At 46.2% G+C, this 72,089-nt stretch overlaps 1 protein-coding gene and 1 long non-coding RNA gene across 3 annotated transcripts; one reads left to right on the forward strand and one right to left on the reverse strand.

Moving 5' to 3' along the window:
• Positions 1-27,777: 27,777 nt before the first annotated feature.
• On the reverse strand, positions 27,778-29,680 carry LOC123090404 (uncharacterized). 2 transcript variants are annotated; one of them, XR_006442438.1, is made up of 3 exons: positions 29,300-29,650; positions 28,367-28,555; positions 27,778-28,125 (listed from the first exon to the last, which is right to left on the reverse strand). XR_006442438.1 is itself a non-coding variant. In XM_044511724.1 (2 exons), the coding sequence occupies exons 1-2, from the start codon at positions 29,655-29,657 to the stop codon at positions 28,440-28,442; spliced, it is 474 nt and encodes a 157-aa protein (XP_044367659.1). In that variant the 5' UTR covers positions 29,658-29,680; the 3' UTR covers positions 27,778-28,439. The 2 variants fall into 2 exon arrangements, 1 of the variants encoding a protein (XP_044367659.1); XM_044511724.1 differs by having other exon boundaries at positions 27,778-28,555; positions 29,300-29,680.
• A 2,065-nt stretch (positions 29,681-31,745) lies between these two features.
• On the forward strand, positions 31,746-34,521 carry LOC123120171 (uncharacterized). Its single transcript, XR_006459346.1, has 2 exons — positions 31,746-32,443; positions 32,703-34,521. It is a non-coding gene; the product is annotated as an uncharacterized lncRNA (long non-coding RNA).
• The last annotated feature ends 37,568 nt before the right edge of the window (positions 34,522-72,089 follow it).

Genomic DNA, 72,089 nt, shown 5'->3' on the forward strand with positions numbered 1-72,089 from the left:
ATGTCTGTCATCTTGTCCTTCGTCACGGCCACATAGTCATTTCTTGATGTACTTGGTATTTGTAGGTTCGTATCATCCTCCCTTTCTTGAAACAAAACCGTCCTCGGTTTTGAGCCAACCTTCAAAACCTTCTTTTTTGGAACTTCCATGTTTATAGTGATCACACTGTCCAGCATTGGTTTTAGAACGTGTCGTCTACCATCATGCTTGAATGTATATGTGTTTGATTTACCTGCATGCACTGCATCACGATCAAACTGCCACGGTCTTCCCAATAATAACTGACACGCGTCCATCGGCATGACGTCACAATCCACCTTGTCAACATAATCCCCAACAGCAAATGTCACACGTACCTTATGTGTAATTTTTAATTTCCCAGAGTTATATAACCACTCCACGTGGTGTGGTTGAGGGTGTCGCCACATAGACAAACCCAATTCTTGTACAAGGTCTTTGCTAATGGCATTGGTAAAACTGCCACCATCAATTATCATCTTACATGCACGGTCCTTGATCTTGCATTGTGTCTTGAAAACACTCCATCGTTGGCCTTTTGCATCACCGTCTTGTACCTTATGTACCAAAAGATTCACACCCTTCATCGGTGCATCAACTTCTTCCTCTATTTCTTTTTGCTCTTCTCTCCTTTTCTGCAAACGGCCTATCCAATCTGCCATGAACACATCCACTGGCATAGGAATAAAACAGATTTGTTGGCCCTTCCATGATACAGAGTAAGTATTTTTTTTGGAATTCCGAACAGCCCCAACACGTTTGCACCATGGGTTCCCAAGCAGCAGATGACACGACACCATGGGCACAGGACAAACATGAAAAAATTCCGCACAACAATATTTTCCTAAAGTAAAAATTAGCAAAATCTGATGTGTAATGTGGATTTCACCTTTGAACCACTTCAGTGTGTATGGTCTTTCAAGAGGTGTCATCTTCAGCCCCAATTTTTCCACCACCTCGATGCTAACCATGTTGACTGCAGTAGTCTCATCGATCGTCAGATTGACACGTCGTTCGCTCACAACGCAACGACTGTGAAAAAGAATGACCTCGCCAATGCCTTCCTCCTCCATCAATATGTTCCTGCTCAACATCTTGATGCCTCACCTCCGCGGACGATATTGCAAATTGAATCGCCGTGACTAACCTTAGCTCTGAATACCACTTGATGAAGCACGGACTAGCGAGATGCTAATTCGCGCGCGTAGACGGCCCGATCTTTCACAGCGATGCTTGATCAATAGTTCTTCCCCCTGTTCCTCCTCGCAACTTCCAAGAATAATTTTCACCCGCGTACAAAAATACACGAATAAAAATAATGACCCCCCTGGATCAGCACGTAGGTGTCGATGTGATGATCAACCCTCCGTCGCTAGTAAATTTCCACGATGGGAAAGTCACAGATGATACACAAGATATGATCGCCCGAAACTCGGACGTTTTACTGTGTTGTTCATAACTCACGAATAAACTCTAAAACTAATCTCCCCGTATATGGCCGGAGCTAGCCTATTATATAGGCGACACACAACCCTACGTAACCAACTAAAACTTAAACGGACTCTTCTGCCTTATCTCAACTAATTGAGGATTCTTCTAATTAATGATCCGGCAAGATCTTCTTACCAACTAAACTAAACGCACATGTTTGGACTCCATAAAATATTAGACTCAGTTTACCTACCTAAATCTATCCATATTGGCAAGGACCCAACAAATAATCTACATGGAGGTGTACGAAACGTGGGCGTTATTTCTTCTGGCTTTGGTTCTTCTATGTTTGTACGTGTTAGCTTCTTGCTCCATATTGGTGGCATCTTCGTAGACGGTTGTGTAGGTTGGTCTCTATACAAGATCTTCCTTCTGTTATTTACTTGACAGTAGTTTTGCTTCGGTTCTGGTTGCGGACCACAAAGCACACGTAGCTTGCCATCCTTTCCACAACTAATAAGTTGTCCTTTGGCTATGTCTGTCATCTTGTCCTTCGTCACGGCCACATAGTCATTTCTTGATGTACTTGGTATTTGTAGGTTCGTATCAACATCCAATCTAGACACCATCCCGGAGGGGTTCATCGTCCTCATTGGTGCCTCTCCGATGATGCGTGAGTAGTTCATTGTAGACCTACGGTTCCGCAGTTAGTAGCTAGATGGCTTCCTCTCTCTCTTTTGATTCTCAATACAATGGTATCTTGGAGATCTATTTGATGTAACTCTTTTTGCGGTGTGGTTGTTGGGATCCGATGAAGTTTGAGTTTATGATCAGATCTATGTTTTTATCCATGGAAGTTATTTGAGTCTTCTTTGATCTCTTATATGCATGATTGCTCATAGCCTCGTATTTCTTCTCCGATATTTGGGTTTTGTTTGGCCAACTTGATCTATTTATCTTGCAATGGGAAGAGGTGCTTTGTGATGGGTTCGATCTTACGGTGCTTGATCACAGTGACAGAAGGGGAACCGACACGTATGTATTGTTGCTATTAAGGATAACAAGATGGGGTCTATTTCTACATAAATAGATCTTGTCTACATCATGTCATCATTCTCATTGCATTACTCCATTTCTTCATGAACTTAATACACTAGATGCATGCTGGATAGTGGTCGATGTGTGGAGTAATAGTAGTAGATGCAGGCAGGAGTCGGTCTACTAATCTTGGACGTGATGCCTATATAATGATCATTGCCTGGATATCGTCATGATTATTTGAAGTTTGGTCAATTTCCCAACAGTAATTTGTTTACCTACTGTATGCTATTTTTCTCGAGAGAAGCCACTAGTGAAATCTATATTATATTTGCCTTCACGATCTATTTTTATTTGCTTTTATTTTCAGATTATTAATCCAAAAATCCAAAAATACCTTGTTGCAATTTATTTTTACTTATTTTATCTTGCGTTCCCGCGAGACCTATTTATCCAATCTACTACAATTTTAACTATCTTTTTACCTGTGAGGGATTGACAACCCCTCTCTTACGTCGGGTTGCAAGTATTTGTTCTTTGTGTGCAGGAGCTGTTTACGTGGTGTTGCGTGGTTCTCCTACTGGTTCGATAACCTTGGTCTCATCACTGAGGGAAATACCTACCGTTGTTGTGCTGCATCAACCCTTCCTCTTTGCGGAAATACCGACGTAGTTCAAGCATACATCAAAAGGAATTTCTGGCGCCGTTGCCGGGAAGACATCATCAACATCTACCAGGTTCCTAATCACGAATCTCATCTCCTTGCAATTTACATTATTTGCTATTTTCCTCTCGTTTTCCTCTCCCCACTTCACAAAAATTTGCCGTTTTATTTGCCCTCTTTTTCGTTCGCTGTTTTCTCGTCAGATCTATCTTTTTGCTTGCAATCATGAGTGATTTTGGTATGGTAGAAACAGATGATGGCCTAACTCCTAAAATTGGACGATCTGGCAATCTGGATGCTAAAACTTTTGTTTTGGGGGCAAGGGAACGTTATAGGAAAAGATTGTATCCAAGAATATTTCAATTATTGGAAATTTATGTAACATCCCAAAATTCTAAATTTTGGAATGTTATATTTATTAGATAGATTTGATTGATTATTTGATTGTGGTGTGGTTGCTTGTGTGAAATTGAGTGAAATTCGAAACTTTTTGAAAGTTAAATGAGAGGGAATAAAAGGACTTCCCCCCAAACTTTCATTTTGCATTTGTAATCTCCGTGAATTCAAATTTATTTTATCATAAAACCCTAGAGAGAAGATGACATGACTTCTTCCATTTAATTAAATGAAAAAGGGTTTTCAAAAGATTTGAATTTCATTCAGAAATATTTCCAATTCATAAACTTCATGCAACTCAATGATTTTCATGAGAGAAGATAAAATGACTTCTTCAAAACATATGAAATATGAGTTGGGAGTTTCGAAGAATCAAATTCAAAGTCCCTTTGAAATTATTTTTTCAATTTGGAGTTATTTGGGTTTTATTCGAATTATTTTTCTCCAAAAATAAAATATATTGAAATTAGGGTAAGATGATTCCATACAATGGAAATTTGGAGAGAAATAAATTTGAAATTATTTTGGTATTTTTAAAATGATTTTTTTGGATTTTATTAGAGTAGTAACACTGTTTGGTTTATTTGAATTTTTCTAGATTTTATTTGACGCTAGAAAAATGTTCAGGTTGTGGGAAATCTTTTTCTGAAAATTTTGATATATTATATGCCTATATAATATTTTTATTTATTTTGTTATTATTATTTTATTTGTGTGGAAAAATGTTTTTTTAAAGTAGACCGATCAGACCGGGCCGGCCCAGTCGCCAGGCCGCGGCCCAGCCGTCCCAGTGTCGCGCCCGCTCGTCCTCGCGCCGCATCTCGCCACGCTCCGCTACTGCCGCCGCTCCCCGCTGCCGCTCCACGCCTTGCTGCCGCCGCCCGCGCCTCGCCGTTGCTAGCCGCGCTGCCGCGGGAAGCCGCTGTCGCCGTTGACCCGCCGTGGACCGGTAATAACCGCCCCGGTTCGCCGGTTTTTTTATTTAGGTTTTTTTTGGTTTTCTTTTAAAAAACCAGTTTTTCTTTTAGTTAGGTTATTTAGCGAGTGTTCGCTCGTTAGCTTCTGGTAGCGAACGAGTTCGTTCTGTAGGGTTCTGTAGCGAATGTTCATTCGGTAGAATTTTTCTTTTTCTTTTTAATTTTGGCCAGGGACCTATCCGTGAATATTCTATTTACAGATTAGTCCCTAATCTTCAAACCCTCACTACTTTTTGCTCGTTAGTCGGAATTAGACGAAACCAACGCCCACTTCTTTGTTATGATCCCCTCTATCCAGTAATCCAACTTAAACATGTTTTTGAAAGTTTTAAATTTTGAATTCAAACAGATTTGTATTTGAACTTCGTTTGATCATAACTCGAGTTTTATAACTCCGTTTCAATTGATTCTTTTTGCAAATCGAAGCTCTTGACCTAAACTTTCTGATAAGGCCAAATTCACATAATTTTGGTACTGTTAGAAATTGTTTTATGTTGCAAGGGTTATTTGCTTGGTTTTGATGCTTTCCGAATTGTCTTCTTCGTTCTTTCCGATCTTTTGCTTGATTGCTTATGTGTGGTTACTATTGCTTGCTCATGCTAGATTGATCGGAGTGTGACGAGTAGTACTATCAGGAGTTATGAGTGTGAATTATCTTCATCAACAGTACAAGGCAAGTTCGCACTTTGATCATACTCTTCATACCCGATTTTAATGCATTAGTTTCACCCTCAAACATTGCATGAGTAGGATTGATAACATGTGGGTATTGGGAAGTAGTTGATGAGGTAGGAACCTATTGTCCTGCATTCAAACCTTGGGAGTTACTACTATGTTATGCTTACTGCTATGCTATGCTCGTAGATGTGGTTTGGTTTGAGTGATTCATGACAGATGTGAGAGTTATTATTAATGGTTAACTTAAGGTGGCTGCTTTAATACACATCTGGGTGGAATGGTAGGGGCACCCTGGAGCACCCAGTGGTTTGCCCCGGCACCTGGAGAACCCAGTGCTCTCCCAAGGGGATCCCGGAGGACCCGTGTGATCACCCTATGGAATGCCACCCAGGCTTAAAGGGATCATAAGATTATTCATGCTAGAAACTTCCGTGTGCAGCCACAAGCTATTATGGGCTCTAGCATAGTTGAGTATGTTGCATGACCTCTTTCAGTGGTGGGCTAGCAGATGTAGGTGAAAGTAGGTGTAACTGTCCATCTAGAGTAAAGAGTTAGTGCTTCTGAAAGACTGTGTCTCGGTCATCCGTTTCTCAAACAACATGTAGTGCGAGAAATCCAACGAAGGAGATCGAGTCTTGTGGGGAAAAGTGCGCAAACCTCTGCAGAGTGTACAAACTAATCATGATTAGCCGTGTCCCCGGATATGAACATCTTGAGTATATGGTTCTTGAATTATCATGTTGATCTCATCACGTTACTTAATTAATTTGTTGGGTTGTTAACTTTTAATTGGGGATTGAGTTGGAGGAACCTTCTCAAAACTTTGTAGTTAAACAAAAAATATTCCTTTGCAGTAGGGAAAAATTGGCTTTTCGCAAAAACATGATAACCATAGAGCCTCCACCAGCCAAATATGCATGTAGTGATAGCTATTATTCATCATTGTCCTATGGTGTGAATTTGCCAATACATTCAATGTACTGACCCTTTGTGGCTGCAACGTCTCATGTTGCAGGATTCTTACGAAGAGTAAGTGATATGTTTGGGTTACGATTTCTACACTCAACTTTGCCATTGGTGTTGATGGGAATCCACAACCTTGTTGTTACTTCCGCTATTTGGATTGAGGTAATAGTATTTATGTTACTTTATACATGTGATTTACCGCTGTTATAAATCCTCGAGCACTGTGTGTGTCAGCATACCGATCCAGGGATGACACTTAAGCAGAGAGACTTGACCGTCTGAGGTCGGGTCGCTACAATTTAAGTCTTGATGATGTTCCTATACTTAAGAGGACTAAATTGTATGCGGAAGCTATTTCAGCACTAGTTCTGAAACTTGAGAATAAATTCATCCGTACTCATCCTACCTTGCAAAGATTTTTTTGAGCTACCCATTATAAAGAACCCCAAGGCTAAAAAATTGGCTACTCTTGTTCTTATGAATGAATTTGACTACATAATACGGGAAGCTGGAGAAATCTTTGATTCTTATGGTATGAATCGTGAAAAACCCGTGATAGACGAAATTCTTTATAATAGAGATTATGTGTTAAGACATTTGCTTGGGGATAATCAAATCTTTGATGACAATCTGAAAAAAGAAGTCCCTATTTTAGAAATAATCCAACAAGTTTTCAATGATGTTAATCAACATTATTCTTGGATTATTGCCAGAAACCAAAGAGGTTATGATGATAAGCAACTTGATCGTGCTAAGGTTTCCATGGATAATGTGTTTTATGTTATTTTTACAAAACCTCCTGACAAAAACACCTCTAAGGAAATTAAGGAGAAGGATGACAACACTTAGATCCTTTGCTTTATGCCTAGCCAAGGGCGTAAAACAGCAACGCTTGTTGGGAGGCAACTGAGGGAGTCCTGGATTAGGGGGTATCCGGACAGCCGGACTGTATACATCGTCCGGACTATTGGAGCGTGAAGATACAAGACTCAAGACTTCGGCCCGTGTCCGGATAGGACTCTCCTTTGCGTGGAAGGCAAGCTTGGCGATCCGGATATTGTGTTTCCTTCCTTGTAACCGACTCCATGTAAACCCTAGCCCTCTCCGGTGTCTATATAAACTGGAGGTTGGTCCTTAGAAGGTCGATCACAATTACAATCATACCATCATAGGCTAGCTCTTAGGGTTTAGCCTCTACGATCTCGTGGTAGATCTACTCTTGTACTACCCATATCTTCAATATTAATCAAGCAGGAAGTAGGGCTTTGCCTCCATCGAGAGGGCCCGAACCTGGGTAAACATTGTGTCCCTTGCTTCCTGTTACCATCAGCCTAAGACGCACAGATCGGGACCCCCTACCCAAGATCCGCCGGTTTTGACACCGACATTGGTGCTTTCATTGAGAGTTCCTCTGTGTCGTCGCTGCAGGGCTTGATGGCGCCTTCAATCGTCAACAACGCGGTCCAAGGGGAGACTTTTCTCCCCAGACAGATCTTCGTGTTCGGCGGCTTCGCACTGCAGGCCAATTCGCTTGGCCATCTGGAGAAGATCGATAGCTATGCCCCCGGTCACCAGGTCAGGTTTGGAAACTTGAACTACACGGCGCATATTCGCGGAGACTTGATCTTCGATAGATTTAGGCCTGCGCCAGGAGCACCGAACAGTCACGATGAGCATGGCTTAGACCTGCTGTCGGACGAAGCTCAGGATATCGCCCCCGCAGTGGCCCCGGACCTAAATCCGGAGCGGGCTGCATCACGTGAGGACGGAGGGATGGGCCCCGCCCCACAGGCCGCACACTCATCAGCGATGGAGCCGAACACAGGTCCCGCCTCTGTGGAAACCTGTGACTTCGGATCCTCGGACTCATATCCGGTTGTTGGTTCTAGTCTGCGCACTCTCGAGCCAATCGAGCCAGGTTGGGCTCCAATAATGGAGTTTACCGCTGCAGATATCTTCCAGCACTCGCCCTTTGGCGACATGCTGAACTCGTTAAAGTCCCTCTCTTTGTCAGGAGGCTCTCGGCCGAACTATGTCCAGCTCGAGTGGGGAGCAGATGACGAAGGAATTCGTTGCCCACCCACCACCCACTTCATTGCCACGGTTGATGATTTAACCGACGTGCTTGACTTTGACTCCGAAGGCATGGACGGCATGGACGACGATGCAGGAGAAGATTTAGAATCTCTGGGGCGCTGGACTACTACCTTGGCACACGATATATACATGGTGGACACGCCCAAGGAGGACGACGACGGCAATCCGGAAGATAAAACTCCTGGGCAAAAGCCAAAATGGCGACGCAGACGCCGCTCAAAGTCCAGCAACAGTAGAAATAGGGACAAGAGCGCAAGAAGGATTGACATACCAGTAAACTCCGAAGGCAATAACGACCATGAGGACCCAGCGATGGAGCAGGACGAGCCAGGTCACACCGAACCAAGTTTGGAGCAGATGCCAGATCACAATGATCCAGAGGGACGAGTTCATCAAACCGGCCCAGGACAAGAAGACAGTCCGGAAGATGATGCATTCATCATTCCAGAAGAACGAGTGGAACGAGATAACCTCCACAGAAAACTCATGGCCACAGCGAGAAGTATAAAGAAGCAGAAGCAATGGCTCAAAGCCGCACAGGAAATGCTCAATCGCAGATGGAATAAGGTGCTAGACACTGAAGAAAGATATGGCGACGATCGCCATACAAAGAGCTATCCAAAACGCAAGCTACTGCCAGAATTCGACGACGAGGCCGTTCCACCAAAGGCTAATATGACCAGGAGGCCCAACGTACCGCTCCCTAACCACAATAGAATGGCTACCGACGTCGCGCACGATCTACGTGAGCATCTGGATAAGAAAGCCGACGCGGCCAGGTCTATCTACGGATCTAAAGGATACACCCCGGTGAGGGACTATGGTTACCAAAACGATGATACAAGCCAAATACCAGTTCGGAATAAACACCGGACACAACAACAGCCGACTGCATCCACAACACGTCCAGATACAAAGGGGCTACTCACCCCCTGTGCTTCACCGAAGAAGTACTGGACCATGAATTCCCACAAGGTTTTAAACATGTGAACATAGAGGCATACGACGGAACGACAGACCCAGGGGTCTGGATCGAGGATTTTATCCTACATATTCACATGGCTCGTGGGGATGACCTCCACGCCATCAAATACCTTCCCCTAAAGTTGAAGGGACCAGCTCGACACTGGTTGAAGAGCCTCCCCGAAAATTCAATTGGGAGTTGGGAGGAACTTGAGGACGCTTTCAGGGCCAATTTTCAAGGGACTTATGTACGGCCTCTGGATGCGGACGACTTAAGCCACATAATCCAACAGCCCGGAGAGTCCGCCCGCAAGCTTTGGAACAGATTCCTCACTAAGAAGAATCAAATTGTCGATTGTCCGGACGCCGAAGCCTTAGCGGCATTCAAACACAACATCCGCGACGAGTGGCTCGCCAGACACCTCGGCCAAGAAAAGCCAAGGACAATGGCAGCCCTAACAAGCCTTATGACCCGCTTTTGCGCGGGTGAAGATAGCTGGCTAGCCCATAAAGGCACCAGCGACCCAAGCACATCTGAAATAAGGGATGGCAACGGGAAGCCACGGCATAATAAAAACAAACGCCAAAACAAGGAAGAGAGCCCGGATAACGCAACGGTCAATGCTGGATTCAGGGGCTCTCGACCTGATCAGCAAAAGAAGCCATTTAAAGGCAGTAAAGAGGGACCGTCCGGTCTGAATAGAGTCCTAGACAGACTGTGCCAAATTCATGGCACCCTGACAAACCTGCGAACCACACGCACAGAGAGTGCTGGGTCTTCAAGAAGGCCGGCAAATTAAATGCCGAACACAAGGGAAGGGAAACACCAAGTGAAGACGAGGACGAACATCTCCAGTCGAACACTGGGGGACAGAAAAAATTCCCGCCAGAGGTTAAACAGTGAACATGATCCACGCGACTCACACATCCATGAGAAGGCACGAACACGCGCATAGAGACGCGCTCGATATAGAGCCCAGCGTACCCACACCTAGCTACTGGATGACTAGTCCGATCAATTTCAATTACACGAACCACCTGACTAGTATTCGGCGCGAAGGATCAGAGGCCTTGGTGCTTGACCCAATAATCGACGGATACCATCTCACCCATGTCCTCATGGACGGCGGCATCAGTCTCAATTTAATATATGAGGACACTGTCCGCAGGATGGGGATAGACCCATCCAGAATTAGTCAAAGCAACACCACCTTTGAAGGGGTGATACCAGGCGTTGAAGCCTACAACAGGGGCTCCGTCGTACTGGAGGTAACATTTGGCTCTCCAGGCAATTCCAGAAGCAAAGAACTACTCTTCACCATCGCACCCTTCCAAAGCGGCTATCATGCATTGCTTGGAAGAACGGCCTTCGCCCGCTTCAACGCATTACCGCACTATGGCTACCTTATACTTAAGATGCCTGGTCCACGCGGCATCATCACCGTTAACAGAATCACAGAGCGCTCTTCATGCGCAGAGGAACACGCGATGTCCCTAGCGGCCGGACTATAAGCGGCCTCCAATATTAAAAAACATGACTGGTCATTAAGACCACAGACACGGTTAGACGAGTCCGGTAGCCCGAATAAAATTGAATCAGGGCACCGTATATGTAATCCCATAGCGGACGCCAGGGGCTATAAATATTTAATACAGCCCCACACTTGGCTCAACCTTATTGGCAGGCCAACATCTTACACTTTTATTATCCATCGCATACTTACGTTGTACTCTCTTACGAGTTCTCTTTTTCACAGACAACGTTCACGCGATACCCCTGTGTAAACCTTTTCTATTGCCTCTTGTGGTTTAACCATCCCATGGGTTCCATGCCCACAGAGGATACTGCCATTATTGGCATTTCGCCACGACAGATCAACACACGTACCTGGAAACACAGGGTTTATAATGAATGGGCATTCTTGAGCCCATCGTCTGTTATAAAGTCCGAATACCTTCGGGAGTGTTTGGCGTCACGAGTTTGGCCTTATATGCATCAGCTCCGAATCATGTATTTGGTCAAATGTTGGGTTTGCCCGGCTCCTGGGTTTGCCCGTTATTATCGGCTAAGGTGGCCAAAGGAGAACTACTGCGATTGTGCCCTGGTTATTCCGGACGAGCACCTCAGTAGAGAAAGCCGAAAACTGACTGTCATGATACAGCGAGAGAATGTTCAACCACTCAAAGACTTATCGGAATCTTTAGGATCCCTCCGCATTAACAAAGGTCCATTTCACGGTCATATACACACGCGCCCGTATTCGGGTGCAAGCGAAGGTACCAGGGGCTACATAGTAGCCCCACCATTAGACTCCCATGGCTAAGCGAAAGCGTTACAACTATATAGTCCGGTTGCCTAGTTCGACGTGCGATCACCTCCTTAATGGACCAAGACGTTGGATCAAGTGTGATTATGCATATTTTTCTCGAACACCCCCGCATTATATGCGTGGGGGCTGAAGCCAATGACTGCTAACTTTCAGATTAAATGTATATATATATATATATATATAAAACGGCTGCACAGGGGACACAATAATACTTTCACGCAAAAAGTATAAATATAGCCTTATAACCAAAATAACATTGTTTTACAATGATCTGATTTGTCACTCGAACAAGGCATCCTTCGAGCACTGCGCCTCTATTAGGCGGGCACCTTCTGTTACCTGCGCCAAATAGTGCTCGGTCGGATATTGGCCTCCCTCCGGATCCTGGGTCGCCACAATGGTGGCCTCCATATCTGTCCAAAATGCTTTAACGTGGGCAAGGGTCATCCGTGCACCTTCTATGCACGCCGACCTTCTCATGGCATCAATCTGAGGCACGGCCCCAAGAAACTGTTGCATCAAGCCAAAGTAACTGTCCGGCTTAGGCCCCTTTGGCCAAAGATGGTTTATCACAGACCGCATTGCAAGTCCGGACAACCTGTGAAGTTCCGCCACAGCATCCATCTTCTCACTTAACGGCAGAGGGCGCGCGGGAGCATGAAATTGCGACCAGAAAAGCTTCTCCACTTCTTTATCACCTTGATTCTCGAAAAACTTGGCTGCATCAGCTGTACTCTTCGCCAAGTCCGCATACGCATCTGCAGGACTCCAACGTCCATCCAGGGGAGCATACTTCGGATCCAAAAACTTCGTCCGTAGTAAGTAGGAGCCCCCAGCCGCGATTTTACCGGCCTATTGAAGCTCCTCCTGCACACCCCTGACCTTGGTCCGCATCTCCTTGGTGGCATTAAGTGCCTTGTTCAGGTCGGCCGAATTAGCCTGATTCTCCTTTTCGAGGAGTTCATACCGGTCGGCGACATTTTTTAACTCCACAGCCATTTTGGCTATTTTTTCGTCGCTTCGGCGACGAGCAGCCTGTTCGGCTCTCAAATCTTCGGCCTCTTTTAGGGCAGCCACATTGCTAACCCGAGCTTGCTCCTTGGCCTGGGCAAGTTCCGCCCTTAGGGCCTCCACGACAGCAGCACCATCTGCAGTCCAAACATATTACATTAATATCATGCCGCCTTCATCTTTTCATGTACAAAGGAAGGTAGAGCACATACCTTGTGATTTGTCCAGCCGCTTGTTCACCGGCGTGATATCGGCATCAATTGATCCAATCTGCCTCGTTAGTTTGGCAACTTCAACGAACTGGTCGGCGGCCGGACCCATAGGCACCTGCACGTATTTACAGCACAATCATTGCTTTATGATCCCCCGTTTGCCGCCTAGGGCGGGCAACCAGAGTCTCAGGGGCTACTATCTATATGGAGCACACCTAGCGCGTGCCTCATAGCCAAAAAATAGTGTATTCTTCACTACATACCTCAAAGCCTCTGAGCAGGATTGTAAATGCTTCATATAAACCGCTTGTAGCGGATGAAATCTTCTTGAGCACCGCGCTCATTAATGAGCGGTGTTCCTCCGAGAGTGCAGCTCGCTCCAGTAGGCCCATCAGTACATCCGGCCGGACATTGAACTGTGTCGGACCCTTCCCATCACCCCTCGTGGGAGCCAAACGCTCTGGGCTCAGGGCGGCTGACGCATTGGCTTCCGACTTCGGCAAATCCGGACTCCTCCGTGACGACACCTCGGTGTCGCCCACTTCATGAGGCGGAGAGGTGGGTGGGGTCTCGCTCTCCATCATCTCCGGAGGAAGATCCCCCGAAGACGAACTCTGTTGAGAAGAGCTGCTAGCCGGACTGCAAAAGACGAATCCTGGTTATTGATCTAGGAGAAACACAGTACCATCGAATTAACGATTGACTTACAGCTTGGTGGAGGGCTGGCCCGTTGGCGGGCATGACGCGGTGAGGGTGCCCGTCGGGGCAGGGCCCCCTGGGGATACCTTTTTTCCTGGTTTGAGCATCTCCATCTCCAAGTCTTCGGAGGCAGCCCTCTTCTTCCCGCGCGGGGAGGAGGCCCTAGGCTCCCCTTCCCAACTATCCTCCTTAGGGGAGGTAACAATTCCCCCGGTTCGGATGCGTAGTGTGTGAAGTTCGGTTTCTTCGTTCTTCCCCTTGTCTTTCCATGAGGGCATTCTGCTGAGTACCTGGTCAAGCATCTTGGCCATGGTGGGACCAGGCGAGCCTTCGGGAAGTGGCACCGGACACCTGATTCTCTCCGCCTTGCTGAGCCATTCCTGGCCACGGATGATTTTCAGAATAAACAATTACGACAAATACAAACAAGGTGTCCGGTATCAAGGTTACTTACTTGGGTATCTAGGCGGTTGCAGCTTAGGCCCGCATCGTCGATGGTGTCCGGACACTCTACTTTCGGTCCGAAGAATAATTTGCACATCCCTTCGAGCTTCAAGCCGAAGAAGTGCTTAACAGTCCGCGGACCCTCTAGATTGAACTCCCACATCCGGAGAGGCCGGCGTTGGCACGACAACATCCGTCGGATTAACATCACTTGCATTATGCTGACAAGGTTAATGTCCCTCTCAAGAAGCTCTCGGATGCGGCTCTGTAGTACTGGTACATCGCCAGCGGGCCCCCAATTCCATCCTACGTCGGTCCAAGACGCTAGTTGTGATGGAGGGCCCGAGTGGAACTCGGGGGCGGCCACCCACTTTGTGCCTCTGGGAGCCGTGACATAGAACCACTTCCATTGCCATACATCGGATACTTTTGGGAAAGAACCCTCTAGCCATGAGGCATCGGCGTTCCTGCTTATTACGACACCTCCGCACTCCGCATGTCGCCCCTTGATCATCTTCGGCTTCACATTGAAGGTCTTGAGCCATAAGCTGAAGTGTGGGTGACATGGAGGAAGGCCTCGCACACTATAATGAACGATGAGATATGGAGGATGGCGTCTGGAGCTAGATCATGAAAATCTAATCCATAATAGAACATGAGCCCCCTCATAAAAGGATCGAGGGTGGGGCCCAAGCCATGGAGGAAGTGAGGAACAAACACGACACACTCATTGGGCTCCAGTGTAGGGATGACCTACCCTAGAGCAGGAAGCCTGTGTTGGATGTCGGTGGTCAGATATCTGACCTCCCTAAGCTTCGCAATGTCCTCCTTTTGAGTCGAGGAGGCCACCCACCGGCCTTGAGGGTTGGATCCAGACATACTGGAGGATCTGGGGTGTTAGAGCTTAGGTCTTGGGTGTTGGAGCTCAAGGTGCGAGAAGGTGCAAGGGAGGTGGAAAAGAGGCATATGCCTTGACCCCTTTATAAAGGGGGTGAATATCAAGAGTCCTCAGCGTGACCGCTTGAGACTTATCCAAAAATACACGGAGTCATACCAACGGTCGTCGTGGGGTTACGCACGCCCATATTGATGGAAAATCCCATAATAAGAGGAACACGATCTCTGCTTTGGCAGGATGTGCCAATAAAACCGCCTCGCAACGCGAGTCAAGGTGGGGCAAGAAACGCCGGTTCGTGTTGAACTGGGCCACGATGCGAAGGCACGATGTACGAAGATTGCCAGCGGATCAGATTTATGCTATGTTCCCTACAATGGTGTGTAAGAATCCCTCATGGATCCGGACACGATCTAAGTGTTCGATAATTACTTTGGAGTATTCGGAGAAGGAACCCGCCCTGCAATGCTGAAGACAAGACTGCGCGCCGGACTCATCGTCATTGAAGCCTGGTTCAGGGGCTACTGAGGAAGTCCTGGATTAGGGCGTATCCGGACAGCCAGACTGTATACATCGTCCGGACTATTGGAGCGTAAGATACAAGACTCAAGACTTCGGCCCGTGTCTGGATGGGACTCTCCTTTGCGTGGAAGGCAAGCTTGGCGATCCGGATATTGTATTTCCTTCCTTGTAACCGACTCCATGTAAACCCTAGCCCTCTCCGGTGTCTATATAAACCGGAGAGGTTGGTCCTTAGAAGGTCGATCACAATTACAATCATACCAACATAGTCTAGCTCTTAGGGTTTAGCCTCTACGATCTCGTGGTAGATCTACTCTTGTACTACCCATATCTTCAATATTAATCAAGCAGGAAGTAGGGTTTTACCTCCATCGAGAGGGCCTGAACCTGGGTAAACATTGTGTCCCTTGCTTCCTGTTACCATCAGCCTAAGACGCACAGATCGGGACCCCCTACCCGAGATCCGCCGGTTTTGACACTGACAGAAACCCAACTTGTATCTTTTTGCTTTTTGGTTTTCTTGTCGTTTTCAATAAAATACCCAATTATGCCTCTATTTAGATGTGTTTTTGTGGTTTAAATTAGTGTTTGCACAAAGATATAACTTTTGTCCCATTGTATTTGGTAAACCTTTCTTGAATACAGTTAATGCTAAGATAGACTACTAGAAAGATATTGTTACTGTTGGTTTAGGAGATATGTCTCATGATTTAGTTTTCTCTAAATTTTGTAGACAACCCCATGATAAATAATTGCCTAGTAAGGATGAAATTATTAGTCTTGCTTCTATTGTCGTGCCTCCTACAGATCCCTTAGAACAATATTTGCTAGACCATGAAAATGATATGTTTATGAATGAAAGAAGGAAAATAGATGAAGTATTTTTTAATTAAGGGCCTATTTTGAAACAAAATTTGCCTATTGAAATCCTCGGAGATCCTCCACCACCCAAGGTGATCCCGTGTTTGAGCTTAAGCAATTACCTAATACTCTGAAACGGGGCAGCGTAGGGTGGGGCGGCCGGGGCGGCGCGGCGAGGGGGGTGGCCGGGGAGGGGTGGTGGCTGCTACCTCTTGAGCATGCGTTGGTTTTCCCTTGAAGAGGAAAGGGTGATGCAGCAAAGTAGCATAAGTATTTCCCTCAGTTTTTGAGAACCAAGGTATCAATCCAGTAGGAGACTACACACAAATCGCCTAGTACGTGCACAAACAATCAAGAACCTTGCAACCAACGCGATAAAGGGGTTGTCAATCCCTTCACAGGCACTTGCAAAAGTGAGATCTGATAAAGATAATAAGATAAATATTTTTGGTATTTTTGTTATATAAATTGGAAAATAAAGATTGCAAAATAAATAGTAAACTAGAATTATAGATCGGAAACTTACATGATGTAAAGTAGACCCAGGGGCCATACGTTTCACTAGTGGCTTCTCTCATTATAGCATATATTACGGTGGGTGAACAAATTACTGCCGATCAATTGATAGAAAAGCGCATAGTTATGAGAATATCTAGGCATGATCATGAACATAGGCATCACGTCCGTGTCAAGTAGACCGGAACAATTCTGCATCTACTACTATTACTCCACACATCAACCGCTATCCAGCATGCATCTAGAGTATTAAGTTCATAAGAACAGAGTAACGCATTAAGCAAGATGACATGATATAGAGGGATAAACTCAAGCAATATGATACAAACCCCATCTTTTTATCCTCGATGACAACAATACAATACATGTTGGTTCCCTTTCTGTCACTGGGATCGAGCACCACAAGATTGAACCTAAAGCTAAGCACTTCTCCCATTGCAAGAAAGATCAATCTAGTAGGCCAAACTAAACCGATAATTCGAAGAGACTTGCAAAGATATCAAATCATGCATATTAAAATTCAGAGAAGAATCAATTATTGTTCATAGATAATCTTGATCATAAACTGACAATACATCGGATCTCGACAAACACACCGCAAACAGTATTACATCAAATAGATCTCCAAGAACATCAAGGAGAACTTTGTATTGAGAACCAAAGAGAGAGAAGAAGCCATCTAGCTAATAACTATGGACCCAAAGGTCTGTGGTAAACTACTCACACGTCATCGAAGAGGCTATGGTGTTGATGTAGAAGCCCTCCGTGATCGAATCCCCCTCAGGCAGATTGCCGGAAAAGGCCCCAAGATGGGATCTCACGGGTACATAAGGTTGCGGTAGTGAAAAAGTGGTTTCGTGGCTCCCCCTGATGTTTTTAGGGTATAAGAGTATATATAGGCGAAAGAAGTAGGTCGGTGGAGCTACGAGGGGCCCACGAGGGTGGGGGCGCCCCTACCCCCCTAGGCGCGCCCTCCTGCCTCGTGGCCACTTTGTTGCGTCTTTGACTTCCACTCCAAGTTTCCTCGATTGCGTTTGTTCCAAGAAAGATCCTTGCGAAGGTTTCGTTCTGTTTGGATTCCGTTTGATATTCCTTTTCTGTGAAACACTGAAATAGGCAAAAAAAAACAACTGGCACTGGACCTCCGGTTAATAGGTTAGTCCCAAAAATAATATAAAAGAACATATTAAAGCCCATTAAACATCCAAAATAAATAATATAATAGCATGGAACAGTCAAAATTATAGATACGTTGGAGACGTATCAGCATCCCCAAGCTTAATTCCTGCTCGTCCTCGAGTAGGTAAATGATAAAAACAGAATTTTTGATGTGGAATGCTACCTAACATAATTTTCAATGTCATTTTCTTTATTGTGGCATGAATGTTCAGATCCGAAAGATTCAAGACAAAAGTTTAATATTGACATAAAAATAATAATACTTCAAGCATACTAATCAAGCAATTATGTCTTCTCAAAATAACATAGCCAAAGAAAGCTCATCCCTACAAAATCATATAGTTTGGCCATGCTTCATTTTCATCACGCAAAATGCTCTCATCATTCACAACCCCGATGACAAGCCAAGCAATTGTTTCATACTTTAGTATTCTCAAACTTTTTCAACTTTCACACAATACATGAGCGCGAGCCATGGACATAGCACTATGGGTGGAATAGAATACGATGATGGAGGTTGTGTGGAGAAGACAAAAAAAGGAAGTCTCACATCGGTGCGGCTAATCAACGGGCTATGGAGATGCCCATCAATTGATGTCAATGCGAGGAGTAGGGATTGCCATGCAACGGATGCGCTAGAGCTATAAATGTATGAAAGCTCAACAAAAGAAACTAAGTGGGTGTGCATCCAACTTGCTTGCTCACGAAGACCTAGGGCATTTGAGGAAGCCCATTGTTGGAATATACGAGCCAAGTTCTATAATGAAAAATTCCCACTAGTATATGAAAGTGACAAAATAAGAGACTCTCTATCATTAAGATCATGGTGCTACTTTGTATCACAAGTGTGAAAAAAGGATAGTAGCATTGTACCTTCTCTCTTTTTCTCTCATTTCTTTGGGCCTTCTCTCTTTTTTTGGCCTTTATCTCTTTTTTTGGGCCTTCTCTTTTTTTTGCCTTTTTTTATTATTTTCTCACACGGGACAATGCTCTAATAATGATGATCATCACACTTCTATTTATTTACAACTCAAGGATTACAACTCGATACAGAACAAAATATGACTCTATATGAGTGCCTCCGGCGGTGTACCGGGATGTGCAATGAATCAAGAATGACATGTATGCAAAATTATGCATGGTGGTCTTGCCACAAATACGATGTCAACTACATGATCATGCAAGGCAATATGACAATGATGAATCGTGTCATAATAAACGGAACGGTGGAAAGTTGCATGGCAACATATCTCGGAATGGCTATGGAAATGCCATAATAGGTAGGTATGGTGGCTGTTTTGAGGAAGATATAAGGAGGCTTATGTGTGATAGAGCATAATCATATCAAGGGGTTTGGATGCACCGGGGAAGTTTGCACCAACTCCCAAGGTGAGAAAGGGCAATGCACGATACCGAAGAGGCTAGCAATGATGGAAGGGCGAGAGTGCATATAATCCATGGACTCAACATTAGTCATAAAGAACTCACATACATATTGCAAAAATCTACAAGTCATCAAAGCCAAGCACTACATGCTTGCTCCTAGGGGGATAGATTGGTAGAAAAAGACCATGGCTCGTCCCCGACCGCCACTCATAAGGAGGACAATCAAAGAAACACCTCATGCTTCAAATTTGTTACACAACGGTTACCATACGTGCATGCTACAGGACTTGCAAACTCCAACACAAGTATTCCTAAAATTCAAAATTACTCAACTAGCACGACTCTAATATTACCATCTTCATATCTCAAAACAATCATCAAGTATCAAACTTCTCATAGTATTCAATGCACTCTATATGGAAGTTTTTATTATACCCATCTTGGATGCCCATCATATTAGGACTAATTTTATAGCCAAAGCAAATTACCATGTTGTTCTAAAAGACTCCCAAAATAATATAAGTTAAGCATGAGAGATCAATAATTTCTATAAAATAAAACCACCACCGTGCTCTAAAAGATATAAGTGAAGCACTAGAGCAAAATTATCTAGCTCAAAAGATATATGTGAAGCACATAGAGTATTCTAATAAATTCCGATTCATGTGTGTCTTTCCCAAAAGGTGTGTACAGCAAGGATGATTGTGCTAAACTAAAAAGCAAAGACTCAAATCATACAAGACTGCTCCAAGCAAAACACATATCATGTGGTGAATAAAATATAGCCTCAAGTAAAGTTACCGATAGACGAAGACGAAAGAGGGGATGCCTTCCGGGGCATCCCCAAGCTTAGGCTTTTAGTTGTCCTTGAATTTTACCTTGGGTACCTTGGGCATCTCCAAGCTTAGCCTCTTGCCACTCCTTATTCCAAAATCCAACAAATTTTTACCCAAAAACTTGAAAACTTCACAACACAAAACTTAAACAGAAAATCTCATGAGTTCCGTTAGTGTAAGAAAACAAACCACCACTTTAAGGTACTGTAATGAACTCATTCTTTATTTATATTGGTGTTAAACCTACTGTATTCCAACTTCTCTATGGTTCATACCCCCTGATACTAGCCATAGATTCATCAAAATAAGCACGAAAAACAGAATCTGTCAAAAACAGAACAGTCTGTAGTAATCTGACTTAATCGAATACTTCTGGAACTCCAAAAATTCTGAAATAAATTGGTGGACGTGAGGATTTGTCCATTAATCATCTGCCAAAAGAATCAACCAAAAAGCACTCTCCAGTAAAAAAAATGGCAGCTAATCTCGTGAGCGCTAAAGTTCCTGTTTTTTACAGTAAGATCGCAAAGACTTCACCCAAGTCTTCCCAAAGGTTCTACTTGGCACAAACACTAATTAAAACATAAAAAGACATCTAAACAGAGGCTAGATGAATTATTTATTACTAAATAGGAACAAAAAACAAGGAACAAAAATAAAATTGGGTTGCCTTCCAACAAGCGTTATCGTTTAACACCCCTAGCTTGGCATTGATAATTTTGATGATGCTCACATGAAAGACAAGAATTGAAGCACAAAGAGAGCATCATATAGCATATGAAAAACACATCTAAGTCTAACATACTTCCTACATAGGCATCTTACAACCATATTTTCCTCTCTCATAATAATTACATGTGGGATCATATTCAAGTTCAACAAGATAGCTCTCACAAGAAATTTTCTTTACATGATCCACATGCATGCAAAGTTGACACTCTTCCAAAATAGTGGGAATATCATTAACTAAAGTCATGACCTCTCCAAACCCACTTTTATCAAAAACTTCATAAGATTGAACATTATCCAAATATGTGGGATCTAAAGTTGACACTATTCCAAACCCACTTTCAGTATTATTGCAAACATTATTATCAATCTCATATTCATCATGGGGCCTAAATAAATTTTCAAGATTGTAAGAAGAAATCACCCCAATCATGATCATTGCAACAAGTAGTGGACATAGCAAAACTAGCATCCCCAAGCTTAGGGTTTTGCATATCATTAACACAATTGACATTAATAGAATTTATAACAATATCATTGCAATCATGCTTTTCATTCAAGGAGCTATCTTGAATCACTTCATAAGTTTCTTCTTTCAACACTTCATCACAATTTTCAGATTCATGAATTTCAAGCAAAGCCTCATAAAGATAATCTAGTGCACAAAACTCACTAGCAATTGGTTCATCATAATTGGATCTCTTAAAAAGATTAGCAAGGGGATGAGGATCCATAAACTCTTAGCAAGCAAAGATGCAAGCAAAAAGAAGGCACATGGTAACACAAGATAGAATGGAAGAAGGGCAAAGAAAAGGCAAAGGTTTTCAAAAATTGTTTTAGAGGTGTGGGAGAGGAAAACGAGAGGCGAATGGCAAATAATGTAATGCGAGGGAGAAGAATTTATGATGGGTACTTGGTATGTCTTGACTTGGCGTAGATCTCCCCGGCAACGGCGCCAGAACTCCTTCTTGCTACCTCTTGAGCATGCGCTGGTTTTCCCTTGAAGAGGAAAGGGTGATGCAGCAAAGTAGCGTAAGTATTTCCCTTAGTTTTTGAGAACCAAGGTATCAATCTAGTAGGAGACTACACACAAATCTCTTAGTACCTGCACAAACAATCAAGAACCTTGCAACCAACGCGATAAAGGGGTTGTCAATCCCTTCACGGCCACTTGCAAAAGTGAGATCTTATAAAGATAATAAGATAAATATTTTTGGTATTTTTGTTATATAGATTAAAAAATAAAGATTGCAAAATAAATATTAAACTAGAATTATAGATCGGAAACTTATATGATGTAAAGTAGACCCGGGGGCCATATGTTTCACTAGTGGCTTCTCTCATGATAGCATATATTACGGTGGATGAACAAATTACTGCCAAGCAATTGATAGAAAAGCGCATAGTTATGAGAATATCTAGGCATGATCATGAACATAGGCATCACGTCCGTGTCAAGTAGACCGAAACAATTCTGCATCTACTACTATTACTCCACACATCGACCGCTATCCAGCATGCATCTAGAGTATTAAGTTCATAAGAACAGAGTAACGCATTAAGCAAGATGACATGATGTAGAGGGATAAACTCAAGCAATATGATATAAACCCCATCTTTTTATCCTCGATGGCAACAATACAATACGTGTCGGTTCCCTTTCTGTCACTAGGATCGAGCACCGCAAGATTGAACCCAAAGCTAAGCACTTCTCCCATTGGAAGAAAGATCAATCTAGTAGGCCAAACTAAACCGATAATTCGAAGAGACTTGCAAAGATATCAAATCATGCATATAAGAATTCAGAGAAGAATCAAATATTGTTCATAGATAATCTTGATCATAAACCGACAATTCATCGGATCTTGACAAACACACCGCAAAAAGTATTACATTGAATAGATCTCCAAGAACATCAAGGAGAACTTTGCATTGAGAACCAAAGAGAGAGAAGAAGCCATCTAGCTAATAACTATGGACCCGAAGGTCTGTGGTAAACTACTCACACATCATCGGAGAGGCTACTGTGTTGATGTAGAAGCCCTCCGTGATCGAATCCCCCTCCGACAGATTGCCGGAAAAGGCCCCAAGATGGGATCTCACGGGTACAGAAGGTTGCGGGGGTGGAAAAGTGGTTTCGTGGCTCCCCTGGATGTTTTCAGGGTATAAGAGTATATATAGGCGAAAGAAGTAGGTTGGTGGAGCTACGAGGGGCCCACGAGGATGGGGCGCGCCTACCCCCCTGGACGCGCCCTCCTACCTCGTGGCCGCCTTGTTGCGTCTCTGACTTCCACTCCAAGTCTCCTGGATTGCATTTGTTCCAAGCAAGATCCTCGCGAAGGTTTCGTTCCGTTTGGATTCCGTTTGATATTCCTTTTCTGCGAAACACTAAAATAGGCAAAAAAACAACAACTGGCACTGGGCCTCCGGTTAGTAGGTTAGTCCCAAAAATAATATAAAAGAGCATATTAAAGCCCATTAAACATCCAAAATAGATAATATAATAGCATGTAACAATCAAAAATTATAGATACATTGGAGACGTATCAGCGGTGAGGGGGGCGGGGCGGGGCGGCGGCGCAGGGTTGGGACGAGGGGAGAGGGAGAGAGAGGGGTAGGATGCGAGCATTTTGATACATATAGGGATAGGCTCTTTGCCGTACGCTAGCTGGCGGCAAATAGCCTAGCTAACGGACGTTAGAACGACCACTTTCGTTGCCGTCTGCTACCGGACGGCAAAGTTTCTTTGCCATCAGCTAGCGGACGACAAAGAAAGTGGCCGTTAGCTACCCCTCCATTTCGGCCCACCCTGCCTCTTTGCCATCGGCTAGCGGACGACAAAGGTTCTATGACGTCAGCCAGCTGACGGCAAAGACGGAGCTGACGGCAAACACTTTCTTTGTCATCAGCTGCTTCTTTGCCGTCAGGTTTCTTCAAGCTGATGGCAAAGACCCTCTTTGCCATGTCTTTGCCATCAGCTAGCTGACGGCAAAGAAGCGGCTGACGTCAATGTTCCTGATTCTAGTAGTGTCTATCAATTGCCCAACCGTAATTTGTTTACCCACGGTTTGCTATTTTTCTCGAGAGAAGCCACTAGTGAAACCTACGACCCACGGGTCTTCTTTCTCATATATTTGCCTTGCGATCTACTTTTCCTTTGCATTTTTATTCAGATCTATTAAACCAAAAAATATAGAAATACCTTGCTGCATTTATCTTTATTTATTTTATTTGGCGTTCGATCTATCAATCTACTACAAGTTACCTCACGTCCACTTGCCTATCTTGAGGCGCCGTACCCCGAAAGGGATTGACAACCCCTTTAACTCGTTGGGTTGCGAGGTGTTGTTGTTTGTGTGCAGGTGCTGTTTACGTTGTGTTGCTTGGTCTTCCTACTGGTTCGATACCTTGGTTTCATAACTGAGGGAAATACCTACTGTTGCTGTGCTACATCATCCCTCCCTCTCCGGGGAAATACCGACGTAGTTGCAGCTACCATCAAGGAGAATTTCTGGTGCCATTGCCGGGGAGGATCTTCATCATAACCAGGTTCCTAATCACAATCTCATCTCCTTGCAATTTACATTATTTGCCATTTGCCTCTCGTTTTCCTCTCCCCCACTTCACAAAAATTTGCCGTGTTATTCGCCTCTCTTTTTCTGTTCGCCATTTTCTCATTAGATCTATTCTTTGCTTGCAGTCATGAGTGATTTTGGTATGGCACCGACAGATGATGGATTGACTTCTAAGATTGGACGTACAGGCAATCTGGATGCTAAAACTTTTATCTTGGGGCAAGGGAACGTTATGGGAAAAAAATGTAGTCTAGAATTTTTGAATTGTGTTGGGAATCTAAGTCTTGATGATGCTCCTATACTTAAAACTACTAGATCTTATGCGGATGCTATTTCAGCACTAGTTCTGAAACTTGAAAGTAAATTTATTCGTACCCATCCTACTTTGCAAAGATTGTTTTTTGAGCTCCCCGATATAAAGAATCCTAGGGCTAAAAAGTTGGCCACTCTCGTTCTTATGAATGAGTTTGACTACATAATTTGGGAAGCTAGAGAAATATTTGACTTTTATGGTATGAATCGTGAAAAACCAGTGGTAGATGAAATTCTTTACAATACTGACTATGATTTGAGACATTTTCTTGGGGATAATAAAATCTTTGATGAGAATCTCAAGAAGGAAGTCCCTGTTCTAGACATAATCCAACAAGTTTTTAATAATGTTAACAACACTACTCTTGGATTGTTGCGGGAAATCAAAGGGGTTATGATGAAAACCAACTAAGGAATGCTAAGGTTTCCATGGATAATATGTTTTGTGTTGTGTTTACAAAACCCCATGATGAAAATACATCAAAGAAAATTAGGAAGAAGAAGGATGACAAAACTTAGATCCTTGCTTTATGCCTAGCTAAGGGCGTAAAACTATAGCGCTTAAAACTATAGCGCTTGTTGGGAGGCAACCCAATGAATAAAATTTATTTTTGCTTTTAGCTTTCTGTTCTTGAGTGTTAACACAATTATGCTACTGTTATGATTTTGCTTTTTTATGTTTTAGTTAGTGTTTGAGCCAAGTAGAACCAATAGGACCTTCTTGGGTGATAGTTGTATGATCTTGCTGAAAAAGACAGAAACTTTGTGCTCACGAAATTAATTCTCATTTTTATTCAGAAAGAGCTTTTGCCCTGATTCTTTTTTCAGAAGATTAATATACAAATTACCCTGGTCATCCTATTTTGGTAGAATTTTTGGAGTTACATAAGTATTCGTTTAAATCAGATTGCTACAGACTGTTCTGTTTTCTTTGTGTTGTGTGCTTATTTTGATGGCTCTATGGTTTTCTTTGATGAGTTTTTGCCATAGAAAAGTTGGAATACAGTAGATATAATACAAAATAAGAATTGGTTTGATACAACACTTATAGTAGTGGTTTATTTTTCTTACACTAACGGATCTCGTGAAGGTTTTGTTGAGTTTTGTGTGATTGAAGTTTTAAAGTTTTGGGTTATCTTACTATGGATGAAGGGAGGATGTAAGAGCCTAAGCTTGGGGATGCCCCGACATCCCAAGCTATTATCAAAGAATGAGCAACCAACTAAGCTTGGGGATGCCCTCGAGTGGCATCCCCGCTTTCTTCCAACAACTATCGGTATTTTACTCGAGGCTATATTTTTATTCGTCACATGATATGTGTTTTGCTTGGAGCGTCTTGTATGATATGTGTCTTTGCTTGTTTTATTTTTTGTTTTAAGTCATCAATCCTTGCTGGACACACATTTTTGAGAGAGCCAAAATTATATCATGACTTGTTAGAATTGCTCTCAATGCTTCACTTAAATCTTTTATGAGCTAGGACTTGCTCTAGTGCTTCACTTATATCTTTTTTAGCATGGTGTGCTTTGTTATTTTTGAAGAAATGCTCGCTTGCTTCACTTAGATTTATTTGAAAGTTAGTAAAATTTTGCAGAAATTCTCTCTTGCTTCACTTAAATTATTTTGAGAGAAAGAAAATTTGTTATGCTCATGATCTTCACTTATATTTGTTTGAGGTTATGAAAAGCAACACATGAAAATTAGTTCCAAAGTGATAGATATCCAAGAAGGATAAAAGAATAAAAAAATGTCATGAAGATCATTGGACAAAATAAACTTGATTCTTAATTAGCAATAGTTTTGAGATATGATGATGTGATATGTGAGTCATGTTGATGAGTAATTGTGCTCTAGTAAGAATACTGGTGTTAAGGCTTGTGATTCCCTATGCATGCACGAAAGTCAATAATCATAGAATGAAAATTATATCCTACTTGTGGTGCATTATTCGGTGTTAATTATGTTTAATGCTTGCTTATGAAATTATTCGTTTCTTGGTTGGTCGCTTCTCAATCTTTTACTAGCTTTCATTTTGCACTAAGTATGACCTCTACTTGTGCGTCCAAAATCCATTAAACCAGTTTTGCCACATGAGGCCACTATATCTACCTATTTGTGGTATTCTTTTGCCGTTCTAAGCAAATTTGCATGTGCCATCTCTAATTTTTAAAATAAACTTCTCTTTTGTGTGTTTGTTTCGCTCGCGGAGCGGTGAAGGATGGCTAATATTTTCCATGCTAGATGTGTTATTCTCAACTAGCACAAATGCCCGTGCGTTGCAACGGGAGAAACAAACTCAAGAACAGACCTCTAGCGAATCATCTTCGTTGCCATTTCTCCTGCGTCATCATGATGGTGGTCACTTGCCCACCTATTACAACAAATGTGATCAATCCCAAGGCGGTGAGCTTGGTCATCACACTCTACTTTGCAACCGTCACATACATCTTCACACGTGCTTCAACACCAATCATGTCTTAACAAATCAGAGCACATAATAATTATTATTAATACAAATCAAGTTAAGCAGGGAGGACATCAATTACTTGAGTCAACACAAACTACATACACTTCACTGCCGCCACCGTCCTCCTTCATCTCTAACATGAACTTGGGTATGTTTCCAGCAGCGAATTATGGCGTGCTCTTCCTCCATGGCCATCTAACCATAGTCTTAAAAACTGAACGAACGACTCACCGGTTGGACTGCCGGCTCATCAGTTCATTCGCGACAAAAAAGAACATTAAAGTTATTAAAAAATAACCTTAGATCAAATAAGTACGCATAATATTGGATGTGATCCATTAAAAAATTACAAAGTGTTTATGACCTAGTTGGTTATTGGTCCTTCAGAGTCCATGCGCTCAAGAACAACGGTTTGATCACAATTTGACACACCATTACAAATATTTTCTTGGATTTGTAGAAGTCCTAAAAACATGCAAAACGTCGGATCTCATTGGTTACAAATCAAAAGTTGTTAACTTGACATTCATACGGCCCCGCCCTAAATAATTCATACCTCATAACAAATTATAACATGGCCAAAAGCATAATATATATGGACCTCATAGGACATTGAAAACAACATTACAATGAGATTCCGAAACATGGTTGCTTGCCAAGAGCTCCTCCACAGGCTAGCATTTTAATTTCTAACGGAATTTATTTCTTATTTTAAATTCCTTCCTTTTTTGCCTAATAACAGGGGAATTTATTCTACTTCCTTTCTAGCAATTTCCTTTTTTTATATATCCTGGGCTGCCATAGGGCGGATTCTGATTCCATGCCGTGCGCTAGCTTGCTATGGCATCGCGACTTCGCAAGTGGCTTCTTCCGGGCGTGCGAGCTCCTCATGGCCGGCCGGCAGACCCACGGCGTAGGCAACCCTGCGACGACAGGGTCGGGTTGCAGCAATTCTTCCTTAATTGTACAACTATTAATGGGAAGCATGCATAAAGCCATTGATCCTCATTTTCGTAGGAAAAATAATTTGAACTAATAATCAACTATGCTAGTCATCCATGCTTATATAGTGAAAAGCATGGAGAGTTCAGTAAAGTGATCTTTAAAGCTAAAAAAAGGAGAAAAAGTAATACATGTCCGGCCGATTGAGTAGGGAGGACATACCATGACTATGTATGCATTTACTCAACAGCTGCGTTTGGGCACCCTGTATGATTTTTTGTCGGATACATGTGCATTAACAGGAGCAGCAACAATACAACGCAGCAAGAACCTCCAATCGTCTTAGATACTTGTCGTCCGCAGAAAATCGGACACCACACTTGTAGCGAAGCAGGTGAGTAATGAACAAACCTGAAAATAAGATTGCCATCCAACACATGACCTATTGAAATTCCTATTCTTTCTCGGCATTCTTACCCTGTACATCTAAATCTTAATGAGGATTTTCAATTCCGGCCACAACCATCCATCATAATAAGAGAAATTAGATGAATGCAGATGATAATTGATAGCTATAGAGGATATCTATAGAAGCTGGAGCTTCGTGTTTAGCCTGAGTCAAATTGAACAAAGACATTTTTCAGCTTCTATAAGAAAATATACTCTTCAGCATCTAGACATTTTTTCGGTTTTGTTGTCACCACGAATGTAGTACAGAAAAACTCTCATAAAAAAGCAATGTACACAAGAACTGTGCACACATTGTCATTTTGAAGAACAACATAATACAGGGAGTGGCATGCACCCCTTTTTTGTCCTGGAATTAGCAATGGCATGTACCACAAGTTTTGTCCGACTAAGGATTGGCATGCGCGGAGCCGCGGACAATAGCTGGTTACTAATTATCCATGTTTATTTGCAGCCAAGATTGATATGTGCATAAATGTCATGCACCACAAGTATTTTCTGGCTAATAGGGAATGTTACACATGCCTAATACTGTTGATTTCCTATTCATCTGATGGTAACGGCGCAGCAAGCAGCATACTGCTGCTACCGCTGTTTTTAGGTGCAGCAAACAGCACAGGTCCTCAGCGGCATGGCCAATTCCCAACTGATGCAACTATGGGATTCCTAGGGTGGACACGCACGAACCTGAACGGTGGCAGTGGATGGGAACAGCGGCGGCGGAGGTGATGCGAGGAGCTTCATCGCCGGTCACGGTCTTCCCTCGAGATTCAGCTGGGATCCCCCCGTGTCTGCTAGGGCCGTCGGGAGCCGCCGCCCCACCGAGATGCAGCTGGAGCCTCCGTGCTGCAGCCGGAGCTGCCGCGTGTCCGATATGCAGTGGGAGCGCCGGGCCGCTGAGGTTCAACAGGAGCCGCCGCGCCTCTGAGCTGCAGCGGGAGCTGCCGCGTGTCTGATATGCAGCGGGAGCGCCGGGCCGCTGAGGTTCAACAAGAGCCGCCGTGCCTCCGAGCTGGAGCAGAGCACAAGAAGTGTATAAAGGCATCTCCAGCCGCGCCCTCAAGAAGGCCTCCCCAGCCGATTTTTTCGCGCCGGCGTCGAAAAAACGGCCCAGTCGCGTCCCCAGGACGCCGAAAATCGCCGGCTTGGGCCGAAAACAGCGCCGGCGGACCCAGCCCGAACCCGGCGCGCTGGGGGCGCCGGGGCGAGTTGTTTTGGCGCGAAGAAGCCGCGGGCCAGCCGCGTCAGCGACCCGACGCCTCGTCTTCCCCCAACGGCCTCGGTTTCCGCGGGAATCAATGGCAAGGCTGCCGCCGGTCAGCCTTGCCACTGATTCCTTCACGGGCGGCGCGTCACGGGGCGGCGCCGACGCCTCCCCTCCCTCGTACGCGTACACACGGCGCGGCCCCGAATATAAAAGCCGGCGGCCTCCACTCCACTTCCTGTGCACACCAGCCCCGCCCCGCCCCTCGCCGCCGTCCAGCCCCTTCCTCTCCCTGCCTCAACCGCGCGCCGTCACCGACGCCATGGCAGAACGCTTCCCAGGGGACGAGGCGGCGGCCAACGGCTTCGGCCGCCGTTCGCTCCGCCTTCTGGAGTCCTGGCTCCTGTTCCAGGCGAACATCCCGGCGCCGCCGAACATGCGCGCCGGGCCGTCGGGATGGAGGCTCAGCGCCGGGGAGGGGGGTGCCCATTCCCCCGTTGCCCGACGCCGCGGCGAAGCCGGAGTACTTCGCCGACGAGGTTGAGATCGTCCGCGCGTCCCTCACCGACGCCCAACGCTCCCTCCCCCAGTACGCCGCCGACAACCACGCCGCCTGGGCGGCGTATTTCGAGCGCCGACAGCAGCAGCGCCTGGCGTCCACCAACGGCGCGCCGGTGGTCGACGGGCGGCAGAACAGCGAGGGGCGCCACCTCTGGTGGGGCGTCCCCAGCTGCACACTCGAGGGCGTGCTCACGCACCTCGAGGGCGGCAACGACCCGCCGTTGGCATACCCCCCGGCGACGCACCGGCGCGCCGGGACATGGGCGCCAAGGCGGTTCAGGGCTTCCTCCTCCCGATCCTCCTCACACTCCTCCGGAACTCCGGCCCTGCTCGCCGTCAAGGCCGAGCCTGCGTCGGAGTCGCCGCTCGGCCGGTGCACTCGCAGCGCCGGCATCGTCATCCACGAGGGCGGCCGGCGCGCTTCGTCCTCGGTTCCTCCGCGCTTCGTCAAGCCGAAGACGGAGCCGGGAATGGCGCCGGTGAAGACGGAGCCGGGGCTGGCGCCGGTGAAGACGGAGCCAGGCCTGGCGCTGGCGAAGGCGGAGCTCGTCGATGACGACGCAGCCCTGGAATGGGCGCGCCAGGACTCCATTGCGATGGAGAAGGCGCGCCGGGAGAAGGCGAAGGAGCGCCAGCGCGCCGAACTGCGCCGCTTCGCGGAGCGCCGACGCGGCCGCGACGAAGGCGGAGTCGTTGTCCTGTGCGACAGCGACGGCGACGACGCGCCGCCGCCAGTCCACCATGGCGACGTCGGGTCCAGCCGGGGCGTCCGCGTCAAGGAGGAGAAGGCCGGCGACGACGATGGCAGCGACGGCGGCGACGACTTCAGCGCCTTTCTTTTTTAGATTAGCTTAGCTTAATAATAATGAAAATGGACGAATTTGGCCGAAATTCGCCATGTTCGGACGAAATTTAACTGTTCTTCGTCATATCTTCGCCGAACGCCCCCCCCCCCTTTTTTTACACTCGCCTGTCGGCGGCCCTGGGGGTCGACGGCTGGGCGACGACTCGCCCCCAGGGCCTTTTTTTTCGCCGGCTCACCCCCAGGCGGCGCTTTTAGACGCCCCCAGGGGGGCCAACGGCTGGAGATGCCCTAAGATACGAACCCCATCTTATGCTTCAACGAATATTCTCTACTACTATTAAACAAGCGAACATATTCATAACTAAGTGCACTCAATCTAGGCTACCCATAACAGCACGGATTAATAACAGCCTCACGATCAGATTCCTTAATTCAATCTAACCATTAAATTATGCTTACCCTCAACCCAAACTGCGTTTAGCAATTTTGACGGGTGGACGAAAACTCTGCCATAGTAGTACATATCCCACGCCCGCACAAGTAGTAGTAGAATAGGAAACAAACATCTCCCCGCATCCCACCTCCAGCCGCCGTCACCGGCCCAATCATCGCACGAAAGTCGCGCCGCACCCTGCCCTTATCCTCGCTCGGGGATGCCGCCGACGCAGGACGGCAGGAGCTTCCAATCCGTCCCCGAGATCGGCGAGGAGATTGGTCGGACCGCTTCGGCGGCATCCGCTGCTGCGCGTCCCGCTCCACCGGCGACCACTGCGCCGTCAAGTCGAATGACCGATCGCGCCTCGCCGACCTGGACTACGGCCTGGCCGGGCTCGAGCCCAAGCTGGCCTCCGCGGGAAACCCAGCGTCTTCCAGGTGCACGCGGTTACGAGGACGAGGCATGGACGCACATGGTGATGGTCCGCCTTCGCCACGGCGCGCCCATCCCGGAGCTGGATGCCGCCGTTGTGGTCACGCTGCTCGCCGAGGCCCTCGAGATCTTGCACCGCCGCATCGCGCACCGTGACGTCAAACCGAACAATGTGCTCCTCGACGCCTAGGACGCCGGCGATGGGCCCGTGCGCGCCCACTCAGTAAATTGTGGAGCGCCGGCGTGGGCCTAGGTTGAACATGTCATGGGATTGGATCGAGCGACCGCATGAGTTGCCGCCGCTGCTGCCTGGGGTCGCTCACCGCTGCGTGAAATCCAATCACCGCAACTTCGCAAGCCTGGAGCCGAATCGCCGTCGCTGTCGTCAGAAAGGTAATCTCTTTCCTTAATCGCTGCCGCCGCTGTCATCCACTCCTTCCTTGCTGTTGACTCCTGCATGTTGTGCTGATCCCCTGGTGTGGTGGGCGTTGGGCACTTCCTGTTGCGTGCGTGCCTGCTGAACTGGCTGCTCGCTTGTTGCTCGACGCTGGTGCTCTGCTGGCTTGCTGCCGCTCTATAGCTTTGCTTTTGAGTTTCTGTATAGTGTTGTTGCTTGCTGCCGCTGGCCTGCTGATGCTGTTGTTCACGCTAGGAAATGACATACCAACATGGGATATAGCATCTCTGAGACCGTACCACAAGGACTTGAAAAGAGCCATGGATCCTACAAATAGGGCAGTGTTTTTATCTCATCTCACCCAATCAATTATTCCATGTTTTATTGTATGCCATTTTGTTAATTATTTTTATATATCTTCAGTATCGATGTATTGATGCTTTTAGAAATTGCCGTATCCCGTGTCTCTGTATCCATATCGCCGTGCCTCCATCCCTGTATCGGCGCATCACATTTAGCTCAGTTGGCTCTCTAATTGCTTGGATTGGTTGTAGATTGAAGACTAGCCTATTGGTTTAGATAAATGATAGGTTTCTGGCGTGTCGGAAAGGAGTATGGAGTTGAATTTTAATTTTTATTACCGCGGATCACAACGGCAAGAGGTATGGTATTACTTGACTACACATTTAACTTTCTTTCTTTTTTGAAACGGATACTACACATTTATCTTATGATTATCTTGAACAACATCTTTCAAAATATGCTGGACAATCATGCTTGATGCTAAGAGATATGGTGTTACTTGACTACGCATTTATCTTCTGGTTATCTTGAACAGAATGTTTCAAAATAGATTGACATAGTAGCGCACTATCTCGCCCTTCCCACTAATTCTATGGGCATAGGCTATATCTATTTTGCCCGTCAACATGTTGCGGCTATTTCAAGGCAAGGTGTTCTATGCTTCATTTACAAAATGACAATTCATGATTCTCCGGATTAAACATCTTCTATTTACTAAGTTTGTGCTTACCAGGGCAGCATATTATATGTGCCACATAAAGTATTTTTTTTTGTTTTAACCATGGTGAAGTCATTTCTAGATCTTTTCACCCAGGTGGTGGAATAACTATAAAAAACAAACTAAGGTTCTTATTCGTAGAAATGATATTATTGGAATGAGGGTGTATACTAGCAAAACTCAAATTGGCTCCTTAGTACTTGGGCATTGAATACACAATTGTTCATGTAGAACATCTTGAATCCAAATCTTTTTTAGGGAAAGTGGTTGGCCAATTTAACCATCATACAACCATTATTCAGGTATGTCTATATGAATTCTTTTCATTAGGCTTGGAACTTTAGACCTAAAAATTGAGCTTGGCCAAAGTTACTTTAATAGAATGGAGAAAATATGTGATTTAAATTATTAAATATAGTGGAAAAACAATTCTCTTGTTTTCGAGGAGTTAACAACCTTTTTTTGCTGGTTGGTCTCAACATGGCTGAATCTCTAGCATTTTATTTCAACCGAGATCTATAATTTGTAAACTATGGTACCATGTCGTATTATATATGAATGTATTTTTGCCTGTTTTTATCGTTATAATTTACTTACACTAGCAGTAAATACTAAAAGTATATGGCCATATGAGTCATGCTTGCCAAGCGTCTTCTGTTTTTGTGAACAACTATGAAAGTATTGGTCTTCACTGTTGTGTGCACACCAGTTAGCACCAATGAGCAGCTTAATACCTTTTCCTTAACGAATAAGGATAAATGGGAAGCGCAGAATAAAATCTTTGTGAAGATTTTTTTTTGCGGAAGCTTGGTGAAGACATTTCAACAGAGATGCCATAGTTTTGTATAAGTGGATTTATTGCTTGGTTTCTATATGCCCTTTCTGGTTTATTATTATTCATTAGCGCCTTGTAATAGAAGATATCTCACAATCAAATTTGAAGTGAATCTACACAAGTCATGAGATGGTTGGCCATTGTTGCCCAAGACGCTATGTTCGATTTTCTCCACCACAATTTGTTCTTTGTTTGTGGTGGCATGTCTTTTTGACCAATTGTTTATTTATTTTATATTACATATATTTCATGCGCATAGTCTTTTTCACGACCAATATACGGACCATATGCCCACTATATGCCCACTGTTGAATAAGGGGTATTTTAATGCATGTTTATCATGGTTTACCGAGGCATGTGAAAATCGAGACGTGCGTTGCACGTGCAAGCTTACTAGTAGCACATAAAGCCTTCCTCTGTAAATTCCCAGTGCGCTACCTTCCTCTGAGCTCCTCGTAGTGCGTGACCTGCGAGTCTGCGACGCACCTCCTTCCTTCGTATATTCCTAGGGCTGCTACCTTCCTCTGTCTCCTTGTTGTCCATGACCTGCGACGCTTCTCCGGGAGAGCACCGTCGGGTGGCCCACGTAGTCCTCATCCAGCTCTGACCCCGCCTCCTGCTCCCAACCCCCACTGCATCCTCTCACCTCCTGCTCCCCACCCCCGCAGCATCCTCGGACTCATGTGTCAACGGCAACGCGGGGACTTCCAGGTGGCTGGGGTTTGCTCTGGCTGTGCGTCAGGGCGCCGGGTTCAGTCATGGGCGGAAATCACAGTTGGATGGAGACGCGCTCCCTCTCCCTCCGTCTGCGCCGCGGGCCACTCCGGCCGCGGCGGCCACCCACCCTCCGCCCGCCTTTACTCCGGCTGCCGGCCTAGAGGCTATGCCGGCCCGCTCCCCTGCAAGCGGCCTGCCCTCGCCCGCTGCGAGCCTTGGATGGAGTACGCCCGAAAAGGGGGAGATCCAGGGCGAGCCCAGCGGTCCGTCGGAGGTGCCGGCGACTCCTCTGTCCCCGTTGCCGCGGGATCCCCGGAGCCCAAGCTGGCGCCCACCCAGATCTGAGGTGGAGATCGAGGAAGCATGCTTCGGACCGGCGGAAGGCGGCATGGCCCCCCCCCCCCAAATGAGCGCCCCCGCCTCAAATCCATCGTGGTAAGTGACAACCCCCTCCCATCTCCGGCCACCGACGACATTGAAGAAGGATGGGAAATCCATCATTCGCGCAAGAACCGCCGCGCCAGCCAGGATCCATTTAGTGCTAGGTAGAAAACGAGGCGTCGACCATCTCGCCATGGTCATAGCCACGGGCACTCGGCGGGCAGAGAGGCCTTCTTAAGCAGATTCAAGGGCTTCTGCTTCCGCTGCATGAGCCCTCGCCACCGTCGAGTAGACTGTAGGGATCCATTGCGCTGCATCATATGCAAATGCCAGGGTCATTTTGGCCGAGAGTGCGCCGACAACCCACGCAACAAGGGGCGGGGCTCGGCTGCAGTTCAGCCGTGCTCCCCGCGCCGGCTAGTCCGCGAGCGCCTGACCTTTCCCCCTCCGCCTGCCTCACCACACCAACCAATGGAGCCGAGCGCCCTCATCAACCACGCCCGCCGCCCCCGCAACAGCCACAAGGTCATCGCCTCCTCGCCGGCGATGGAGCACCAGCTCTTCCTGCTGAACCAGCACGTGGTCGTGGTCACCGCGGTGGGCACCAAGGCGCATGCGGCGAGCCCGCTCTCCATCGGCCGCGCGCTTGAGCGCGAACTCAAGATCCCTCCGCACCTGCTCCGCGTCACCAACCACGACCCCGAGGACTTCTTCGTCTACTTCACCCTGCCGGCGCACAAGGACCCGGCAGTGGGGCGCGGCTCGCTGTCGGTGGATGGCGTGCCGTTCCTGCTCGAGCCCTGGAGGGAGGACGCCCACGCCGTCCGGCTCAAGTGGATGCTGCACGTCCGCGTGGTCATCGAGAAGCTTCCCATGCAGCTCTGGACGATGGAGGGCACGGTGGAGGCCATCGGCGACAAGGTCATCGTTGACCGCCTCGACAGCCGGACCCATGAGCGCGACGACACCAAGCTGTTCGCATGCTGGGTCTGGTGCTGGGACACTGCCCACATCCCCACGAAGCGCACCATCTAGAAGCATGCCCGGGGCACCGGCCGCGTTGATGAGATGGTGGGCTACTCTTCTTCGAGTCGCGTCGTGGCGCCTCCGCCGGAGCTGATGCAGTACGACTTGCTTCTCCACCTGGATCGCGTGGAGGACTGGACTCCTCTCTCGCCGCGTTCATCCCACTCGCCGCAGAGCGGCATCCCCTCCGACGACGACGAGCCTGACGAGCGCCCCTACCCACAGATCGAGACGGGTGTATGGGTCGAGCAGGTGGAGGATGGTCGGCCGACGCTTGCCCCCGCACCAACCATGCGCCCTCAACCTCGGGTGGCATCCACGGGCTGCCGGGGCATGCCGACCACTGATGGCCGGCGCGACGATGACGGCGGAGACCCTGGGTACCAGAGGAGGAGCTGGACGGATACGCTCCTTGGCAGGGGGCGTGCCAGCGACAGGGGCTCGGCCCCAGCCCCGGCGCCACCTGCGGAGCGGCTGCGTAGCCGCACCCCGCCTCGCGACACCGCCAGGGCGCGCCGCGGGGCAGGCACCTCTGCATCGACAAGCAGGCCATGATCGAGCCGGCCAAGCGGAAGGAAGCGACGGCTGGGCCCTCCCGCCAGCAAAAAGCAAGGGGCAAGAGCGTGGCCCGGTGAAAGTCCGGTGGCTCGGCGGTGGCAGAGTCACCGGGCGGCCCCTCGCTGCTCGCCCCACCGCGCAGGCTCACACAGGAGCAAGGCAGGGTGCGGGCCTAGCTGGGGGGCAGGGCGCGGCAGAGGACCCGGTCGAGGAGTTATTCCAGGGAGCAATGCACACCCTCCCCCCAACCCCACGGCCCCGCCCTGACGACATGGCCGCGAAGATAGATGAGGTGATCGCCGCCAAGCTTGACAAGCCACTGCGCTTCGATGATGGGGACGATGGAGGCAGTGACGGGTCGCTGGACATGGGGCCTGCCCTGTCCCGTCAAACCCCGTTGGCTGCAAGCATGCATGAAGTGCAGCTGGGCACGGTCATGCAGAGGGTCACAGAGATGCAGCTCCAAGAGGAGGGAGCCGAGGGCGCACTGCAGCCACCCCTCTTCTCCAAGCCGGCGTCGGCAATCGTCGGAAAGCCACCGGCGAGTGACAAGACGCCCCTCAAGGCTTGCCCACAGGCCAAGCCGGCCAGGCAGAGCGCACGCCAAGCTGCCAACCCTTCCCCAGTGCCGGTCTCCCAGCGGGCGACGCTCAGGCTAGTGCAGGGCCTCGGGGTCCTCGGGCCAAAGGAGAAGATGACGGCTCAAGTTGCTGAAGCCCTCATCCGCCATTTCGATGAACCACTGTCTGATGACGACATCGCTGCCATCGCGAAGCTCACCAGCCTCGACGCCAACACGCTCAAGGCGATCGCTGGCATGCCTAGCCAGAATGGAAGCGCCGCGCCGCCCCGTTCCCCATGTTAGATCATCTTAGTTTAGCTATCGGCCGATGACAACCAGCAGTGTGCTGGGTAGAGTTAGGTTTGTTTTCATGCATGAAGTGTTGTAGCAGTAGCCAGGCTAGGAGGCTAGCTGTTTGCCGACGGGGTTTTGGGCATATTGGTGGCCGCCGGCGACCCCAGGATGTACGGATGGTGTTTATGTGCCCTAAATTTGCAACAGTAGTTAGTTGTCGGCCTTTCATCGAGTATCGCCCTGTTTCCATCCACCATAGCTTGAGCGCTGTTCGGTTTCCCTATGGATGACACGAACATGCCGATCATGAGCTGGAACGTGAGAGGACTCAACACGCCGGCGCGATGCTCGGTCATCCGTGACACTGCACACGATCACAAGCTGGCAATCCTCTGCATTCAGGAAACCAAGATTGACTGCTGGTCCACCTGCCTAGCAAGAGAAATAGGTGGTACATGGCTTGACCAATGCATAGTTCTCCCAGCCATTGGAACAAGGGGAGGGGCGGCCATTTTCTGGAACTCTAGCATGCTCTCTGTGCAGTCCCATTTGATAGGGCAATTCTCCATCACAGCTAGGGTGCAGATAGGCCAGTCAGGCAAAGATTTCTGGCTAACCACGGTCTACGAGCCTTCGGATGAGAATAGAAAAGATGATTTTCTCGCGGAATTAGCTAGAATTTCCCCACCACCTGGACAAGCTTGGCTCATCAACGGCGACTTCAACATTATATACGAGGCTAGAGATAAGAATAACAGCAACATCAATCGTCGGATCATGGGAAAGTTTAGAGCGGCAATTGACGCGGGTGGCCTCCGTGAGATCAAATGCAAAAACTGTCGCTTCACCTGGAGCAATGAGCGTAGAAACCCTACCCTAGTTAGCATCGACAAGTTCTTTTGCACAATTGCTTGGGAGGGACTTTTCCCTTCCTTTCTCTTGCATGCTGCATTGACATCGTGCTCGGGCCAGTGCCCCCTTCTTCTTGCAGCTGCTGCAGGCCCACGCCGACCGGCAACATTCAAATTTGAATCGTTCTGGCCCCGGTTCCCGCGATTCCAGGAGATGGTCCAACATGCCTGGAACAGGCCAACATCTTCGCGTTGCGCTTTTGCAAGGCTAAGAGAGAAAATGAGTAGGGTAGCTAAGGATCTAAAGATTTGGAGCAAGTCTCAGTTTGGTGGGGCAAAGATCCAGATGCACATTGCAAATGAAGTGATCCTACGCCTCGATGTAGCGCAGGAAACTAGAGCCCTATTTGATGCGGAGTTCCATCTACGGAAAATGCTCAAGCTCAAGATTTTAGGGCTTGCGGCCATTGAACGTGCTAGGAAGCGCCATGCCTCCAGAATTACGTGGCTGCGAGCTGGGGACGCGCCAACTGCCTTCTTCCAAGCGAAGATCAATGCTAGGAGACGCAAAAGTTTCATACACTCACTGCATGGACCGTCAGGTGTAGCCATCAAGCAGGAGGAGAAAGCAAATTTGATCTATGATCATTTCTCCTCCATACTGGGCACGGCAGCCCACCGCAACACCACCATAGGTTGGAGTTCTCTCGCCATGCCCAGGCTGCAAGGAGGAGGGCTTGACAATCCTTTCACAGAGGAGGAGGTATGGCATGCTATCAAGGCATCACCGGCGGATCGTGCGCCCGGCCCGGGCGGTTTCTCTGGCCTCTTCTTCAGATCATGCTGGGCAACAATCAAAGATGATATCATGGCAGCGTTCAACCAGTTCTACAACTTAGTAGGTAGTAATTTTGGAGCCCTGAACACTGCGGTGGTTGCATTACTGCCCAAAAAGGACGGAGCAGCATCAATTAACGACTACCGGCCAATCAGCCTCATCCATTCCATAGCAAAGTTGATCTCCAAAGTTCTGTCCCTCAGGCTTGCCAATGTGATCCACACACTCATCTCACCAGCACAGTCGGCATTCCTTTGGACAAAATGCATCCATGATAGCTTCCTATATGTTCAAAACTGCATCAAGGCCCTACATAGACGGAAAACACCGGCTCTGCTTCTTAAGTTAGACATAGCAAAGGCCTTCGCTAATGTGTCTTGGGAGTACATCCTAGAGATGCTGCAACAACGGGGTTTTAGCGCGCGATGGAGAGATTGGATATCCTTGTTGCTGTCCTCCTCCTCGTCGTCCTTCGTCCTCAACGGAGTACCAAAAAAAAGATCCGACACCGGCAAGGCCTCCGGCAGGGCGACCCCCTGTCGCCATTCATCTTCATCCTAGCGATCGACACACTGCACCATCTACTTCAGGCCGCCGCTGCACAGCATATCATCGCACCACTACCAGGGCGGGAGTTAAAGCTTAGGATTAGTCTATACGCCGATGGCGCCGTCATCTTCACAAATCCGGTGAGGGAAGAGATAGATGCACTCATGGAAATCCTATGGGATTTTGGCGCTGCCTCCGGATTACACATCAACCCATCAAAGTCGACGGCCTTACCCATTAGATTGAGAATATAGACCTAGAGTATGTGTTGCAAAATTTTGGAGGGGCAGAGGGGCAATTCCAGACCACATATTTAGGCTTGCCGCTGACACTAGCTAGACTACGACTAGCAAACCTATAATTCATCATTGACAGGATCAAAGCTCGACTTGCGGGATGGAAAGGAAAACTCCTGCCAATAGCTAGTAGGCGAGTACTGGTCCGATGTGTCCTCGGTGCTATGCTTACCTTTGCTCTAACTGTTCTCAAAGTACCAAAGAAGCTACTCAGGGAGATCGACAGATGCCGGTGTAGATTTCTTTGGAAGCAAGACGAGGCGATCACAGGCGGTAGCTGCAAGGTTAACTGGTCCACGGTGTGCACTCCTACATCACATGGAGGACTGGGGATCCTCGATCTCAAGCGTTTCAGCCGCGCCCTTAGATTGCGATGGCTCTGGATAGCCTGGACGGACCCTGAGAGGCCTTGGGTCGGCATGGAGCTGCCATGCAGCAGCATTGACAAAACCCTTTTCACAGCGGCGACCACAGTCACCATCGGCGATGGCGTGAAGGCACTCTTCTGGCACTCCCTTGGTGCGGGCCGTGCACCCTGGCCAGTTCCTTCCCTCTCCTCTACTCGCACTCCAAGCAAAAAAACAGGACGGTGCACGAGGCTGTCACACACAAGACTTGGATAAAAGACCTACGGCACGGAAACCTACAACCTCTGCTACCAGAATTTGTCAGGCTGCACTGCAAGATCGCGCCGACAGTGCTAACAGAAGGGAGTACCGACCAGATTAGGTGGAATCTAGAGGCTAGGGGACAATACTCAGCAAGTTCGGCTTACGCCGTGCAATTCCAGGGCAGATTACTAGCTGATTGGCAGAAGTTGATTTGGGAAGCAAAGGTCCCTGGATGCATTAAGATCTTCTCCTGGCTCCTACTGAAAAACCGTCTATGGACTTGTGACAGGCTACAAAGGCGTGGCTGGCCGAACTGCTATTTTGCCTGCTATGTGTACGCAACCTGGAGACAGCGCACCACCTCTTCTGGAGCTGCCCAGTAGCTCGGGAGGTGTGGGAGAAGGTAGCCGCAAGACGTGGGTGTCGGAGCCTGCACCCACGACAACAGGTGCAAGATGAAAGTGCCATCGCCATGCTCCAACGGATGGCTGCAAGTCCACGGCCAGCACAACAAAGGGCCAGCAACGCCACCATGCTGTTAACATGCTGGGAAATCTGGCAAGAAAGGAATAGGTGTGTGTTCAAAGGAAAGACAACTTCAGCGCAGGACATCATCAAGGCCATTGAGCATGCCATCGAGCTTTGGCGTCAAGCAGGAGCAATTCATCTGGAGCGACCCTTTTGGGATCCACCGTGAAAGTTTAGGCCAACAGTTGTTTTCGAGGTTTTTACAGTGTTGTAACAAAACTGGTCCTAGGACCTGCACCTCACCCTTTGTACTTTTCTCCGTTGCTTCCTGCTTATCAATGAAATGCCAGTATAACGCTGGATCTTTCAAAAAAAGTCATGGGCGAAGAGAGAGAGAGAGAGAGAGAGAGAGAGAGAGAGAGAGAGAGGAGTTCTCCGACAGCTCAGCCATGGACAGACCGATAGCGAGCGAAGATTTCTTTGTTTTGGTGGATTTGATTTGATTGATTGATGGATGATTTGAGACCAGAGGGGAGTTCGAATTAGGGGAGAGAGAGCAGGAAAGAGGCGTGGACTACTTTAAACACAATGCATTATGGGAAGGAATTGAGATGTACGCGGGACATGGCCTGTTGCCGTGGTTTAGAAGGCCGAGGAATTTTAGCCGTCAAATCTTTATGATTAACATAAATTTAACAGATATAAAGGGGTGACGTATGGAGAACTATGAAAGCCTTCATCCTTTAATATTAGGTAAAGAGAGGAGTGTTTATTCACTTGTCATTGCATGAGAGTAAGGCAAAGGTATTAGGGATGCCTAGTCCTGAAATGCAAAAAATATTTACTTTATGTTGTCAAATAATAAATTTCTTGGAAAGTGTTGGTATGGAGGGCAACCGTGGATACGGCTAGCCATGGAAAGTGAAAGAATGGTGGAAAAAGGAATAAACTTTATTTTCTGTTTGGGAACCGCCTATGGCATATCTAGCATGGAAAGTGTTTGGAACTCTAAGTCATTTTCGTTGGTGGGATGGATACACCACCCAAAATGTTTTTATCTCTAAGTTTTTCGCTTTGAGCTCTGGCACCTCTACAAATCCCTACTTCCCTCTGCGAACGGACTTTCTTTTACTTTATGCAGTTTTTATTTTGAAATTTGAGTCTCCATCTTCTCTCATAAAAAGCACCAACTAGGAGGCAATATGATCGTGCTCAAGTATTGGGTATAGTTAATATTCGAGTGTGTTTCATGAATGGATCAATGTTTGAGCATGATGGGCTAGGGATAACTTGTTTTAGCATTGATATATTGAAAGACATGGTTGCTTGTTGATATGCTTGAGTATCTAAATTAGTATGTCAAAACTAGACCATTGCTTTGAATCACATAAAAGTCCAAATGTCCATGCTATAAAAAAAGAATATGATATGGCTTGATGAACAGCACTCCACATCAAAAATTTTGTTTTTACCACTTACCTACTCGAGGACGAGTAGGAGTTAAGCTTGGGGATGTTGATATGTCTCCAACGTATCTATAATTTTTGATTGTTCCATGCTGTTTTATTATCAATCTTGAATGTTTTATAATCAATATATAGTCATTTTATATTATTTTTTGGTACTAACCTATTAACATAGTGTCAAGTGCCAGTTGCTGTTTTTTTCCATGTTTTATACATCACAGGAAATCAATATCAAACGAATTCCAAATGCCACGAAACTTCACGATGATTTTTTATGGGCTAGAAGGAAGGCAATGGGCCCTGGTTGCACCTGGGGGGGGTGCCCCGAGGGGGGCAAAACCCACCAGGGCGCGCCAGGAGGCCCAGGCATGCCCTGGTGGGTTGTGCCCACCTCGGGTGCCCCCCGGACAGCCTCTTTGCTCTATAAATACCCCAAAAATACCAAAACACTAGGGGAGTCGACAAAATATTCATCCAGCCGCCGCAGAGCCCAGAACCACCAGATCCAATCTAGACACCATCACGGAGGGGTTCACCACTTCCATTGGTGCCTCTCCGATGATGCGTGAGTAGTCCTTTGTAGACCTTCGGGTCCGTAGTAAGTAGCTAGATGGCTTTCTCTCTCTCGCTGAATTCTCAATACAATAGTCTCTTGGAGATCCATATGATGTAACTCTTTTTGCGGTGTGTTTGTTGGGATTATGCATCCACGGAGGAGAATTTTTCGAAGGATCTATATCTGGCGGTGAGACAGCCATCTACTCTGATGGTGAGTCATCCACGGGCGAGACTGATTCATTGTATCAACTGCAAGACGGCGGGCTTGGGGGCTATTTGATACGTCTCCAACGTATCTATAATTTTTGATTGTTCCATGCTATTATATTACCCGGTTTGGATGTTTATGGGCTTTACTATACACTTATATATCATTTTGGGACTAACCTATTAACCGGAGGCCCAACCCAAATTGCTGTTTTTTTGCCTATTTTCAGTGTTTCGAAGAAAAGGAATATCAAACGGAGTCCAAACGGAATGAAACCTTCAGAAGAGATCTTTTTGGAATAAACGCAATCTAGGAGACTTGGAGTGAACGTCAAGAAGCAGCCGAGGCAGTCACGAAGGTCCAGGGCGCGCCCTAGGGGGGTGGGCGCGCCCCCACCCTCGTGGGACCCTCGTGGCTCCCCTAACCGACCTCCTTCGCCTATATATACTTACGTACCCCGAAAACATCCAGGAGCACCACGAAACCCTATTTCCACCACTGCAACCTTCTGTACCCTTGAGATCCCATCTTGGAGCCTTTTCCGGCACTCCGCCGGAGGGGGAATCGATCATGGAGGGCTTCTACATAAACACTATAGCCTCTCCGATGAGTTGTGAGTAGTTTACCACAGACCTTCGGGTCCATAGTTATTAGCTAGATGGCTTCTTCTCTCTCTTTGAATCTCAACACAATGTTCTCCTCGATCTTCTTGTAGATCTATTCGATGTAACTCTTTTTGCAGTGTGTTTGTCGAGATTCGATGAATTGTGGGTTTATGATCAAGTTTATCTATGAGAATATTTGAATCTCCTATGAATTCCTTTATGTATGATTGGTTATCTTTGCAAGTCTCTTCGAATTATCAGTATGGTTTGGCCTACTAGATTGATCTTTCTTGCCATGGGAGAAGTGCTTAGCTTTGGGTTCAATCTTGCAGTGTCCTTTCCCAGTGATAGTAGGGGCAGCAAGGCACATATTGTATTGTTTCCATCGAGGATAAAAAGATGGGGTTTATATCATATTGCTTGAGTTTATCCCTCTACATCATGTCATCTTGCCTAATGCGTTACTCTATTCTTATGAACTTAATACTCTAGATGCATGCTGGATAGCGGTCAATGTGTGGAGTAACTGTAGTAGATGCAGAATCGTTTCGGTCTACTTGTCACGGCTGTGATGCCTATATACATGATCATGCCTAGATATTCTCATAACTATGCACTGTTCTGTCAATTGCTGGACAGTAATTTGTTCACCCACCGTAATACTTATGCTACACTAGTGAAACCTATGGCCCCTGGGTCTATTTTCTATCATGTAAGTTTTCGATCTACTTTATTTTGCAATCTTTACTTTTCAATCTATATCATAAAAATACCAAAAAATATTTATCTTATCTTATTATCTCTATCAGATCTCACTTTTGCAAGTGGTCGTGAAGGGATTCACAACCCCTTTATCGTGCTGGTTGCGAGGTTCTTGTTTGTTTGTGTAGGTACGAGGGACTTGTGTGTAGCCTCCTACTGTATTGATACCTTGGTTCTCAAAAACTGAGGGAAATACTTATGCTACTTTGCTGCATTACCCTTTCCTCTTCAAGGGAAAACCAACGTAGTGCTCAAGAGGTAGCAAGAAGGATTTCTGGCGCCGTTGCCGGGGAGGTCTTCGCAGAAGTCAAGACATACCAAGTACCCATCACAAACTCTTCTCCCTCGCATTACATTATTTGCCATTTGCCTCTCGTTTTCCTCTCCCCCACTTCACCCTTGCCTTTTTATTCGCCCTTCTTCTGTTCGTCTTTTCGTTTGCTTAGATGTCTTACTTAGCTCGTCTGCTCGTTTGGTTGAAATAGTTGTTTATTTATTGCTAAACAAAGAACCTAAGATCTATGGATCCTCAGCCGCTTGCCAATCTTTTTAAGAGATCCAATTATGATGAACCAAATTCTAGTGATTTGAGTGCACTAGATTATCTTTATGAGGTTTTGCTTGAAATTCGTGAATCTAAAAGTTGTGATGAAGAAATTTATGAAGAGATTCATGTTAGCTCCTTGAATAAAAAGCATGATTGCAATGATTTTACTACAAACTCTATTGATGTCAACTGTGCTAATAATATGCAAAACCCTAAGCTTGGGGTTGCTAGTTTTGCTATGTCTACTACTTGTTGCAATGATCATGATTGGGGTGATGATGTTTCTTATGATCCTGAAAATTTATTTAAGCCCCATGATGAATATGAGATTGATAATAGTGTTTGCAATAATATTGAAAGTGGGTTTGGAAGAGTGTCAACTTTAGATCCCACATATTTGGAGAATTTTCAATCTTATGAAATTGTTGATAAAAGTGGGTTTGGAGTGGTCTTGATTTTAGTTAATGTTAATCCCACTATATTGGAAGAGTGTCAACTTCGCATGCATGTGGATCGTGTTGAAAATATTTTATGTGATAGCTATTTTGTTGAATATTCTTGTGATCCCACATGTAATTATTATGAGAAAGGAAAATATGGTTGTAGAAATTTTCATGTTACTAAATTACCTCTCTTTATGTTGAGATTGCTATTATTTCTTTCCGCTTCCTTCTATATGCTAGTTTTTCCTTGCTATGATAATTTGTTTGCCTATAAGATGCCTATGCATAGGAAGTATGTTAGACTTAGATGTGTTTGTCACGTGTTTCATGATGCTCTCCTTGCGCTTCAATTCTTGTCTTTCATGTGAGCATCATTAAAATTATCAATGCCTAGCTAAAAGGCTTTAAAGAAAAGCGCTTGTTGGGAGATAACCCAATATTTTTCTTTGCTTTTATTCAATAAATAATTCATATAGCTTATGTTTAGATGTGGTTTTATGTTTTAATTAGTGTTTGTGCCAAGTAGAACCTATAGGATAACCTACGGTGATAGTTAATTTGATCTTGCTGAAAAACAGAAACTTTTGCGCGTACGAGAATAATTTAAATAAATCACATAAACGTGCTTTTTAGTTGATTCTTTTTGCAGTAGATTAATAGACAAATTTCCTAGGACTTCCTATCTTGGTAGGATTTTTAGAGTTCCAAAAGTATCCCAAAGTTACAGATTGCTACAGACTTTTCTGTTTTTGATAGATTCTTTTTTGTGTGTGTTGTTTGCTTATTTTGATAAATCTATGGCTAGTATCGGGGGGTATGAACCATAGAGAAGTTGGAACACAGTAGGTTTAACACCAATATTGTTAGAGTACGTAATGGGCCTGGGCTGGCGGTATAGCCCATTAGTCTTAGGGTTAATTAGAGATAAGGGTCGCTTGCTTAGGGGTCAAGTAAGCCTTGCTTGGGAGTCAAGTAAACCTCTCTATATAAAGAGAGGAGATGTATCAATCTAATCAAGAAAGAATTAAGAGGGAAATCCCTTTCCTCTTGACTGGCCGTGGGCAAAAGGCCCCCGGCCGGCCCTCTCGTGCCCACCTTCTAGCAGCGGCATAACAATTTGGTATCAGCTAGCTTCGGTTCGATCATGTCTTCACCGCCGCCAAGCCCGTCTCTTCTGCTGCCAGCCACCTCGTCGCCTCCGGCGACCACCACGACCGTCACTCACTCCTTCCCGCGCCGGGATCCTCCGTCGCGCCCGCCCCCACCGTCCTCACCCCGGAGGTGTTCGGGTGTTGCGGGACCTAACCCAGGCGGTCCAGGAGATCCACATGTTCTTGGCCGGGTCCTACGGGCCGCCCTGGCTACGCCGCCCATCGCCGTCCCCGCACCGCCGTGGCTGCCGTGGCAGCCGCCGCACCAGGCGGCCTTCGCCGAGCCGCTGCAGCTGCCATCCATCACCACCACCGCCCAGCCCTGGCTGCAGTGGCAGCCGCCGCTCCTAGCGGCCTCCGCCGCGCCCGGCGCTTTGCCGCAGCAGCCGCTGCCCGGCGCGACACCGCAGCAGCCATCGCTGGTCAGCTCCGCCGCCCAGTATGGGATGCCCTACGACGGGACTGCGATGACCTTGTTCCCATCAGCACCGACGCCATCCTAGGGCGTCCACATCCAGCAGATCAAGTCCCTACTGCCGCAGTCACCACTTCCATCTTGGATCGCTACCCGCCACGTGTCGGTGGCGGTGAGGCTGCAGGCTGCTGCGCGCGGCCTCCTAGCGCGTCGGCGTGTGTGGAAGATGCGTGGTCTGCAGATGCCGCTCCTCCAAGTTGCCCTTCGCTGCGCAAAGGACCTCGATCTCGTCCGCTGCCTCGAGGATCTTGGGCATGCGGGTTCCCCCACGGGCGGCGAGCATGCTATTTTCCCTGTGGGCAGCGACCTCAAAGTCTGCGACATCGGCGGTTGGGGGGCGCACCCCTCCTCGACATTCTCCATCGCAAGCCCTTCACTCTTCCCTGTGCAGTGCAGACCAAGAGCCATACACATGCACTCCTTTTGTCCAGGTGGTGTCCATGGGATCTAGGTGGCTGTACACGTGCACGTCCAAAATAAAGCGTCCCAGTCTATTTTAGTTTGAGAGTAATAACACAAGCCGAGATGTAAAAGGCTTGTTTTAGGTGTTAGGTTTGTGTTGCATTGAGTCATGGTTATAAGTTTGTTAGGCTGCAGCTCGAGGACAATCTGCATGTCCAGGTGGGGTGTAGTGTTAGAGTACGTAATGGGCCTAGGCTGGCGGTATAGCCCATTAGTCTTAGGGTTAATTAGAGATAAGGGTCGCTTGCTTTGGGGTCAAGTAAGCCTTGCTTGGGAGTTAAGTAAACCTGTCTATATAAAGAGAGGAGATGTATCAATCTAATCAAGCAAGAATTAAGAAGGAAATCCCTTTCCTCTTGCCTGGCCGTGGGAAAAAGGCCCCCGGCCGGCCCTCTCGTGCCCTCCTTCTAGCAGCGCCATAACAAATATAAATAAAGTATGAGTTAATTACAGTACCTTAAAGTGGTGGTTTGCTTTCTTGCACTAACGGAGCTTATGAGATTTTCTGTTGAGTTTTGTGTTGTGAAGTTTTCAAGTTTTGGGTAAAGATTTGACGGACTATGGAATAAGGAGTGGCAAGAGCCTAAGCTTGGGGATGCCCATGGCACCCCAAGGTAATTCAAGGACAACCAAAAGCCTAAGCTTGGGGATGCCCCGGAAGGCATCCCCTCTTTCGTCTTCGTCTATCGGTAACTTTACTTGGAGCTATATGTTTATTCACCACATGATATGTGTTTTGCTTGGAGCGTCTTGTATGATATGAGTCTTTGCTTTTTAGTTTACCACAATAATCCTTGTTGTAAACACCTTTTGGGAGAGACACACATGATTCGGAATTTATTAGAATACTCTATGTGCTTCACTTATATCTTTTGAGCTAGACAATTTTGCTCTAGTGCTTCACTTATATCTTTTTAGAGCACGACGGTGGTTTTATTTTGTAGAAATTATTGATCTCTCATGCTTCACTTATATTATTTTGAGAGTCTTTTAGAACAGCATGGTATTTGCCATGGTCATAAAATTGGTCCTAATATGATGGGCATCCAAGTTGGGTATAATAAAAACTATCATAGAAAGTGCATTGAATACTATGAGAAGTTTGATTCCTTATGATTGTTTTGAGATATGAAGATGGTGATATTAGAGTCATGCTAGTTGGGTAGTTGTGAATTTGAGGAATACTTGTGTTGAAGTTTGTGATTCCCGTAGCATGCACGTATGGTGAACCGTTATGTGATGAAGTTGGAGCATAATTTATTTATTGATTGTCTTCTTTATGAGTGGCGGTCGGGGACGAGCGATGGTCTTTTCCTACCAATATATCCCCCTAGGAGCATGCGCATAGTACTTCGTTTCGGTGACTTGTAGATTTTTGCAATAAGTATATGAATTCTTTATGACTAATGTTGAGTCCATGGATTATACGCACTCACACCCTTCCACCATTGCCAGCCTCTCTTGTGCTGCGCAACTTTCGCCGGTACCATACACCCACCATATACCTTCCTCAAAACAGCCACCATACCTACCTATTATGGCATTTCCATAGCCATTCCGAGATATATTGCCATGCAACTTTCCACCGTTCCGTTTATTATGACATGCTCCATCATTGTCATATTGCTTTTGCATGATCATGTAGTTGACATCGTATTTGTGGCAAAGCTACCTTCATAATATTTCATACATGTCACTCTTGATTCATTGCATATCCCGGTACATCACCGGAGGCATTCACATAGATTCATATCTTGTTCTAAGCATTGAGTAGTAATTCTTGAGTTGTAAGTAAATAAAAGTATGATGATCTTCATTATTAGAACATTGTCCCAAGTGAGGAAAGGATGATGGAGACTATGATTCCCCCACAAGTTAGGATGAGACTCCGGACTTATAAAAAAATAAAAGAGGCCAAAGAAGCCAACCAAACGTCAATTGGGATTTCCTCCGGCAGGTCCTCTCCAGTAGGGGCTTCTCACCTGTATGGGTCCATCGAGTATTGAAATTGGTCAAGGGGGGCCAAACTACGGTCTCGGTTAACGGAGAAGTCGGGAACTTCTTCAGGAATAAGCGTGGATTACGCCAAGGCGACCCCATGTCACCGCTCTTGTTCAACTTCGTCGCCAACGCGCTGGCTGCCATGTTGCGCAAAGCCGCGGAGGCTGGCCACATAAAAGGGGTGTTGGGACACCTCATCCCAGGGGGGATATCCCACTTGCAATATGTGGACGATACGCTTTTGTTGTTCCAGCCTGACCTGCATAGCATTGCGACGATCAAGGCCTTGCTCATTAGCTTCGAACTCATGTCGGGCCTTAAAATCAATTTCCACAAGTGCGAAGTGATGGCTATGGGCATAGACGTGCAGGATAGTAGGCGCGTTGCAGACCTGCCGAATTGCAAGTTAGGCAAACTCCCGTTCACGTACTTGGGTCTCCCGTTAGACGCGAAGCGTGTCACGATCGATGGCTGGGCGCCGCTGTGGACCAAGGTGGGAGGGCGGGTGTGCCCATGGAGGGGAAAGTTCCTTTCCTCCGCGGCTAGGTTGATTCTCACGAATGCAAGCCTCTCCTCGCTGCCGCAATTCGCTATGGGGCTTTTCCTCTTGGCAGAAGGGGTTCATGCCAAGATGGACACACCCTGGTCTCGTTTCTTTTGGGAAGGAGCGGGGCCCAAGCGCAAATACCACATGGTTTGATGGGATGCGGTGTGCCGCCCGAAGGCCTAGGGAGGGAGGGCTAGGGATCACGAACACTAGAATCCTCAACATTGCGCTGATGTGTAAGTAGATTTGGAAGCTGTCGCAAGGGGCGATGGGCCTATGGGTGGACCTATTCCGTACTAAGTATTTCCCATCTGCGAATTTTTTGGAAGGAGTGGCGAGAGGTTCCCCCTTCTGGAATGACCTTCAAGCGGTGCGGCCGGCCTTCGCCCTGGGAGCCAAGTTCTCCATCGGCAATGGCCGTTCGGCCCGGTTTTGGTTGGATCACTGGGTGGGATCCCAACCTCTTTGGTCCAAATACCAGGATCTATACGTACAGGCGGTCAACCCGGAGATGAGCGTGGCTTCGGCGCTTGCCTCCTCACCCCCTGCGATTTGCTTCCGGCGCGAGCTAATGGGAACCGAACAAGCTCACCTAGCGGAGTTGCTTAGTCTCATCACGCCGGTCTCGCTGTCCTCGTCCGAGGACACCGTGCAGTGGTCCCTGACCCCTTCTGGCAAGTTTTCGGTCAAATCTTTGTACCGGAAGCTGTGCCAGAATCAGGCCTGCCTTGTGCCGAAGGGGTTATGGAATACTCGCCTCCCGCTTAAGATTAAGGTGTTCTTTTGGCAGCTGTTTCGCAACAGACTGCCTACCTCGGCTAACGTTGCCAAACGCAACGGCTCGTCGTCTGGTTTGTGTGTGGTTTGGAATGTTGCAGAAGATGCGAACCACGCTTTCTTCCGCTGCCCATTAGCTTGCTTCGCTTGGAGCGCGGTCCGCGCTGCAACTAACACCTCCTAGAACCCTCGCTCTACCAGCGATCTAGCGGCCATCGTCGCTTCTACCACAGGTGGCAACAACCGCGTTCTTTGGAGCTGTCTCGGAGCCTTGGCTTGGTCTCTTTGGCTAACCAGGAACAAACTAGCGATCAAGGGAATCTTCCCATCGCACCCAGCTAACATCATCTATAAATGCAACCTTTTCTTGCAGCAGTGGAGTCCATTGGCGAGGCGCAAGGATGCTGAGAAACGGAAGCATGTCCAAGACCGTTTGCTACACGTCTACATTTTGGCTAGGGAGCCTCTTGCCACTGCTTCGCCTAGATAGTGGCCCTTTTGCCCCGCGATCGAGCGAGCCTGCATGCTCTAAGCTCTGGCTTCGAGCCATGTAAACGCTTCGATGCGTAATTCGGCTGGTCTGCTCCTAAACTGCCATGAACTTGTGTGTTGGCGCCGGCCTTGAGCCTTCGTGCTTGTTTCGTCTGTTTGAGTCTATGACTGTTACGCTGCCTAGTTGTGGGCTTTATTAATTTAAAGCCGGACGCGTCCAGCGTCTTCGTTCTAAAAAAAAGAAGCCAACCAAAATTAAAAAAAATGAGAGAAAAAGAGAGAAGGGACAATGTTACTATCCTTTTTCCACACTTGTGCTTCAAAGTAGCACCATGATCTTCATGATAGAGAGTCTCCTATTTTGGCACTTTCATATACTAGTGGGAATTTTACATTATAGAACTTGGCTTGTATATTCCAATGATGGGCTTCCTCAAATTGCCCTAGGTCTTCGTGAGCAAGCGAGTTGGATGCACACCCACTTAGTTTCTTTTGTTGAGATTTTATACACTTATAGCTCTAGTGCATCCGTTGCGTGGCAATCCCTACTCACTCACATTGATATCTATTAATGGGCATCTCCATAGCCCGTTGATACGCCTAGTTTATGTGAGACTATCTTCTCCTTTTTTTGTCTTCTCCACAACCACCATTCTATTCCACATATAGTGCTATGTCCATGGCTCACGCTCATGTATTGCGTGAAAGTTCAAAAAGTTTGAGAATACTAAAGTATGAAACAATTGCTTGACTTGTCATCGGGGTTGTGCATGATTTAAATACTTTGTGTGATGAAGATAGAGCATAGCCAGACTATATGATTTTGTAGGGATAACTTTCTTTAGCCATGTTATTTTGAGAAGACATGATTGCTTTGTTAGTATGCTTAAATTATTATTGTTTTCATGTCAATATGAACTTTTATCTTGAATCATTTGGATCTGAACATTCATGCCCCAATAAAGAAAATTACATTAAGAAATATGCTAGGTAGCATTCCACATCAAAAATTCTATTTTTATCATTTACCTACTCGATGACGAGCAGGAATTAAGCTTGGGGATGCTTGATACGTCTCCAACGTATCTATAATTTTTGATTATTCCATGCTATTATATTACCCGTTTTGGATGTTTATGGGCTTTACTATGCACTTTTATATCATTTTTGGGACTAACCTATTAACCAGAGGCCCAACCCAAATTGCTGTTTTTTTGCCTATTTCAGTGTTTCGAAGAAAAGGAATATCAAACGGAGTCCAAACGGAATGAAACCTTCGGGAGATATCTTTTTGGAACAAACGCAATCCAGGAGACTTGTAGTGGACGTCAAGAAGCAGCCGAGGCGGCCACGAGGGTCCATGGCATGCCCTAGGGGGGTGGCGCACCCCCACCCTCGTGGGCCCCTCGTGGCTCCCTTGACCGACCTTCTTCGTCTATATATACTTACGTACCCCGCAAACATCCAGGAGCACCAAGAAACCCTATTTCCACCACCGCAACCTTTTGTACCCGTGAGATCCCATCTTGGAGCCTTTTCTGGCACTCCGCCGGAGGGGGAATCGATCACGGAGGGCTTCTACATCAACATCATAGCCTCTCCGATGAGTTGTGAGTAGTTTACCACAGACCTTCGGGTCCATAGTTATTAGCTAGATGGCTTCTTCTCTCTCTTTGAATCTCAATACAATGTTCTCCTCGATCTTCTTGGAGATCTATTCGATGTAACTCTTTTTGTGGTGTGTTTGTCGAGATCCGATGAATTGTGGGTTTATGATCAAGTTTATCTATGAGAAATATTTGAATCTCCTCTGAATTCTTTTATGTATGATTGGTTATCTTTGCAAGTCTTTTCGAATTATCAGTTTGGTTTGGCCTACTAGATTGATCTTTCTTGCCATGGGAGAAGTGCTTAGCTTTGGGTTATATCTTGCGGTGTCCTTTCCCAGTGATAGCAGGGGCAGCAAGGCACGTATTGTATTGCTGCCATCGAGGATTAAAAGATGGGGTTTATATCATATTGCTTGAGTTTATCCCTCTACATCATCTCATCTTGCCTAATGCGTTACTCTGTTCTTATGAACTTAATACTCTAGATGCATGCTAGATAGCGGCCGATGTGTGGAGTAATAGTAGTAGATGCAGAATCGTTTCAGTCTACTTGTTGCGGACGTGATGCCTATATACATGATCATGCCTAGATATTCTCATAACTATGCACTTTTCTATCAATTGCTCGACAGTAATTTGTTCACCCACCGTAATACTTATGCTATCTTGAGAGAAGCCACTAGTGAAACCTATGGCCACCGGGTCTATTTTCTATCATATAAGTTTCCGATCTACTTTATTTTGCAATCTTTACTTGTCAATCTATATCATAAAAATACCAAAAATATTTACCTTATCTTATTATATCTATCAGATCTCACTTTTGCAAGTGGCCGTTAAGGGATTGACAACCCCTTTGTCGCATTGGTTGCGAGGTTCTTGTTTGTTTGTGTAGGTATGAGGGACTTGCGTGTAGCCTCCTACTGGATTGATACCTTGGTTCTCAAAAACTGAGGGAAATACTTACGCTACTTTGCTGCATCACCCTTTCCTCTTCAAGGGAAAACCAAAGCAGTGCTCAAGAGTAGCACTATTATGATGGCAACAGTATTCCGGACCCCTTTGAGCCGCCAAACAGAGTCAGGATCTTCATGGCTGGCACGCAACCCGGGCAAAACTCTACGGCTGCGACATCAATGACTTTCGGGTCAGCAGCGGTGATGACAGCCGGGGCAGGAGGCCCTGCGCACCCGCCGGCTCAAGTTTTGATGGCTTTAATGGATAAGTTGACGGCTCTGTTAACCGCCGTAGTCAACCCGGTGAATCAGGCTCAACATGATGCGGAAGTGGCACAGCTGCGTGAGGAGGTAGCATAAGCCAAAGAAGACCTGGCGGCAGAGGACGTCAGGATGGCCACGGAAAGGTCGGCTTTGGATGCTTAGGCCCAACAGATTTAGTCAGAGGATTTCCGGCTTACGATGGATCAGAATGCGTCAAACGAGATCATGAGTAGAAGGCACCAGTCCCATCTACATGCGGATTAGGAGCCTAGAAACCTCTTTCGCACGCCTGGTGTAGGACCTAGTAACTCGCCAGAGGTAAACTAGGCTGCGGCGCCCGGGGCTGGAACGCCAGTTCAACCATGTGTGACGGAACCCCCTCGTCGGAATACTGCTCCACCTCAGCATGTACCAACACCATCGGGTCACTATTCTAATCCTTTGGAGAACATGATCGCTGCGGCGGCAGGATTGGTGGTTCTCTCAGTGGATGGTGACTCTTCGACGGCGGTTGAAACACGAAGGGTCAGAGAACTTCTTCAGACAGCATTGGCGCAGTGGGAGGCGTATTCTTATAGTCGAGACAGTATTCATTCGACCCCTCACCCAAGCCGGAGCTGGAGCTATAGCAGGCACATGGACTCACCAGCCGTTTCAAGCAACGCCCAGCGCCGAGACTAGCCGCGTGGGCATGACCCGGCGTGTGATGGAGCCCTTAACTTGGTTGATCAGGACAGAGTGCGTCAAGAAGCCGAGATGGTGGCTCAGCAGGCGGCTTACCAAACCCTTCCGGTTTATCCAACGACCTCGGTTGAGGCAGGCGTGACCTTGAGATCTGCAAGGGTGCCCTATTTGGTGCCGGCTCTGCGTAATGAACGTTTTCCCAAGGATTTCAAAGGACCTCAGAAGGTGCCAAATTACACAGCTGACTTACCCCCTATGGCATGGATTGAAAGTTATGAGATGACCATGGAGTTACTGGAAGTCAGTGACGCTGCATGTGCCAAGTACTTCACCATGATGCTGGATGGAACGGCCCGTACTTGGTTAAAGGGGCTGCCGGCTAATTCCATCGGTTCATGGGCAGAGTTAAAGGCCCGGTTTATTCAGAACTTTAAAGACACATGCAAGTAGCCCATGTCGATTGTGGACTTGACTAATTGCAAGCAAGAGGAGGGTGAATCCACGACCCATTGGGTGCGCCGGGTCAAAGCTATCATACACTCATCCGATAATATGAACACCGGCTCTGCAGTCTTAATGTTGGAGAAAAATTGCCGTTTTGAGCCTCTAAAACAGAAGCTGGGGCGGCTCAAGCACGATTATAATGACATGGGCCAGCTGATGGCGGCTCTAGTCAAATATGCCGACTCTGATAGTACCAAGGACCTCGAGTCTGATGATGAGAAGACAGGTAAGGGAAAGAAGAGCGGCAACGCTAAGGGCCCACAGCATAACCCAGCGAATCAAGGGGGCAACAAAAAACGCAAGGCCGATGGTAGCTCGGAGTTTGTGGCTAACACCAATGCACAGGGCAACAATCAACGTCATAAGGGGAGGCCGCCTCCTTGGACCGAAGGGTCAGGTCCTACTCTTGAGCAGTTGCTGAATGAGCCCTGTCCAAGGCATGGCACGCCAAAGAAACCAGCCACTCACCTTTGGAAAGACTGTACGATTATGAAGGCTTTCAAAAACTCTAACACATTTGACGGCAATCATGGACCGGGCGGCGGCTTAGGCAGCGACGGTTTCCATGGCACGGGTTATGGAGGTGGCGGTTCTAATTCCAACTTCCAGGGGCCCCAAGGTCATTAGGGCAGTTTTAATCAAGGTAATAAGGGCGGTTACAATCAGCAATCCGGCCAGGGAGGTCAATAGCAGCAACAATCCGGATATCAGAGTAATCCAAAGCAGCTGAATAGTGGACAGTATCATGTGTTTACCACCAGCTTGTGCAAACGGGACCAGAAGCTTCATAAGAGGGCTGTGAACGCTGTTGAGCTGGCAGTTCCTTGTTACTTGTGATGGTCTAAGAAGCCTATTATGTGGACTAGAGAGGATCTCCCTCCCCGGGTTGACAATCCGGGTCACTTGGCCTTGGTGGTGGCGCCTCAAGTTGGTGGATACAAATTCACTAAAGTCCACATGGATGGAGGCAGTAGCAGCAACATCCTTTATTACGAGACTTTCCATCACATGGGGTTAACTGATAAAAATCTTAAGACGTCCAACACTGTTTTCCATGGAGTGGTGCCTGGTAAGTCGGCGTACCCGGTGGGCAAGATTGAGTTGGAGGTGGCCTTTGGAGATGAGCATGATTCCAGGGCCAAGAAGTTAACCTTTGAAGTGGCCAAAATCAGGAGCCCATACCACGCTCTGTTTGGACGGCCGGCTTATGCCAAGTTCATGGCACAACCGTGTTATGTTTATCTGCAGCTCAAGATGCTGGGTTATAAAGGAACCATTACGATGCATGGGAGTCGGAAGATAGCCCTGGAATGTGAGGAAGGTGATGTTGCTTATGCTGAGTTTGTTTGCGCAACAGAGGAATTGAAGTTTTACAAGGACAATGTTGACCCGGCGGATATGACGTCCTTGAAAAAGCCAACTACAGAGCATGAGCCGGTGATGAAGTTTAAATCGGCCGATGACACCAAACTGGTTGATTTTGTTCCTGGCGACTCATCCAAGCAGTTCAATATAAGTGCTAATTTGGATCCAAAATAGGAAAGCGCGCTCATCGAGTTCATCTGTGAGAACCGGGACATCTTTGCATGGAAACCTTCTGACATGCCGGATGTACCGATGGAACTCGCTGAGCACACTCTTAATATTGGTCCAAAATTTTAGCCGGTCAAGCAATTCCTCCGGTGGTTTAACGAGGAGAGGTGTAAGGCCATTGGTGAAGAAGTTGCCCGGCTCTTGGTGGTTGGGTTCATTGTTGAAGTTTTTCGTCCAGAGTGGTTGGCTAACCTGGTGCTAGTGCTTAAAAAGAATGGCACTTGGCGCATGTGTGTGGATTACACGGACTTAAACAAGGCTTGTCCGACTGATCCTTTTGCTCTCCCTCATATTGATCAAATCATTGATGCTACGGCGGGTTGTGAGCGTTTGAGCTTTTTGGAAGCTTATTCTGGTTATCATCAGATCAAGATGGCAGTTAAGGACCAGGAAGACGACTTTCATTACTCCCTTTGGAGCCTTCTGCTATGTGTCTATGCCTTTTGGGATCAAGAGTGCACAGGCGACTTATCAGCGATATGTGCAGAACTGTCTTCACAGTCAGATTGGGCGCAATGTTCATGCTTATGTGGATGACATTGTGGTGAAATCCAGAGAGAAGGAAACTCTGATAGATGATTTGAAAGAAACCTTTTATAATCTCCGGGTTTACAAGATGATGCTTAACCTGGCCAAGTGCATTTTTGGCGTGCCAGCAGGCAAGCTTTTGGGTTTCCTGGTTTCTAACAGAGGCATTGAGGCTAACCCGGAGAAGATCAAGGCTATCACCTCTTTGGCTAAACCGGTGTGTATCAATGATGTTCAACATCTGGCGGGTCGTATTGCTTCCTTAAGCCTGTTCATAAGCCGGTTGGGTGAGAAGGCCATACCACTGTATCAGATGATGAAGAAAACAAATAACTTCATCTGGGGTGATGCCGCTAATGACGTGTTCGAGGACCTGAAGTGGCAGCTGGCTGAGCCGCCAGTTCTTGTTGCTCCCATTGATAAGGAGCCATTGTTGTTATACGTGGCTGCTAACACCCGTGCTGTCAGTGTGGCCATTGTGGTGGAGCGCAAGGAGGCTGGCAAGGAGTATCCGGTTCAACGGTCGGTTTACTACATCAGTGAGGTTCTTATTGAGTCCAAGCAGAGATAGCCACATTGGCAGAAGCTCATTTATGGGATGTTCATGGCCAGCTAGAAGCTTAAACAATATTTTCCGGGTCATCCCATCACGGTGGTCAGTTCTGCTCCTTTAGGAGATATCATTCAAAACAGAGAAGCCACAGGACGAGTCACCAAGTGGGCCATTGAGCTTGGGCCTCATGGTTTGAAGTATATGCCTCGCACTACTATCAAATCTCAAGCACTGGTGGATTTCATCAACGACTGGACAGAGCTGTAGATGCTTGAAGAGAAGCCGGATAACACATATTGGACTATTCACTTTGATGGGTCCAGGCAATTGGAGGGCTTGGGGGCTGGAGTTGTCTTAGCTTCCCCTCGAGGTGACAATTTTTTTATGTGCTAAGGTTGATGTTTCCCTGTACTAACAATGCAGCCGAATATGAGGCCTTTCTCCATGGTCTTCGGATGGCTAAGGAGATGAACTTAAGCCGGGTGAGGTGCTTTGGCGACTCAGATTTGGTGGCTCAACAAGTCTTAGGCAATTGGGACTCCAAGGATCCCCTCATGGCGGCTTATCACCGTGAAGTTGACGCTGTTGCTGGGAACTTCAAGGGTTATCAAGTGGAGCACATTGATCACAGAAAGAATGAGGCGGGTGATGCTTTAAGCCGAGTGGGATCTCAGCGTAAGCCGGTGCCACCGAATACTTTCTTGGATATTGTGCATAACCCTTCTGTTAAGTTGCCTACAGAGGAAGATCTCGTTGTTCCTGACCCGGAAGCACAATTGGTGGTGGCTCTTCACGTCATACCAGACTGGACAGTACCATATTTGGCTTATATGACCCGGGGCGAGTTACCTGAGGATGAAATTTTGGCTAGGCAGATAGTCCGGCGGTCTAAGTCAATGACAATTGCCAATGGCGAGTTACACCATCACAGTGTCACTGGGGCGTTTCAGCGTTGTGTCTCTCCTGAGGAGGGTCAGGAGATTCTTCATGAGATTCATGAAGGAGATTGTGGTCATCATGCCGGTTCAAAGTCCCTTGTGGCCAAAGCTTTTCTTCATGTATTTTATTGGCTGACGGCTCACGCTGATGCAGAGGATTTGGTCAGTAAATGTGAAGGTTGTCAAAAAATTTCACGGCGAGCTCACGTGCCGGCTCAAGAATTGAGGATGATACCAATTACTTGTCCGTTTGCAGTCTGGGGGCTTGACATGGTTGGGACTTTTAAAAGGTCCAAGGATAAAAAGACCCACCTCTTGGTGGCGGTTGACAAATTCACAAAGTGGGTTGAAGCGGAGCTGGTCAGTAAGTGTGACACGATAATGGCGGTTCCATTCATTAAAAAGGTGCTTTTCCGTTTTGGCTTTCCCCATAGTATCATAGCTAATAATGGCACTAACTTTTCCAAAGGTGCTATGAAAGAGTTTTGTCAACGTGAGCATATTCGTCTTCATGTATCATCAGAAGCTCATCCTCAATCCAATGGTCAAGTTGAAAGAGCCAATCAAGAAATTTTGAGAGGCATCAAGCCCCGGCTTATGGTTCCTTTGCAACGGACGCCGGGTTGTTGGGTGGAGGAGTTACCTTCTGTGACATGGAGCATCAACACTACCCCTAACAGGTGTACGGGTTACACGCCTTTCTTCATGGTTTACGGAGCAGAGGCGGTTCTTCCTACTGACATCTGTCATGACTCGCCCGTGTGGCGGCTTACGTTGAAGCTGATAATGAACAAGCACGTCAGGATGCCCTCAACCTATTGGATGAGAAGCGCGATCTTGCGGCAGCTCGTTTGGTGATTTACCAACAAGACCTATGCCGTTACCATAGCCGCCGGGTTAAGTCCAGAACCTTTCAAGAAGGTGACTTGGTGCTCCGTCTCATCCAGGATCAAACTGATATGCACAAGTTGTCCCCACCTTGGGAAGGGCCCTTTGTGGTCAGCAAATATTTGAACAACGGGTCATACTACCTTATCGATGTTCGAGATCACAAAGACTCATGTAAGTCAGAGGAGGAGACCCACTGGCCGTGGAATATTGCTCATCCGTGGCCTTACTACACTTGAGCCACCGGCTCTTATGATGTACATAATTTTGATGATGTATATATTATGATGCTGATAATAAAGCAGGGTCTCTGTTGTTTTATCTTCAAAAGATCATGTGTTCTAGTCATCATAAATGACTATTGGCGGCTGATCGTATTCAAATCTAGCTTAACCCTTTTGGCACAGCTTCCTGATCGTATTCGAATCATAGCTTTTCAAAACCTCTTGATCATTTGGGGGTTGGATCGTATTCGAATCATAGCTTAACCCCTTATGGTCCGACCCTGATTGTATTCGAATAAGAGTCGTTAAAAATTTAGACCACTGGGGGCTGATCGTATTCGAATCTATCTTAACTCCTTTGGCACAACTTCCTGATTGTATTCGAATCATAGCTGTTCAAACAATTTGATCATTTGGGGGTTGGATCGTATTCGAATAATAGCTTAACCCCTTTGGTCCGACTCTGACCGTATTCGAATTAGATCCATTAAAAAAGTCTCAAGGTCACTTGGGGGCTTCTTGTTCAAACATAGGTGTCATTCACCAAAGAGAACATAGCTGTCGGTACCCACTTGATTGGCGTGTTGGAGAACGTAGTAATTTCAAGAAAATTCCTACGCACACACAAGATCATGGTGATGCATAGCAATGAGAGGGGAGAGTGTGTCCACGTACCCTCGTAGACCGAAAGCGGAAGCGTTAGCACAACGCGGTTGATGTAGTCGTACGTCTTCACGGCCCGACCGATCAAGCACCGAAACTACGGCACCTCTGAGTTCTTACACACGTTCAGCTCGATGACGTTCCCCATACTCCGGTCCAGCAGAATGTCGGGGAAGAGTTTCGTCAGCACGACGGCGTGGTGATGATCTTGATGTTCTACCGTCGCAGGGCTTCGCCTAAGCACCGCTACAATATTATCAAGGAGAACTATGGTGGAGGGGGGCACCGCACACGGCTAAGAGACCAATGATCAATTGTTGTGTCTATGGGGTGCCCCCCTCCCCCATATATAAAGGAGTGGAGGAGAGGGGCGGCCAAGGGGGGTGGTGCGCCCTAGGGGGGAGTCCAATCCCAACCGGGAGTAGGACTCCCCCCTTTCCTATTAGGAGAGGGAGAGGGAAGGAAGAGGTGGGAGGGAAGAAGGAAAGGGGGGGCCGGCCCCCTCCCAATTCGGATTGGGCTTGGGGGGGGGGGGGCGCCCCCTCCTTTGCTTCTTCTCCCTCCTTTCCACTAAGGCCCAATAAGGCCCATATACCTCCCGGGGGGTTCCGATAACCTCCCGAAGCTCCGGTATTGTCCCAATCTCACCCGGAACCTTTCCGATGTCCAAATATAGACGTCCAATATATCGATCTTTATGTATCGACCATTTCGAGACTCCTCGTAAAGTCCGTGATCATATCCGGGACTCCGAACAACCTTTGGTACATCAAAACTTATAAACTCATAATAAAACTGTCAACGAAACCATAAGCGTGCGGACCCTACGGGTTCGAGAACTATGTAGACATGATCGAGACTCGTTTCCGGTCAATAACCAATAGCGGAACCTGGATGCTCATATTGGCTCCTACATATTCTACGAAGATCTGCCGCATAACAACATACGTTGTTCCCTTTGTCATCGGTATGTTACTTGCCCGAGATTCGATCGTCGGTATCCAATACCTAGTCAATCTTGTTACCGGCAAGTCTCATTACTCGTTACGTAATGCATCATCTCGTAACTAACTCATTAGCTACATTGCTTGCAAGGCTTACAGTGATGTGCATTACCGAGAGGTCCCAGAGATACCTCTCCGACAATCGGAGTGACAAATCCTAATCTCGAAATACGTCAACTCAACAAGTACCTTTGGAGACACCTGTAGAGCACCTTTATAATCACCCAGTTACGTTGTGACGTTTGGTAGCACACAAAGTGTTCCTCCGGTAAACGGGAGTTACATAATCTCATAGTCATGGGAACATGTATAAGTCATAAAGAAAGCAATAGCAACATACTGAACGATCAAGTACTAAGCTAACGGAATGGGTCAAGTCAATCACATCATTCTCCTAATGATGTGATCCCGTTAATCAAATGACAACTTATGTCTATGGTTAGGAAACTTAACCATCTTTGATTTACGAGCTAGTCAAGTAGAGGCATACTAGTGACACTATGTTTGTCTATGTATTCACACATGTATTATGTTTCCGGGTAATACAATTCTAGCATGAATAATAAACATTTATCATGATATGAGGAAATAAATAATAACTTTATTATTGCCTCTAGGGCATATTTCCTTCAGTCTCCCACTTGCACTAGAGTCAATAATCTAGATTACACAGTAATGATTCTAACACCCATGGAGTCTTGGTGTTGATCATGTTTTGCTCGTGGAAGAGGCTTAGTCAACGGGTCTGCTACATTCAGATCTGTATGTATCTTGCAAATCTCTATGTCTCCCACCTGGACTTGGTCACGGATGGAATTGAAGCGTCTCTTGATGTGCTTGGTTCTCTTGTGAAATCTGGATTCCTTTGCCAAGGCAATTGCACCAGTATTGTCACAAAAGATTTTCATCGGACCCGATGCCTAGATCGGATATGAACTCCTTCATCCAGACTCCTTCATTTGCTGCTTCCGAAGCAGCTATGTACTCCGCTTCACATGTAGATCCCGCTACGACGCTTTGTTTAGAACTGCACCAACTGACAGCTCCACCATTTAATATAAACACGTATCCGGTTTGAAATTTAGAATCGTCCGGATTAGTGTCAAAGCTTGCATTGACGTAACCATTTACGACTAGCTCTTTGTCACCTCCATAAACGAGAAACATATCCTTAGTCCTTTTCAGGTATTTCAGGATGTTCTTGACCGCTGTCCAGTGATCCACTCCTGGATTACTTTGGTACCTCCTTGCTAAACTAATAGAAAGGCACATATCAGGTCTAGTACACAGCATTGGATACCTGATAGAGCCTATGGCTGAAGCATAGGGAACTTCTTTCATTTTCTCTCTATCTTCTGCAGTGGTCGGGCATTGAGTCTGACTCAATTGCACACCTTGTATTACAGGAAGAACCCTTTCTTTGCTTGATCCATTTTGAACCTTTTCAAAACTTTATCAAGGTATGTGCTTTGTGAAAGTCCAATTAAGCATCTCGATCTATCTCTATAGATCTTGATGTCTAATATGTAAGCAGCTTCACCGAGGTCTTTCATTGAAAAACTTTTATTCAAATATCCTTTTATGCTATCCAGAAATTCTATATCATTTCCAATCAATAATATGTCGTCCACATATAATATTAGAGATGCTACAGAGCTCCCACTCACTTTCTTGTAAATACAGGCTTCTCCAAAAGTCTGTATAAAACCATATGCTTTGATCACACTATCAAAGCGTTTATTCCAACTCCGAGAGGCTTGCACGAGTCAATAAATGGATCGCTGGAGCTTGCACACTTTGTTAGCATCCTTTTGATTGACAAAACCTTCTAGTTGCATCATATACAACTCTTCTTCCAGAAATCCATTCAGGAATGCAGTTTTAACATCCATTTGTCAAATTTCATAATCATAAAATGCGGCAATTGCTAACATGATTCGGACAGACTTAAGCATCGCTACGAGTGAGAAAGTCTCATCGTAGTCAACCCCTTGAACTTGTCGAAAACCTTTTGCAACAAGTCAAGCTTTGTAGACAGTAACATTACCATCAGCGTCAGTCTTTTTCTTAAAAATCCATTTATTCTCGATGGCTTGCCGGTCATCGGGCAAGTCAACCAAAGTCCACACTTTGTTCTCATACATGGATCCCATCTCAGATTTCATGGCTTCAAGCCATTTTGCGGAATCTAGGCTCATCATCGCTTCCTCATAGTTCGTAGGTTCGCCATGGTCAAGTAACATGACCTCCAAAATAGGATTACCGTACCACTCTGGCGCGGATCTTACTCTGGTTGACCTACGAGGTTCTGTAGTAACTTGTTCTGAAGTTTCATGATCATCATCATTAGCTTCCTCACTTATTGGTGTAGTCGTCATAGGAACCGGTTTCTGTGATGAACTAAATTCCAATAAAGGAGCAGGTACAGTTACCTCATCAAGTTCTACTTTCCTCCCACTCACTTCTTTCGAGAGAAACTCCTTCTCTAGAAAGGATCCATTCTTTGCAACAAATGTCTTGCCTTTAGATTTGTGATAGAAGGTGTACCCAACAGTTTCCTTTGGGTATCCTATGAAGACACATTTCTCCGATTTGGGTTCGAGCTTATCAGGTTGAAGCTTTTTCACATAAGCATCGCAGCCCCAAACTTTAAGAAATGACAACTTTGGTTTCTTGCCAAACCACAGTTTATAAGGCGTCGTCTCAACGGATTTTGATGGTGCCCTATTTAACATGAATGCAACCGTCTCTAAAGCATAACCCCAAAATGATAGCGGTAAATTAGTAAGAGACATCATAGATCGCACCATATCTAGTAAAGTACGATTACGACGTTCGGACACACCATTACGCTGTGGTGTTCCGGGTGGCCTGAGTTGCGAAACTATTCCGCATTGCTTCAAATGTAAACCAAACTCATAACTCAAATATTCTCCTCCACGATCAGATTGTAGAAACTTTATTTTCTTGTTACGATGATTTTCAACTTCACTCTGAAATTCTTTGAACTTTTCAAATGTTTCAGACTTATGTTTCATTAAGTAGATATACCCATATCTGCTCAAATCATCTGTGAAGGTGAGAAAATAATGATATCCGCCACGAGCCTCAACATTCATTGGACCACATACATCAGTATGTATGATTTCCAACAAATCAGTTGCTCTCTCCATAGTACTGGAGAACGGTGTTTTAGTCATCTTGCCCATGAGGCATGGTTCACAAGTACCAAGTGATTCATAATCAAGTGATTCCAAAAGTCCATCAGTACGGAGTTTCTTCATGCGCTTTACACCAATATGACCTAAACGGCAGTGCGACAAATAAGTTGCACTATCATTATCAACTCTGCATCTTTTGGCTTCAACATTATGAATATGTGTATCACTACTACCGAGATTCATAAAAAATAGACCACTCTTTAAAGGTGCACACTACAAAAAAAATACACTTCCGTGATGATACATGTTTGTCACAGTAGGTCGCGTGTTTTGTCATGCATGTACATCCATGACAAATTTATGACAGAATCAAGATAGTCATACCTGTGCTGTCGTACAAGTGTTCCATGACATTACCAAAATTATCATCACGGAAGTGTCCACTTCCATGACGATAAATCGCGCGTCACAAAAGTGCTTTCGTCAAAGGTGACCGACGCGTGGCATCCACCGTAATGGAACGCCGTTAAGCTATCGGGTCGGGTTTTGGATCCGATAACCCGTTAACAACCCCGACCAATGGGGATTTTCCACGTGTAAAATCATCATTGGCTGGAGGAAACACGTGTCGGCTCACCGTTGGGACAGATGTCATCCACTCATTGGACAGAAGGCGCCTATGATACGTCGACATGTGGCACGGCCCAACACAGGCCCATTCCTGTGAAAAGGCCGGCCCATTTGACTTGGTCAAAAGGTGGCGGGCCAGCCCATGTAAAGCCTATTAACGGCATGTTCGCATATGGCCCATTTACAGCCCGCTAACCCAAGGCCCGTTACGCCCTATCCGAATTAGGCCCAGTAGCGTCATCTGGGCCACCCAATATGATTCCAGCCCGTTTTCACTTCTGGCCCATGTATGGCCCATGACGTCTTTCGGCCCATATGAGGCCCTATGTAACTCTTGGCCTATTAACGGCCAGTGGTGAAACTGGCCCGTAATGAACAGTGTATTACTTTACACCCATTAACGGCCCGTGGTGAAACTGGCCCGTAATGAACAGTGTATCACTTTATACCCATTAAGGGCCCGTTATTCCGTTGGGCCGTTTCCAGCCCATGTTATCTTTCGGCCTTCTCAGAGCCCATTTATTCTTGGGCTCATTTCCAGCATTCGTTTACTTACGGCCCATTACTGTCATTTTCTGCTTATGGGCCAAATTCAGCCCGTGGTTACAGTCGGCCCGTTTGTGGTCCGTTAACACGTTGGGCCGTTTTCATAGCGTCATGAAATACGGCCTATTAACGATGGCCCGTTATGGTCGGCCCATGAACGGACGATTCCAACTCTAGCCCGTTTACGGCCATAATGCGGCCTGTTATTGGCCCATGTTTGGCCAATCGATCATACTGCCCGTATAAGGCCCATTGATGATACGGCCCGTAGAAGGCCCATTGTTTCTGCGGCCCATAGAAGGCCCATTGTTTCTACGGCCCGTGGAAGGCCCACTGTTTATACGGCCCGTAGAAGGCCCACTGTTTCTACGGCCCGTAGGTGCAGTGTCACTACAGTAAATATTAGCCCATGGTTATTGTGGCCTAGTTTTAAAAAATAGGTTGTTGCAGCCACTAGCAAACCGCAGAAAAAGAACTGCACTGACTACAAGCAAACAAATAAACAAGACAACAAGGAAATAAATAAGCAAGCAACTTACACTAGGCTATCACGGCTATTACACATATTACATCCACTGGGCATCAAAGTTCGCCACCAGTGCAAATATAGGGAACACAGCAGCATATAAACGCCGCAGCAAAACAAGTCCAGAACTGAAACCACTTCAGAAGAGCTCAAGAAACAATATCCTGGGTACCCATAATGCTGGCAAGATGCTTAGCAAGCTTATTAACTTTCTCTTGTTTGGCGCTTAAGTCCTCCAGCGCCTGCTGTTGCACCAGAAAGTATGCATCTGAATTCTGCAGGGACTTCCTCAGTCCTTCGGCTTCCTGTCGCATAACATCTGATCGATGTCTTTCAACTTGAAGTTGAGACTCAAGAAGCCGAACTGATTCAGGCAACGAGTTCGAAGAGCTGGTGCCAGCAGTGGTAGCCAGTAACTCGAACACTACATCAAGACAGGACTTTGGGGTTGTCTCAGTGTCCTCAATATAGTTTTTATCAGCTTTCTTGGAGACCAACAGGGATGTCTCACTATCTTGAACCTTATCTGCATTACTTCCTTTACCATTGCATAACAGGGTACTCTTCTCCAATATTTTATCCGCGTTCTAAAAGGGAAACAAACAAACACATCTCAGGTTTACAATGTAGTATATGAAACTCATTTTGGTAAACCAGTTCAGTAGTAAGGTGGACAGGATAACAACATGAAACAAACATATATCTATGTAGTATGGTCACTGTATGGTCTATATCATTCTAGTTTATGTTGCCAAATCAAGATAGATACAGTTCGAATCATATCTATTTAAGACAAAGCAGCATAGACAGAATATAAGTGTGGGAAACTACACAGCAATAACAACACTTGTAATGTGCATGGCATGAGAACATAACTGTTTATTCAATTGAAACTGAAATCAACATAGAGCAAGTTACAACAGCAAACAGCCAAACACGTTGAAGAAACAGGTTTAAAACATACCTGTTGCGCCATTGGAGTTTCAATTGCATCCTTCAAATTTGAAATTGGTTGGTATCAGTAAATACAGTGATGCAAGAGCAAAGTAGTATGAACCATAGCTACGGAACCTGACCTGAGAACAATTCTTCTTCTGCTTTAAGCGTTGACTTCGGGTTCGGAGTGGTGGTCCTCGTGATTTGGGCACTGCAGTTGCCTTACTAACTGCTCGTGTTTGGGTGCTCTGTGGTGGAGACGGTGCTGTGTCAACGGGAACTGGGTGTCTATCTGCTGGGGTTGGGGTTAGAAGGGGTGTAGCTGGTTCTCTGTCCAACTGGGTAGGGGTACAATCTGCATGAGTGTGGGTTATGTGTGGTGGGGCTGATTCTTGGGCAAGTACAACCGTGGTTCTATCTGCATCGACAGGTAGCACGATCTTTTCTGAAGACCGTGTTTTTACTCCCACAGATACTGCCATCACTCCCTCCAATTGAAATGGCTGATAAACAAGAAAAGTAATTGAATGTACAGACATTGTAAGATAGACAGGTGCAATGGATAGTAGGGAAGAAAACAGGGCATGAAATAATTCACATTTATGTTGTCTAAGCAAACAGAATAGCAGGACATAATTTCACATATATGATGGCTAATTAAACAGGATAGCATGACACAATTTCACATGTATGATGGCTAACTAAACAGGATAGAATGACATACTTCAAAATATGATGACTATGTAAACAGGATGACATGATATAACTATACGATGTGTCTATTAAAGTGGTTGGCATGCCATAAATCACAAACATGCCGTCGATGGAAACATGATGGCATGATATAATTCACGGATAGAATGACATAATTTAAAATATGATGACTATGTAAACAGGATGAGATGATATAACTATATTATGTCTTTAGAAAATGGGTTGGCATGCCATAATTCAGATACATGCTGTCTATGTAAACATCATGGCATGACATAATTCAAATATATGATTTATATACTAAGGAAGTGAGCAGAGGGCAATTGCATATATGATGTGTCAACTAAGGAGATGGCATTCAATATTGTGTATATGATGTAAAAAATAAGCATTGCAATACAACATATGCATTATATGAGTAATATAACCCTGCCAAGTTTGAGCATACACCTCAGGGGGATAATAGGACTGGTCATCTGCCTCTGAATCCTCCTCTGAAGAGCTATCTGTAACCAGCAAGATATCTGCTTCAGCAGGTAGCATTGTCTGCTCTGAAGACCTTGTTTTCACTCCAGATTTCTCCATCACCAATTCAAATGGCTGATGCACAGGAAGAGCAGTTGAATATACAAACATTGTCGACAAAAGCAATGAGAAATACAAAAAAGGACGGCATGATATAATTCACATATATGACGCTTGCCTAAACAGCATGGCATTGCATAATTCACATACATAATGCCTTGCAACAAGATAACATTGCATAATTCACATATATAATGTCTTGCAACAAGATGGCATTGCATAATTCACATATATGGTAATTAGACACTAAACAGGTGGCATTCACACAAAGCATGTCTAAACTAAGCAAATGACATAGCAATGCAAGATACCATACGCACGATATGAGTAACATAACCCTGCCAAGTTAGGGCATGCACCTCAGGGGGGAAATATGACTGGTCATCTGTCTCTGAATCCTCCTCTGAGGAGCTATCGGTAACCAGCAAGACATGCGCTTCGTCAGATAGCATTGTCTGCTCTGAAGACCTTGTTTCCACTCCAGATTTTTCCATGACCGTGCCGAATGGCTGATGCACAGGAAGAGTAATTGAATGTACTAAAATTGTTGACAAATTTAACACATAATAAAAAAATGATGGCATGATATAATTCACATATAAGATGACTGGCTAACCAGGGTGGCATTGCAAAATTCACATATATGATGCCTGGCTAGACAAGATGGCATTGCATGATTCACATATACGATAAAGAAACAAAACAGATGGCATTGACACAAAGCATGTCTAAACTAAGCAGATGACATCTTTAATGTATACAGTAAGCAATGCAAGGCACCATATGCATGATATTACCAACATCAGCATGCCAAGTTAGAGCGAAGACCTCATGGGGTAAATAGGAGTGGTCTTCTCCTTCTGAATCCCCCTCAGAACAGTTATCTTCCTCTTGATTACGATCCGAAATGGGTGGAGGGGGGCTGCCTTTGCGCCCACCATGGAACGACGTCTGCATGAAATTTTATTGCCACGCAAGGCTCGTCTCTTTTGCTCTACATGATCAGTTCCATTGTGTACAATAACTGGCATGCATAGGAATAAAACATAGTGAGATTATGTAAGGAGTGCATGCACAAATCCAGAGTGATGGTAGCAAACTGTGGATAGACCCAAAACCAATGATAGCAGGCAGATAATAGCTTTAGTTAAAAAATACAGATAATGGCTCCTTTAATGTTTGTTTGCACCCAACATGAAACTCATAGTAGACACCGGAGATTAACCAGATAGTAGACAGATAGTACTGATTGCTGCCCCAATATGTACCCCACAACCATTTAAAAACTCAAGTTTCAGCATTAGTTTGGACCTGACTCGGAGTCTAATAGGTGAACACGACGATAATGTAGCATGTCATCATATTAAGCGACGCATAACGTAAGCAGACACGGAAGAGTGCGACCTCTCTTGCGGACCCGTGTAGTCCTCAAGGTCATCTGCTCAGTTGATGATGGTAATGCAGTTGTCGTGGCTGCCGGCGGCGGGGAAGAAGATCTGAGGCGGCGAAAGACAGTCTGGAGAGCGGATCCCTGCTGTGGTGAACCCTTCCGTCGTTGGAGCAGCTGAGCTGGGGTGGAACACAGCGCCGCAGGAGCAGGACAAACCACACAAGGTTTTCTTTGACACATATCTGTAACAGAAGTAATTGAGTAAGGGCTTGTTTGAATTTGAGGATTCTAACAATGCAGGGATAGGAAATAGACAGGAATAGGATAGGAATGCACGTGCAAAACAGAGAATTTAAAAACACAGGATTTCTGCCAATCTGGGTGTTTGATTCACAACAATTGGAAGATCACAGGATGCAAAAAAGCATGGTGAGATTAAGTCAAACCACAAGAAAATGTACGGTTATAATGCTATTATGCTACTATCTCTTAGTCTTGTGCTTGATGAATAGGAATATGAAAAGGAGGAGAAGTGGAAATTAGAATTCCTACGGTTTTTCTTTCAAGGAGACACTAAAGGAACAAATCCTACAGTTTTCCTTTGCTCCATTCCTTTGCACCAAATTCATGAAAAGTAGTACCATAGGAAACTTTCCAATTCCTATGTTTTTCATTCACTTTTCCTTTCAAGCACTGGCGATTCTAGTAGGCAGGCTTGAGCAAGGAAAATCCTACACTAAAAAAATGTTTTTGTGCTACTTCTATTACTTTGGACCCAGGCCACTGCCATACTAGCTCAACTCCCAGGCCCATCGACAAATGCACAGCTCAAACGCGCAGAGATAAATAATGATGGCGTTCAAGAGAGTCCATCACGGATAGCGAAGTTTCCTGGTACCTCACTGCTTGTCATATAGTAGGATAAAATAATCGTATTTCCCGTTACTACGAGTGCTCAGTGGACAATATATATAACATGTAGAGTAAAAAAGAGATGCAACAAGTGTACAACCTCTTTGGCGAAGCCATGTCGATCTCAGCGTGATTGGGTTGGCCGGTGAGGATGCTCCGGCTGACTTTGCTGTCGGAGGAGGGGAAGAAGATCTTAGGCGTCTGGAGATGGAGCCCGAGGTACTGCTTCGCTGTGATGGAGGGTTTCGTCGTTGGAGCAGCTCCGGTGAGTTGTACGACGCCGAGGCTGAAGCAGGACAAGAGAGACAATGAACAACGTTAACCTGAGTGGA

The sequence above is a fragment of the Triticum aestivum genome, chromosome 1B (assembly GCF_018294505.1).
Source record: "Triticum aestivum cultivar Chinese Spring chromosome 1B, IWGSC CS RefSeq v2.1, whole genome shotgun sequence".
Taxonomy (NCBI): domain Eukaryota; kingdom Viridiplantae; phylum Streptophyta; class Magnoliopsida; order Poales; family Poaceae; genus Triticum; species Triticum aestivum.

Bases quoted from the DNA above. Each gene is read 5' to 3' on its own strand.
- LOC123090404 (XM_044511724.1), bottom strand. From the start codon at position 29,657: ATGCCTTTATACACTTCTTGTGCTCTGCTCCAGCTCGGAGGCACGGCG. The intron at 28,556-29,299 runs GTTCGTGCGTGT...TCTTATTTTCAG, and splicing joins CATCCACTGCCACCGTTCAG to GTTTGTTCATTACTCACCTG.